Here is a 72,089-nt window from a genome sequence, read left to right as displayed (position 1 = left end):
GCAGCGCCCGTGGAGCAGCGTGTAGGGACGGTACCTTGCTCAGGGGTACCTCAGGGTAGCCGTTCAGTGGAGTCGAACCCCCGACCTTCCGATCATGGGGCCACCACTCTACCTACTGAGCTATCCCTGCCTGTATGAAAGGTCAGAATAGACCCACGTGTGACCTCTGACACTGAAGCTGCAGGCATCTGTGACGCTGCGAGCGCGGCTGCAGCTGTTAATGATGAATTCGTTCTATGTTCAGGTTTATAATGTTTATAAATGTTTCAGTGAGGCAGCATCGCTGACGTACGCAGCCCCAACGACTCAAATACAAAGACAGGAAACCCAGTTTGCACTTTTATTTTTTAACCTTTTTTCCCTTCTCGATCAAAATTTAAATCCCGTCTTTTGTTTCATTCCCAGTTTTGTCGCTCTTGAAAACGAGACCTCGTGTCTCCTTTAGGTTTACCTGCTTAATTAAAGATGAAATAACAAAATAATAAGAATAACAAACATCCTTCTGGATAAAAGTGTGTCAGCAGGAAATACCCAATCACAGCGCTCAGCAGCTGCTTCAGACTCCTCACACTTCACTTTTTAGATTCGGCCTCTCAGGGTTTCAGGTCATGGCCCTGAAGCGCTTCACTCAAAGTGAGCTCGTCCCTCAGGTAAGTTTCATTAGGTCACATGAACCAATCAGACATCCCACCTGTTTCCTGAAGTTAGAGCGATGAGCTTAAATTAAGTGAAGAATGACGGGAACGTCAGCCAATCACAGAAAGTGGTGGTGACATCACCATCACGGCTTCAGCAACACGACAGAGACTACAGACAGGGTTTAAATATCAGTCAGCAGGTGACGTAGAAACAACCTGAGCAGAAACAACCAGGTAACAGCCACGCCCACCTTCCACACACTCTTACATCAGTTCCTGTGGTCTGAGGACGAGCGCAGGAAACAATCTTTGTGCGTTGCATCAACAAAAGGCAGCAGTCCAGCGAGATAACGAAGAGGGGGGTGAGGTGGGCGGAGCTTTGTCTCAGATGTAAAACTGGTGAGCGGCCAGGTTGTCCATGAAGGGCTGAACCAGGAAGTCCGTGGAGAAGTAGAAGATGAGGCCGAAGGTGATGGAGATGGGCAGCGCCGGCAGAGCCTTCTTAAAGATGGCCAGCAGCAGCAGAGTGAGGCACAGACCCTGAGACACAGGTGAGACAGAGGCACAGGTGAGACAGAGGCACAGGTGAGCACAGGTGCAGGTTTAAGTGAGGGAGTCCTGCGTGCCTGACGAGGGCCTGCGCAGCTCATACGATTAGTTTTACATGTTTGACGTCGGCTCCTGTTGATCTCAGGTGGAAACGTTTTACTTTTCATGTTTCATTAAACTCACCTAAGTGTGATCGAGGATGGTGTGATGACAGAGGGCAGACAGGCTGTAACTCAGAGCTGTGAGGCGGGGCCGGGACACGCCGCCGTGGTGGATGAGCGCCGTTGTGTCAGCGCGGGATTGATCTTTTTTAGAGACATCGAGATCCTTCAATGCTGTGATCTCGAAGGATCAGTCTCGACTGATTGAACTGGTTGTAAGTGAGAACCAGTGCATTCAGGTCCTGGGTTGTGTGCGCCCCTCGCCCGCCCATCGCCCTGGTTACCTGTTTTCTGTCCTGTCTGCGGCTGTGGTCGGCGTGGTTTCATCTAAAAAACTGTCTCAGTAAATATGGTTACGGTCGGTGTGTGCTGTTACTCTGACCCAGCTCAGGTGTATCCTGTCACCTGACCCTCCTCACAGCCCCGCCTCCCCCGACCTCGGCTTCCTACTGTAAATGCGTTTAAATGCAAGTCTGTCCAAAACACAGAACATGCCAAAGTTTTGTTGCGTCACTTGTGACGTTTCTCTTACTAAATCAAAGTTAAGACTCTGAAGTTGAATCTAACGTCTGCGCACAAAGGATATTTTAACGTGTCCTCTTTGTGGCCACGAAGCTGTAATTCCTGCGCCAGCCCGAGCCCACGCCTGGCATCGTGGACGGGCGACGTCAGATTCTTGGTACACCTGATCCGGGTTGGTGTGACTGTAGACGCTGAGTTTGTTGTGGCGTAGATATCAGGGAGTCAAACGTAAAACTTACGATAAGAATGGCAACGAAGCAGGCGAGCGTCGTGTTCCAGTCGCCCCCGGTCGCCGCGGCTTTTCCAACCAGAACGCTGTAGAAGATGAAATCGCCGAGGCCTAGCTTCACGCCTCCTGCACACACAACAGAGACGCGTCAGAGAATTGCAGACGCCATTAACCTCGGACACCTGAGCGACGGCGGACTCACTGTCCTCCTCCATCTCGTCCTCTGGAAGCAACCTGGAGTGTCTGCTGGGAGGCTCCGCCCTTCCGTCGCTTTGCTCCACCTCCTCATCTGAAAAACAAAATGGCGTCCGAGCAGCAGTATTAGCTTTGTGGACGAACACACAAATGTGGAGATGTTATGGGCGCGATACCTGACCTGGTTCAGAGCGCTGAGTCTCATTGGGGCTCGCCATCCCCACCGTCCACACCATGGCGGCTGAACACAGAACAAAATGAAAGGTGATGTCATCGGGCTGCGGTTTTAGATTCGACCCGAGGATCGTGATCGCCTCAGGACGTAAGAGCGCTGCAGCGGCTCAACGTCAGAGTCTGAATCTGGTTTCATTATAGCGGAAGTTATTGTGTGACGGCAGCGTCACGGCCAGGAAGCCCTCATGAACTTGCGCTTCACGACGGGAACGTCTAAACAGCTGATTTACGAGTTTCTTATTAGCAAAGATCGAAAGGTTCCAGGAAGTGCTTCCCAAAAACCAACTTTCTGTTTCTGAGTTTCCCTTCGAGCTCGTCTCTGAGGCGCTTCCTCTGGGCGCTCCGAGACCTCAGAGCTGCAGACGGGAGGTCAGCAGAAGAAGACCTCGAAAGTTTGACCTTTAGTCGCATGTTCCTGAAACCTTCAGATTCCTCTTATAACGATCGGAGGAGGAAACAATCACAAACATTAGATAAACTGCAGAGCTGTTATTGATCGAGAACAGCTGCTGGAAGCACTCACAGGAGTAGATGAGGGCGGGGAAGATGGGCTCGTTACGCTCCTGAGCCGTTTCCACCAACATCCTGAGAGGACCTTTAGGACTGAGGACGGCCACCAGGTCTGCAACAGCACAAACAACCTGAGCAAAGCATGATGGGAAAACAGAGCAGCACCGCCGCTTGGAGCCGCCAGGGAGCTCTCCACGACCCCCGCCCCCAGGTCTGAAGCCTCCACTCACCGTAGACGGAGATGGCACCCAGGATGACCCAGGCCGACCACTCGGGCAGGTATTTGATGAAGACGAGGGCCATGAGGGCGCTGATGAGGATCAGGTAGGCCTGCTGCAGCTGGAGCGGGCCCTTCCAGTGGATGCAGATCATCCCCACCGCCCCGAAGTTCCAGATGATCACGCCCACCGTCGGGTAGTCCATCGCCAGGTTGTACGTCCTAAACACCTCCCTGGAAATCGGAAAAAGCAACACGAGCGTTGAGACGCTCCGTGACAAACGTTCTGCATCACGCTGTGGCGGCAGTATCCAATCACAGGACTCACCCCAGGTACATGAAGCTGAACCAGAAGAGCAGCATGAGGGAGGACAGGATGAGCCAGCCGTGGATGAACTGAACAAACACATCAAAGTGTCACTTCCTGTACTCGAATGCAACGCTAGTCTAGCATGCAGACGGAGTAAGCGATGGTGGGTCAATCAGTAACACGACAAGCAGCAACGCTCGGCGAGCTCACTACATCATCAAGTGTTTTACGGCGCGCATCATTTCCTGATATGGACGTCAGCGGGATGAACGTTCTTTCAAAGTGCGTTACAAACGTTTCACCAGCAGTGGGGGGAGGAGGAGTTTTCTGGGGGGGGGTCGGCTTTCCGTTCCCACTAAAAACAGGCTGCATGACATCACATGTGACATCACAGCACGTCTGCACTCAGCAGAAACCTCGGACGTCTCCTTCATCTACGTGAGCAACAGGAGAGGCGGGTGAATATGAGGAGGAGGAGGAGCTCACCTTGTAGCAGCGATACTTGTACAGGACGACCAGGAAGATGGTCATGACCACGATGACGCTGATCATGATGATGGTGTTCAGGACGGAGTTGAGGAGGCGGCGGCCAACGGAGGAGGTGTTCTCCGTGAACGGCGTGTAGATCCTGCGGAGAAAAACATCACAGTTAGCTGACAGGGGAGGAGGTGGCGGCGTGTGGCGGCAGGAGCGAGGACCTACAGCTGCTGGTCCGTCTTCTCCATGTAGAAGCTCACAGACTTGATGGTGGCAACCACGACGACCATGCATAGGGTGACGGGGATGAAGAGCATGATGACGTGCTTGGCGCCATACTTAAGCGGCTCTTCTTCCTCAGCTTCCACCTCCGGATCTGACCCGCCGCCGTCTGCAGCGGCCGCCCCCGGCCTCCTGCTTATCCCCGCCTGCACCAACAGAGGGCAACACATGGCGTCAGCGCAGCGGGACACGTGGGAATGAAACACTGGAGAGACTCAGTGAACGGAAACTGACCTTTAACCTTTTGGTTGGAGTGCCATTGGGGGGCGTGAGGTCTGAGTCCGGTATGTAGGAGGGGAGCGCGGGAGACTCGGACCGGACCAAGGCCGACCTTTCGTTGTAGATGTCTTCATCGCTGTCGGAGGCGTTCATGGCGTTCTGACTCTGCAACAACAGGAAACAGCACAAATCATCTGACAGGGCGAAAAACCGACGCAGGAACGCGATGACGGTCCACGATGACGGTCCACGATGACGGTCCACGCCTGCATCTGGTCCCTTTCTGACAAACCCGCCTACGCTTTTTAAAAAACTTTTATAACCAGCAGCTGAGACCTGCAGTTCCTCTGGCGTCCAGCAGGGGCAGCACTGTCATCCCCACAGACTTTGGTCTCTGTAGGTGATTTCCTGTGGGGCACCTGCACCTGACGAAGCTGTTTAAATCGCAAGCTTAAAGTTTGCATTACTGGGGGCGTGGCCTGTTTGATGACAGGTGGCTGTAGCCGTCTGTCCCTCTATGGACTCGTGTCCATCGGAGCGTCCTCAGCTCGACTACACCATCTCCAACCTTCTTCAAACCTTCGGTACCGCTCGTCTCCACCCGTGGATGGTGGAGCCCGGGATTCTAACCACCACCTGTCTCTGTCCTCGCACATGTCCACCCCACCTGTCACCTGTACTTCCGAGAGCCCCTCACATTAAACGTGAGTTCGTTTTTTCTCCTCCGCTGATGAATTCACGGCATTACCGGATCTGTCCGCTTCAAACCAGACCGGCTTCGGTGCGACTGACTGCGGCACAAAGTGCGCCTTTTCCGCTGTGACTGCGCTTTAACGGGCGGCTCTGTCCGCACACGGAAGCCATCGGAGCGATCGGTGATCGATAACAGCCAGAAAAAGCGAGTTTACCTGGATCACAGCGGAGACACCACAGCAAACACCGATCAGAAGACCCGGAAGAAGGCAGTCAGCTGACCCGCACAGCACGTGACCTGCCGCTACGTCACAGTATAGTTTATTGGCGGTTGTCAAAGAGCAAAGTGGTGCGTTACCGGAGTGTGTCAACAACAAAATCAAATAAATTCAAACCAAACAAACGCGTCTGTGTTAAAAACATGCTCTGATCACTTGCTCCAGTTCACTTTCATATCTGACCAGCTTCCAGCATCAGATTTCTGGTCGTTTCTTTTCTCTGTTGCAGTCACGCTTTCCTGTTCGGTGTTTTCCGATATAACGGTCTGCTCTCTGCTCTTCCTGTGCTTCTCATTTCTCCTCCTTTCCTCTGGATGTTGTAAAACCACGGCGCACTGCCTTTGCCGCCTTTCTTTCACTTTGTGCCGTCTTCTACTCTCCGTCCTGCTAACACTGACAATCCACTGAAAGTCTCTTTTTGCTTCCTTTGCTCCCATATCTGCTGCTTCGTTTCCCTTAACTCCAGGATGTGTTGTTCAAGTTACTTGAAAAAAGTAATCAGTAACTAATTACTGATTACTTCTTTTCAAAAGTAATTAATTACTTAGTTACTTTTTAAAAACACGATTTACACCCTGAAGAGGTGATAAAGCGATAGATCTTTCAGCCCAATTCTACTTTTTCTACATAATCATCATACAAAATGTAATCAAATGGAAAAGTCTCTTTTTTAACTTGTTTTATTAGTTTTAATCTTTTAACTTTATGCATCAAGCAAACATTTAATTATCTGCAACATTCTCTGACTGGAAGAAATTAGTTTAACATGTAAACCTATTTTCTGCACATTCCAGCACATAAAATAAAATATTTTGTGTGTTTACACTCAGTCTTTCAAATAGATGCAAGTAAAACACAGCAGAAAATAAATAAAGTCAAAGACTCAGCGGTCCTGTTGCTCTATTTTCACCTGTAAAGCAGGAGTGGGGCAGGCGGAGGTTTACCCTGGTGCAGGTGTGCCGCAGCAGTCAGTGGAAGAATCCGCGAGTTTCTCTGTGAATGTCACATTACGTAGCTACTCGGTGCTTGTTTAGGGTTTTTTCGCTGTAAAAAGAAGTTTTCTTCCCACGCACAACGAACACTAATGTTTTTGTCACTTTTTATGGAATCAAACTCAAAGACATTAAAATATCACAAATATTCATGTTTTCAAAGCTTTCTTGTTGAGACAGGAACAAACTTTCTGTTTCTGTCCTGAGAGTGGACAGCTTACATTTACAGATGTGGAGTTTGATCGATGAGGGAAAAGCACGAGAGTCTTTCTCACTAAAGTCAGTAAAACCAAATAACACGTTTTGGTACAAAAGTACAGATTCTGATCAGATGCTGTCAGAGATGAAACTAACGATATGTTTCCATAAAACCCGAGTAAAGGCAAATGTTTCTGTATCGCTCTTCTGTTTTTGAAGGAAGCTTTAAGGAGACTCTGTCAGGACAGGGCGGGGCATGGACAGGTGTGGGGATACTGGGATGTTACACCTGTAAGGAACGCTGAGTAATTATACAATGAGCCTGTGTTATTGAATAGTTGACTTACAAGAAGAATACCATCATTAAACCAGTTTTCATAAAAGAGCGATTTGATTTGTAAAGAATGTTACAAGATGTTCCAAATGTAACATATTTGTGAGCAAATGTTGAGCTTTGTTATAGGTGTGTGGTGCAGAGAGGAAGGACTGGCAAATTAACAAAATCCAAGAAACTCCAAATGAAGCCAAAAAAGACACAAAGCGTTTCAAGCAGGATAAAAAAGCTAAAGAGAAAATGGTAAATGGCCTGCATTTGTATAGCGCTTTACACATCCAGTCATCCACACATTCACACACTGGTGATGGCAGCTACATTGTAGCCACAGCCACCCTGGGGCGCACTGACAGAGGCGAGGCTGCCGGACACTGGCGCCACCGGGCCCTCTGACCACCACCAGTAGGCAACGGGTGAAGTGTCTTGCCCAAGGACACAACGACCGAGACTGTTCAAGCCGGGGCTCGAACCCGCAACCTTATGATTACAAGGCGAACTCCCAACTCTTGAGCGCTCAAGGTGTTCATAACACAGACACACTGAGGGAGATACTGGTGGAGGATACACGAGGAAAGGCTGAGTTTTACGCCCGACCTCCTGCTGTACCGTGTTCAGCCAGGACGAGTTTCTACGTTGTGATGTGACTCCCTTCGCTTCCTCAACACTGAGCTCCATCATTTGTTTTTAGCAGTGAACATGATGAACATGGATGGACCTGAAATGCAGGTGTGACCGAAGTGCAGACTTTAACTGTTTAGTAATCACAGACGTTTTTAGTGCACGGTCTCAATTTTCAGAGGCTCTGAAATAACAGGACAAACTCACATCATTTAAACACGACTGTCTTTCATACTTGGATCAAAACTGTGTCTGCAGCACGTTAAGCTGCTGGTTGTGGTCTGAGATCACTGATGCTGACAGTGCTGTGGAAACCAGTCTGCCCACAGCAGGTCTCATTAGTGTTAACAGGGTGCTGGAATAATCCAACAGGAAAATCCAGGCGAGCGCTCACTGAAGTCGGACTCTACAGATATTTATGACTCTAAAAATAAATATCTCTTGTATGCAGGGCTCTAGACTAACTTTTTGCCATGGGCGTACCGGTACGCCTAACTTTTTAAAGTTAGGCGTACCGGCACAAAAGTTAGGCGCACACAAATTTTATAATAATTGATATAATATAATGTGTTTTTCTGGATACACTGTGCTTTTTCAGCATTCAAAGATTGATGACACCGTGTCAGAGCACTGGCTATGAATTTCAGAAGGATCAGGCCTTAACAGAAAAGTTAGCAATAGTTCTTTTCCTATTACAGCTACATCCACTTCTGTCGTGCCTAGGCTGCTCACTAGGGCTGGGTATCATCACTGATTCCTCATCCCCCAGTATAAACAAAGCATACGGAGGGAGGACGTGACCAAGAGGGAGGTAAAACGGTGGACTGCCCAATCAGAAGCTACGCTACAGGACGCACTCAACGACGTAGACTGGGACATGTTCAGAGCATGCGCAGTCGACATCAACGAGTTTACGGAAGTAGCAGTATGCTTCGTCAATATGCTAGCGGAGGAGATTATCCCCACTGCGAGAGTCACCACATTCCCAAACCAGAAACCGTGGATGGACAGATCGATCCGCACTGCAGTAAACGCCAGGACCGCCTCCTACAACGCGGGTCTCGCCACTGGCGATATGAGCGCCTACAAAGCGGCCTCATACGGCGTGCGGCGCGCGGTGAGAGATGCCAAACGCCGGTACCGGGAACGTGTGGAGTCCCGCTTCCACCAGGGCGACACACGGAGTATGTGGCACGGACTACGCACCATTACGGACTACAAAGCCAGGGACACTGCGCCGATCAACGCCGACTCTGCATTCACCAACGAGCTGAATCAGTTCTACGCCCGTTTTGAGGTTAGCCAGGCGGCTAATGCTATCTACCGCCTGACTACCGAGGACAGTGACGTCATCAGCGAGAGACCGGTGACCAGCATCGCGGAGCATGACGTCCGAGCGGCACTGAGGAGAGTGAACACAAGGAAAGCGGCGGGGCCAGACGGCATCACCGGCCGTCTGCTGCGCTGCTGTGCTGACCAGCTAGCAGGTGTGTTCACTTACATCTTCAACGAGTCCCTGGCGAAGTCTGTGGTCCCCACATGCTTCAAAAGATCCACCATCATCCCTGTGCCCAAGAACAGCAAACCCTCATCCCTGAACGATTACCGGCCAGTTGCACTGACCTCAGTAGTAATGAAGGTGTTTGAGAGGCTGCTGAAGAACATCATCTCCTCCTCCATCCCAGACACCACAGATCCGCTGCAGTTCGCCTACAGATCCAACAGATCCACAGAGGATGCCATCGCCCACGTCCTACACACCACTCTCAGCCACGTGGACAAGAAACAGGGTAACTATGTGCGAATGCTGTTTGTTGATTACAGTTCAGCGTTTAACACAATAGTGCCCTGCAGACTGTTCACAAAGCTGAGGGATCTGGGACTTAACAGCCGTCTGTGTGCATGGGTGTTGGACTTCCTCACTGGCAGAACTCAGGTGGTGAGGGTGGGCAGGTGCTTCTCCAACAGCATCACCATCAACACAGGAGCACCTCAGGGATGTGTCCTCTCGCCACTGCTCTACTCCCTCTACACTTCAGACTGTGTGGCCACCCATGGCTCCAACACCATTGTGAAGTTTGCTGACGACACAGTGGTGTTGGGTGCCATCTCCAACAACGATGAGGCGGCCTACATGGATGAAGTGAAGAATCTGGCATCGTGGTGCCAGGACAACCACCTCCAGCTGAACGTCAGCAAGACCAAGGAGCTGGTGGTGGACTTCAGAAGGAGTCAGCACAGAGACTACAAGCCCATCATCATCAATGGAGCTCCAGTGGAGAGGGTGCAGTCCTTCAAGTATCTTGGTGTCCACATCTCCTCAGACCTGACATGGGCTGCCCACATTCAGGTCCAGACCAAAAAGGCTAGGCAGCGCCTGTATCACCTACGACAACTGAGGAAGTTCAGGGTCTCTCCAAAGATCCTCAGGATTTTCTATACAGGCGCTGTGGAGAGCATCCTCACACAGAACATGACATCGTGGTTTGGGAACAGCTGTGTGAAGGACCAAAAAGCTCTCCAGAGAGTGATCCGTACAGCAGAACGCTGCTGCAGGATTGCTCTCCCCCCGCTTCAGGACACCTACACCAGGAGATGCCGGACTAGAGCAGATACTGAAGGACCCGTCCCATCCAGGCAACAAACTGTTCCAACTTCTGCAATCTGGTAGAAGGTTCCGCATCTTCCGGGCAAGGACAGAGAGACTCAAGAGGAGCTTCTATCCCCAAGCCATCCGTGCCCTAAACACACACACCCGCCCTCTCACATCATCTATAATTGACTGAGACAGGACTCTTCCAGACACTAAACCAAGGCACAATGTACATTTCAATTCCTTTAATTTTAAATATGTTTATATTGTCTATCCTGTAAAATAGTCAGATGTCTATTCATATTAATGTACAGAATTCACCTGCTTGCTGCTACTACTGCACATTCACCCAGTGTATATACTATATGTATGTGTGTATATATATAAAAAAAAACACCCAGCACGCCCCTGCGGGCGGTTTATCCTTCAAGCTCGGGTCCTCTACCAGAGGCCTGGGAGCTTGAGGGTCCTGCGCAGTATCTTAGCTGTTCCCAGGACTGCGCTCTTCTGGACAGAGATCTCCGATGTTATTCCCGGGATCTGCTGGAGCCACTCGCCTAGCTTGGGAGTCACCGCACCTAGTGCTCCGATTACCACGGGGACCACCGTTACCTTCACCCTCCACATCCTCTCCAGCTCTTCTCTGAGCCCTTGGTATTTCTCCAGCTTCTCGTGTTCCTTCTTCCTGATATTGCTGTCATTCGGAACCGCTACATCGATCACTACGGCCGTCTTCTTCTGTTTGTCTACCACCACTATGTCCGGTTGGTTAGCCACCACCATTTTGTCCGTCTGTATCTGGAAGTCCCACAGGATCTTAGCTCGGTCATTCTCCACCACCCTTGGGGGCATCTCCCATTTTGACCTCGGGACTTCCAGGTTATACTCGGCACAGATGTTCCTGTACACTATGCCGGCCACTTGGTTATGGCGTTCCATGTATGCCTTGCCTGCTAGCATCTTGCACCCTGCTGTTATGTGCTGGATTGTCTCTGGGGCATCTTTACACAGCCTGCACCTGGGGTCTTGCCTGGTGTGATAGACCCCAGCCTCTATGGATCTTGTGCTCAGAGCTTGTTCTTGTGCTGCCATGATTAGTGCCTCTGTGCTGTCTTTCAGTCCAGCTTTGTCCAGCCACTGGTAGGATTTCTGGATATCAGCCACCTCCTCTATCTGCCGGTGGTACATACCGTGCAGGGGCCTGTCCTTCCATGATGGTTCCTCGTCTCCCTCCTCTTTCTTGGGTTTCTGCTGCCTGAGGTATTCACTGAGCACTCGGTCAGTTGGGGCCATCTTCCCAATGTATTCTTGGATGTTCCTTGTCTCATCCTGGACTGTGGTGCTGACACTCACCAGTCCCCGGCCCCCTTCCTTCCGCTTAGCGTACAGCCTCAGGGTGCTGGACTTGGGGTGAAACCCTCCATGCATGGTCAGGAGCTTTCTTGTCTTTATGTCAGTGGCTTCTATCTCCTCCTTTGGCCAGCCTATTACCCCAGCAGGGTACCTGATCACGGGCAGGGCGTATGTGTTGATGGCCCGGATCTTGTTCTTACCATTCAGCTGACTCCTCAGGACTTGCCTGACCCTCTGCAGGTACTTGGTGGTTGCAGCCTTTCTAGCGGCCTCTTCATGGTTCCCATTTGCCTGCGGGATCCCCAGGTACTTGTAACTGTCCTCTATGTCTGCAATGTTGCCTTCTGGTAGTTCAATCCCCTCAGTTCTGACTACCTTCCCTCTCTTTGTTACCATCCGACTACACTTCTCCAGTCCGAACGACATTCCAATGTCATTGCTGTATAGCCTGGTAGTGTGGATCAGTGAATCGATGTCTCGTTCACTCTTGGCATACAGCTTGATGTCATCCATGTACAGGAGGTGGCTGACAACTGCTCCGTTCCGTAGTCGGTATCCGTAGCCAGTCTTGTTAATGATCTCACTGAGGGGGTTATATATATATATATATATATATATATATATATATATATATATATATATATATATATATATATATATATATATTAGGGGTGCAACGATATTCGTATCGATATTGAACCGTTCGATACAGTGCTTTCGGTTCGGTACGCATATGTATCGAACAATACAAAATTTTTAATTTATTTTATCAACTTTCCTTCTGACGATGCTGTCTGTGTTGAGTGCTCAGTGAATCTGCGTTCGACTACTCCACCTAGGCTCGACAGTGCAGCCTAGGCGGAGTAGTCGAACGCAGATTCACTGAGCGCTCAACACAGACAGCATCGTCGGAAGGAAGAGCGCAGGGCAAGCTAGCGAGACAGAAGTTAAGCTCTCCTTACAACATGGACCTCCCCCACCCTCATTCAGATCTGGCGTTTGGAATTATTTTGGTTTTCATGTGACATGACCCTGAAGGTAAGCGCGTCATGGACTAAAGTAAAACAGTATGTTTGCCATGCAATGCTCAATTACATGGGTGGGAGCTAGTGTGTTAGCGCAGTTAGCTCGTTAACGTGTTGGCCGTCTAGCCCCATGCACGGGGCGATCCGCGGTAGCTCGTTAATGGAGATTTGCCGTGTTGTGGCGTTAAGGTCATTTCAACGAGATTAACCTGAAAGCACTAGTGGGAACACAACGAATATGACTGCACATTTACTCCGACATCATCCTAGTGCAAAGACAAGTGGAAGCAGACAAAAAACAAGCAAGCATGCTACTAACTTTAGCCAAGTCATTTAGACAGCTGTTAGCACATGATTCTCCTTATGCTGCTGAGAATATAGCCCAGAAGAAGCGGATAGTATAGCTTTTATTTTGGAAAGAGCCATTTCTCTGTAATAAACTCTCTTTTCCAAAGATGAGTGATTCCTCAATCAGATACAGGGCTCGCAATATCGCTAGCCCGACGTCCTGGGGCTAGCGATTTTTTCAGTCGGGCTACCAAAATCTATCTCTGCCCTGCCCGTCGGGCTATTGTAGGAAAAATATATGTCAATGCTTTTGCATTCTTTCAGAAATGTAGCTGGGTAATTATGTCATTGGCATCGGTGAGCCACTGTCAGTATGTGACATATTGAAATCGCGTTTGAATTTGCGCTCGTTTTTTTGCTTTCACTTTGCAATCGTGTGAACTGTGTATAGAGAGCGACAGCACTGATCTGTGAGTGATGATAATTTGCACCAATTCCTCTGACATCGTCTTATTAATCGTTAGCTTACTATGCAAACATGACAAGTGAAATCTCCCGCAGCTTAAACATGTGAGAGGTTGATCGCGCAGAGAATCGCTGAGCTTATGTGAGTGCATGTGTAAAAGCAGCAGGAGAAGTTATGACAAATCAGACTATGAGGCAAAAAGAAAGTGCAGCTTTATGGTTTCATGGACAAAAGAATTTCTGTGGCTGCAATATGACGAGCTAAATAACCAGGGCTGCACATAAGTGGTCCGCAGGTGCGCATTCGCTGTCAAAATAAAAAAAACACGCACAAGGGTTAGGGTTAAATTTAAAAACTGTACTTTTGAGTTAAAATATATATTTATAATTTTAATAAATGACAAATTAAAAAGGCATGAACATTTTTTTTGTATCGAAAAAATATCGAACCGTGACACCAAAGTATCGAACCGAACCGAACCGAACCGTGAATTTTGTGTATCGTTGCACCCCTAATATATATATATATATATATATATATATATATATATATAATATATATGTTCTTCCTCTACACCCCCCCCCCCCCCCCCCCCCCCCCAATTTTTGCACATGTCGAGGAGCGTGTCAGGCTACATTTCACTGTGTGTTATACTTGTATAACTATGCATGTGACAAATAAAGAACCTTGAACCCTTGAACCTTGAACCCCGATTCCTATAATCCACTCGATTCCGGTTTTCAAAGTCCCGATTCGATTCAACTTAGCCTCAGACAGTCAGAAATATTATAATTCTGATCATTTATCAGTACTGACTTCATCAGAATTGTGAACATCACAGCAGATGCCTTTGTGTGAAAGTAACTGAGAATAAAACAGAAAAACATGAAGGAGATTTTCCTGGTCTGGCTTTTTATAGCAGAAAACCTTAAAAATATTCTACAATGTTCTGCATATAAAGTTTAAATTTCTTCAGTATTGAACAACAGAAAAAACAGGCTTTCTTGTCCGAGGTCATTTAAGTGAAAAAGAAAAAGACAGCAGCCACAGCGCTGTGAACAACGGTAGACTGGTGGGTAATAAGCGAATGAATAATACAGAAAACAGAGATTGGAGACGGAAACTGTTCTTGAAGTACAGAGATGGAGAAAGCTAGCTGTGCATGAAGTGTGATTTTAATAGTCGTGGAAGCAAAATTCATGACGACATTGATCAAATGTGAAGCGCAGTTTGCTGCTTCTTTTGCTGCTGGCTCGGTGGATTTTGGTTGGAGAGACAAAACCTGCAGCTCAGAATCAGCGCAAAAAGACGTGAACACAGCGCGGACCGGACGCATCAGGATCGCTGAGCTCCGACAGCGTGTCCGTCTACGGGCCGTCGGGTGAGAAAGCCGAGAAAGACAAAGTTGATTCTGATGCGTCGGTCTGTGTTTACGTCTTTGTGTGGAGTCCGTGTACCTGCTCTCATTTGCTGTTTGGTTGTTGTTGAAATGGTTTTGTGAGCTTTAATCTGAGAATCTGGCGTTTCTGGCAAAACACAGTAATATTTAAAAGTCAGGATTTAATGAATCGATATCGCTTTATTCAAGCTACTCACCTCCCACTTCCACCTGCACTTTCAACTGGACCACGGCCAATCAGAGAGGTCCCGCCCCTTACTATCTCTGATTGGTTTAGTCCACGATAGGGGCATAATGTGTGTCTGTTGTTGACCACAAGGAAGGTTGCAGAGTTTTTTATTTTTTTTGCTACCCGAACATTTGGTCGCACAGGTGCAACCAAATATTTTTTTTAGTCGCACCACTGAAAAATTTGGTCGCACTCTAGAGCCCTAGTATGGTAATAAATGCTGGATGACTGGTGAAAATGTCTGTACTGCAACTCAGCGTTTTAGCTGATGTCTATGTAGTTTGATTAGATCAGATCAGAGTCGATACGATGTAGCAGGAACCCCGTCGTCGGAGTTAAGGACCGAGCAGTAAAACAGCATTTTGTGCGGCACTGTGAAAGGATGTTAATGTTTTTATAATTTCCTGTTTCTTGTGAAGCTGCTGGAAACTTTTTGAGCCAAACCACAGGTTTTTCACTTCATCTCAGTATCTTCTATGTTCGCCCCCACCTTCACCTGTTCACGACGCGGCTCAGTCACAGATACACTTATGCTAATGCAGAAGGCTGCATGTCAGAGAATAACACAGGGTCTGTGTTATCCCGGAGCCTCACTGTCCACTCTGTGTGGTCTGCAGCCTGTCCAAGGTACCTCGCATCAAGTGACAGCAGGGACAGGCTGCGTCCATCTTTTAACTACAGCTGGTTAACTCTTGGAGGTTTAAAGGGTCAGTTCACCTATTTTTTGTGTGAAGCTGCTCAGACAGCATGTGCTACGTGTCGTAAATCAGCTGTGTTCACACAAGGAAATGATGCACTTCCTGTTTGGTTGTGAAAAAGATGTGATGATCTTTCCTCTTTTTTCAGCTCTTTCCTGAAGAGTGGACGGATTGAAATCTCTCTGTCTGCAGCAGGATCAGCGAAGGCTTTGGGGAGGGAGCTGCTGCTGCTTACAAAGGTGTGTTTGTCTGCTATCATCTCAGCTGGTTCACATTTCACCTCAAAGTTTTCACCTTTGCTGTTCTTCCTAACCAGCAGACAGAAGAGAGTCGAACATCTGCTGTAGACCTTTTTGTGCTCTGCTGTCTCAGCTCTTTCTGTGAGTTAGCGCTGTCATCATATCAGGTTTTCACTAAACTGTTAGATTATGCTGAACGTATGTATGCAGAATGTGAGTTGATTTATGGAGCAGAGCATTTATACACAGATAACTGCTCAGAGGAGTGGATACAGGTGAGGAATGAAGTAAAACAGGTGGAAACCAGCTCTCAGGATACAGCAGCACATGCAGTTTTCCATTCAAATGAACTTAAACCTGAATTCAGAGACAGAACTGTGAAAGTTGAGACAGTTGAATGCTGAGGGAACTAAACACAAGAAAAATTAAAGCAGGAACTGAAACTCAGTGACAGACCAAGGATTTTAAAAGGTGCTGTCCATCACAGTGCGAGACATCCTAGAAAGAAGAGCTGGTGACTGGATCCTGGGAGGCTGCTGTGGTCTTAGATTCCCTAGCCACTGAACATTGTTGTCATGTGTTGCATGCTTCTTCTGTATGCTCTTCCAGTATGGCTACAGCCTTGGTGGTACTCTTCTCATATTGCTGCCTTACCACTGAGCGTACACCTTGGATGGTTCAGTTGTTTTTTCCTCCTAGCTTCTGTCTCTCTTGCATACCTCTTCAAGCTGTTGGGCAAGACCGTGAGTCTTTGCTTGGCAGTTTCTAAGGCTTGAGGCATGGGCAGCTTGTTGTACTTTGTAGCAATGATCGGACCCACACAGTGTACTGACGTGTTTTGGGTTTCTTTATTTTTGTTCACCAGTTCATTCAGGTTAAGGCACAACTCGAGCCAGGAGTCAGCTCCTCTCGCAGCTTCCTCCGCTGCACACACTTTTCCATCAGTCTCTGCCATCACTATATATAATGAGAGAGTCATTAGTCTCAGCACACACACCTGTCCCCTATGTGCCCGAGAGCTCACTGCACCACCCATCCACTGCAGCAGGCCAGAGACCACCTCCCTGCCACATACTTCTTAGCAGTCAGAATCAGAATCAGAATCAGAATACTTTATTCATCCCGAGGGAAATTAGGGGAAGTGTTGGGAAGGTTACTTTTAAAATGTATTCCACTACAGATTACAGATTACATGCCCCAAAATGTATTTTGTAATGTATTCTGTTACGTTACTCAATGAGAGTAACATATTCTGAAAAATTGGATTACTTAATATATTATCATGCTTTTTACAACTACATGAATGTCCTATTGCTGTGATTTATTACTATTACTGAAGGTTACTCTCCACACCAACACCAACTAGATGTTTAAATCTTAATATAAATGAGTAACAGTAGGTGGACATTAGGTAAGGGTGCACTTTTTGCTGTGATCTCGTGTAGAAAACTATTCGGCGCGTATATAAAACAGGTCCGCTCCGAACTGTAGTAAAGGGACCTCTGGCTGATACGTCGGGTTCGTGTCGGCTCATAGCTGAAAACTAGCTTTGCTTTGTTGTCTGGGTCGACTTTGCTAGCAGAGACAGAGAGAGGCGTTGAAAGGCTGCTGCAACGGGACTTATTGTTTCAGAGGAAAACAGGAACACAGCGTACAGTCGAGTCTTAACAGCTTACTTACAACTGGACTACACTGCCCATCAGACTACATTCTTTAGGGCGATGCCTGTAACACTCTGCCTATTGCCTTCATATTAAATAATTTTTTGAATAATAATTAAAAACAAATTTCTTCATGCCATTATGCGGGCTGCAAGTAGAGGTGACATGGGCCGTGAGATTGAGACACAGGCATTAGAGCAGGGGTGGGCAACTCCAGGCCTCGAGGGCCGGTGTCCTGCAGGTTTAGATGTGTCCTTGATCCAACACAGCTGATCCAAATGGCTAAATGACCTCCTCAACTTGTCTTATAGTTCTCCTGAGGCCTGGTAATGAACTAATCATTCCTTAGCTTATGCTTCTTCCTGCTCCTTTTTGAACATGGACGTTATTTGGAGTTGTGGTTGCTCGTTTTCCTTTTGTTTGCTTTGTTCATTTGTCTCTTTTAATTCTATTTTTTTTTAATACTTTTTCAACATGTTCAAAATAAAGATTCAATCAAAATCAAAATCAAAATCATTTGATTCAGGTGTGTTGACCCAGGGTGAGATCTAAAACCTGCAGAACACCGGCCCTCGAGGCCTGGAGTTGCCCACCTCTGCTTTAGAGCCTCTTAATGTGTGTTTTGTTTGGGTTTCCATCGGCGTGGAATTACCAAAAATAGAGAGGGCGTAGCCGAACATATGAAACAGGAAAATACCGCCGTGTAATCCCTTTATTTCAACAAAGTAACTGTATTCTGAATACCACATTTTTAAACGGTAACTATAACGGAATACAGTTACTCATATTCTGTATTTTAAATACGTAACGTCAGTACATGTACTCTGTTACTCCCCAACACTGCTTCTTAGGCACGTCTTTCTTCATCACACCTTTCTGAAGCTCAGATAGTTAGCTAACTTCCCTCCATGCTGCCTTCATCTTGACTTCTAGTCTCCTTCTCTATGGAGGGTACTGCTCCTTGTGGCTGTTCATCTTTTAGACTTAGACTTAGAGACTTAGAGCTTTTTATTCTCATTGTGCAGTTTCTTGCACAGCGAAATTGGGTAGCTAGACCACAAAGGTGCTAAAGCAAGAAGAGAAACCAATATACAACGAAGGTGGAAAATAAATAAATAAATAAATAATTAAATAAATAGAATAAAATAAAAAACAGTGTATATGTATACATATGTGAGTGGAACTATATACATGGTGTATGTGTAGGAAACATTGAAACAGACTGGGACCAAAATAATTGCACATTTTTTAGCCAAGCATCTTAGTGACCACTGCTACTATGATGTAGATCAGCTGGTTGGTTTTGGTGATGGTCACAGTAGGGATTGTCTGTGATGATGTAATCTTTTAGTATACCAGAGGGTACTTCACATAGTCTTGGCAGTCTCTCAGGTCAGCTGCTCTCACGTTCAATGCCTTCAATGCACCAGTTGCTCTTGGGGCTTGGTACCCAATCTAGGAGGGTGGGGATGATGATAACTGTCCTCCATCTGATGTCCTGGCTTCCCTTTGCTGTAACATTTGTGTTGTACCTCTTTGATCTCTACTTTTCAGCAGAAAATATTCTATTCTATACTTCAGGGAGCTGTGATGACACCAGAGGATCTCTTAAACACCTTAGATGATTTGGGAGATGGGGAGTTCAAAAAATTCAAGTGGTTCCTACAGCAGGCCGACATCGTTCAAGGCCTCCCAACCATCAAGAAAAGCAGACTAGAGATGACAAACAGGTGGGACACTGTGGACCTGATGGTGCAGACCTACAGACTTCCTGGAGCTGTGAAGGTGACCAGGAAGGTTTTAGAGCGGATCAGCAGGAATGACCTGCTGCTCAGTTTGTCTGCCAGCAGGTCCAGACCAGAAGGTGAGTCACAGGAAGACATAAACAGGAAGTCATTGCAGTCTGACAAAGTTTTGGAGGCAACAGGTAATATTGGTGTAATGTTCATATTCTGTTTGTCTGTCAGTCAGTGTACATTAGCGAAGCTGTGTGTCACTGCTTTGTAGCTGGTGTGTTTGCGGAGCGATCCCAAAAACAGACACGGCAGCGTAAACTCAGTATAACCGAAGCCGAGCTCTTTATTTGGCTGAAAATACCTGAATATAAAACGAGGCAAAGCGAGCTGGGGAAAAAAGCTCAACTAAAACCTAAACTGGGAATAAACTAAGATCAACTATGACGAGAAAGCATGAACATTAACATGAATCTGAAAAGGTGCATGTGGAACAATGATGTGAACCCCCGGTGAGCATGAACATGCACCTGAGCAGAAGCACGAAAAAAACCTGAAAGCTGGAGAGCTGTGATAAGAGACAAACAGACAACCCGACACTGAACAGTGGAAGACAGAAGACGTAAAGACACAGAAGGGTAATGAGGCACAGAGAGACACCTGGGGAGACACCGCTGACAAAAATGCACCTAAACACACTGAACATGGAAATGCAAGACTTTCAAAATAAAACAGGAAACATGGAGTGATGTAGATATGATAACAAAAGCTTGACAACATGAAACACGCAGACAAGAACTACATGACAGACTGGGGAGACTGGGGCTGTGTCCCGATTAAGAGACCGCATGCTTGAAGTACGCGCACTACGCGTACTACGTACGGTGCGTACTATAAGTACGAGAAGTGCGGAAGTGAGAGGCTTGTGAAACGGGACGGCCTAGCCTTCGTCGCGCTTTTCAGGTTGCCTAGCAACCATGATACTAACTGCGAGACACGTTACATACAGCTTTGTTTGACAGAAATGAAGGAGAAAAATGTTTTGTTAGTCATTCATTTTTATCATGACATCACTTTGATTAGTTGAGTATCTGAGGCTGAGACCACGGGACTGTAAAACATGATTGTTGGGCTTCATTTCTGTGCTGAACAGTCATTTAAGATTAGCTAGTAAACAACAATTAGCTCATGTTGTTCATGAGACTAAAGTCATCTCACTGTGGTAATGTAAATATAATATGGCCAATATTATAGTATTGTCAGATTATTATGAGATATATATCTCGCAGCTTCCTCCGCTGCACACACTTTTCCATCAGTCTCTGCCGTCACTATATATAATGAGAGAGTCATTAGTCTCAGCACACACACCTGTCCCCTATGTGCCCGAGAGCTCACTGCACCACCCATCCACTGCAGCAGGCCAGAGACCACCTCCCTGCCACATACTTCTTAGCAGTGTTGGGAAGGTTACTTTTAAAATGTATTCCACTACAGATTACAGATTACATGCCCCAAAATGTAGCGTTTTGTAACGTATTTTGTTACGTTACTCAATGAGTATTCTGAATACTTTGGATTACTTAATATATTATCATGCTTTCTACAACTACATGAATGTCCCATTGCTGTGATTTATTACTATTACTGAAGGTTACTCTCCACACCAACACCAACCAGATGTTTGAATCTTAATATAAATGAGTAACAGTAGGTGGACATTAGGTAAGGCTGCACTTTTTGCAGTGATCTTGTATAGAAAACTATTCCGAGCATATAGCGCCTTTAGGGCGATGCCTGTAACACTATAATTTTTTGAATAATAATTTTAGAAAATATTTCTTCACGTCATTATGCGGGCTGCAAGTAGAGGTGACAAGGGCCGCGGGATTGAGACCCCGGCATTAGTGCCTCTTAATGCGTTTTTTTTGGGGTGGGTTTCCACCAGCGTGGAATTACCAGAAATACAGAGGGCATAGCCGAACATATGAAACAGGAAATGACCGTCGTGTAATTCCTCTATTTCAACAAAGTAACTGTATTCTGAATACCACCTGTCACGGTACTGGGTTGTGTGACCCAGTTTGTGGGTTTTTAATGTATCATTTTGTATTCACTGGACAGAGGTTTCAGTTTGGCTCATCTAGTTAATTTCCAGGTCAAATCAAATCAAATCAAATCAAATCACTTTTATTGTCACATCACATGTGCAGGCACACTGGCACAGCACATGCGAGTGAAATTCTTGTGTGCGAGCCCCACAAGCAACAGAGATGTGCAAACACAACAACACAAACGAGCAAAATACAAGAATGGCCAACCTGAAACTAATAAATATATGTACAATATATAATAGTGTATGCATTTCTGGATGTGTATACTAAATATTTTCCTACGTGTGTGTGTGTGTGTGTGTGTGTGTGTGTGTGTGTGTGTGTATACACATTTTTACAAATTAAATAGTAAAAAAAAAAAAAAAAAAAAAAAAATAATAATAATAATAAAATATATAAAATATACAGAGTTGAATATGTGCAAAACAAGTGGCATTTATATACAGTGTGGAGTGCATAATGTTGAAGTTCCAGTAGTGAAGCTGAGGTGTCTATGACGTGTTCAGCAGTCTGATGGCCTGGTGGAAGAAGCTGTCTCTCAGTCTGCTGGTACGGGACCGGATGCTGCAGAACCTCCTTCCTGATGGAAGCAGTCTGAACAGTTTATGGCTGGGGTGACTGGAGTCCTTGATGATCCTCCCCGCTTTCCTCAGGCACCGCTTCCTGTAGATGTCTTGGAGGGAGGGAAGCTCACCTCCAATTATCCGTTCAGAGCACCGCACTACTCGCTGGAGAGCTTTGCAGTTGTAGGCGGTGCTGTTGCCGTACCAGGTGGTGATGCATCCAGTGAGGATGCTCTCAATGGCACAGTGATAGAAGGTCCTGAGGATGCGGGGGCTCATGCCGAATCTTTTCAGTCTCCTGAGAAAGAAGAGGCGCTGCTGCGCCTTCTTCACTGTTTTGTTTGTGTGTACTGACCACGTAAGATCCTCAGCCAGATGTACTCCAAGGAACCGGAAGCTGCTCACTCTCTCCACAGCAGCGCCGTTGATGGTGATGGGGGTGTGTACTTCTCTGCACCTCCGGAAGTCCACTATCAACTCCTTTGTCTTTGCGACGTTGAGGGTGAGATGGTTGTCTTGACACCAGTGGGTCAGGGCGCTGACCTCCTCCCTGTAAGCCGTCTCATCACCGTTGGTGATAAGACCCACCACTGTAGTGTCGTCCGCAAACTTCACAATGATGTTGGAGCTGTTAGTGGCTGTGCAGTCGTAGGTGTAGAGTGAGTACAGGAGAGGGCTCAGTACACACCCCTGTGGAGCACCAGTGTTCAGTGTGATGGGGGATGAGGTGATGCTGCCCAGTCTGACCACTTGGCGTCTGTCAGACAGGAAGCTTGCGGTTTAGTCCTTTGTTTCTTAAATTTCTTTTGCCATCTCCCCCTGTACTCAGTCTCACTGGTTCATGCGCCTACCTGTCATGTCTGTGTGGCTCTTGTCAAGTTTGTGTCTTATCTATGTCTCCGTGTTTCCCGTTTTATTTTGAAAGAGTCTGGTGTTCTTTGTTCATTGCATTTAGTTTTACTCTCCCCTGTGTTGTCATCATGTTTCATTCTAGTCAGCTGTGGCCTCATGTGTCTCCACTTCCCCTGATCACCTCATGTGTGTATTTAAGTCCTCAGTCTTCCTGTGTTCGTCGTCGTGCCGTCTGATTCACCCACCCTGTTATTCTAGCTGCACGTCATGATTCTAGCCTGCAAGATTCGGTATCGGACATGTTCATAGTCACTTACTCCAGTCATGTTTTCCTGCACCTTCATGTGCCAGCACTGAGATCTTGTTCATAGTTTTTCATGTTGTGTTCATAGTCAGTTCATAGTACTTCGTTATAGTTCAGTCCTCAGTCCTAGTCTTCGTTCATGGCCCTCGTTCATAGCCTTTCGTTTCTCCCAGTTTAGGTTCTTAGTTTTGTCATTGCCGTAGTTTATTGTTTGTTATTTTGCCTTCTGTATCAGCCCCTAATAAAGGCTCACTTTGAGTTTAGCAAAAGTTTTGCCTCCTGTGTCTGTGTCCGCACCTCGGTCCTCCAAACACTCTCCACACGGTCAGCGGCTACCGTGACACCACCTTTTTAAATGGTAACTGTAACAGAATATAGTTACTTATATTTTGTGTTTTAAATACGTAACGCCGGTACATGTATTCCATTACTCCCCAACACTGTCAGTACCACATGGAAGATCCTGTCAGGCATCATAGCGGCTAAGGTGAACAGACATATAGCTCAATACATGAGTGGGGCACAGAAGGGGATTGGCAAGAATACCAGAGGTGCCAAACACCAGCTACTAGTAGCACTGCCTGGACTGGTTACAAGAAGGCCTATGACCCTAACAGCTGTCAACAGGAACTCCATGGCGTATGGGTGTGGCGTATGCTGCTCGGAAAGCTGCAACCACCAAGTACCTGCAGAGGGTCAGGCAACTCCTGAGGACTCAGCTGAACGGTAACAACAAGATCCGGGCTATCAACACCTACGCCCTCCCCCCTGCTGGGATAAAAAGTTGACCACAGGAGGAGATAGAAGCCACTTACATACAGACGATGAAGCTCCGGACCATGCATGGGGGGTTTCACCCCAAGTCCAGCACCCTGAGGCTGTACGCTAAGTGGAAGGAAGGAGGCCGGGGACTTGTAAGTGTCAGTAACACAGTCCAGGATGAGACAACAAACATCCATGATTACATCAGGAAGATGGCCCCAACCGACCGTGCGATCAGTTAATACCTCAGGCAGCAGAAACCCAAAAAAGAGGAGGAACCATCATGGAAGGACAGGCCCCTGAATGGTATGTACCACCGGCAGATAAAAGAGGTGGCTGACATCCAGAAATCCTACCAGCAGCTGGACAAAGCTGGACTGAACAAGCTCTGAGCACAAGAGCCATAGAGGCTGTGTAAAGGTGCCCCTGAGACAATCCAGCACATAACAGCAATGGTGCTAGATGCTAACACATGGCGGATCACTCAGTGATATCTGGCCTTACAGATACCACCTTCCTGGTTGAGAACCATGGCCTCTGACCTGAGGGTGATGATTCTCATTTGAGATGTTTCACACTCAGAAACCACCCCAGTACAAGCTGAAGGTTATTGCTCAATGAAACCACCAAAACCACATCTCCAAAGGTGGATTCTGTTAATCTGGACGTAGCGTTTTCAGTGGGAGAAACGTTTCGTCACTCATCCAAGTGACTTCTTCAGTCTCAGCTGACTGCAGGTTTCTTATATACACCACATTTGCATAATGACGGAAACCAGCCCACTGAAGGAACAATGGGCGGTGAGGTCAGTTCCTTCAACATGATTATGCAAATTCTCATGACCATTTATCAACAACCACTGATCAACAACCACTGATCAAAAACCACTGATCAATGGTCGTTGGTCTCCATTTGACGCAATGCATTATCAGGGACACAACACTGTCAGCAGCTTTTCGCAGTCATCCTTTCAAGCTGGTTCTGAAGACTAGGGGACTGTCTAGCCTGCTCACACTTTTAAAAATAAACCATGAACCTGCTTGAATAACTTTTTAATCTATATATTCAGAGTGGAATTTATTTTTATTGAGTCATTATGGCTAAAGTAGAGCTTCTAAGGCAGTTATAAATGTATTTCTGTGAGTGTCTTCAGTCAAACATTAACTTCCAATTATGAAAGTTATGTTTCCTGAAGAAATGCATGAAGCATTATCTTGAGACAATATTTCACCCTGAAATCCATGTGTTTCTAACATTAACATGGGTATTTGTAGACACAGGTTTATAATTTGTTACTTGTTTGATACAGATGTGGTGGTTCCAGTACCAGAGCCTCGCCCCATCATGTTTTACAAGCAGATGCTTCAATCAAACTTCCAGGACAAGTTCATGTGCGCACAAGAAGGGTGGACAGAAGATAAATTGCATCTAACTGATATCTACACAGAGCTGTACATCACAGCTGGATATGATGTACATATCAACACACAGCATGAGGTCCGGCAGATTGAGAAAGTATGGAAGCCAGCAGAGCCAGAGAAACCTATTAGACCCACAGACATGTTCAAACATCCTTCAGGAGACTACAGACCCATCAAAACAGTGATGACCAATGGAATCGCAGGAATTGGAAAAACTTTCCTTGTTCACAAGTTTGTTTTGGACTGGGCTGAACAAAGGTCCAATCAAGATGTGCATCTGATTTTCCCCTTCACCTTCCGTCAGCTGAATCCTCTGAAGGGAGAAAAGTTCAGTTTGGCAGAGCTCATTCATGAATGCATCCCAGAAACTGTAGGCATCCCACAGGAGGCTCTTAATTACATCTTTACAGATGTTCAGTCATCAGGAATCACCAACTATGACAAGAGTAAATTCAAACTTCTGTTTGTGTTTGATGGGCTGGATGAGAGCCGCCTTCATCTCGACCTTCATTCTGAAGACATTCGCTCTGTCGATGTAACAAAGGCAGCTAAAACAGATGTCCTGCTGAGGAAACTCATCAATGGGAAACTGCTACGCTCTGCTCGCATCTGGGTAACCACACGGCCTGCAGCGGCCAATCAGATCCCTCGAGAGTTTATCAGCAGTACAACAGAGGTCAGGGGGTTCACCGACCAACAGAAAGAGGAGTACTTCAGGAAGAGATTCAAAGGTAAGGAGGAGGCTGACAAACTCATCTCCCATATCGTGACATCACGAAGCCTCCACATCATGTGCCACATCCCAGTCTTCTGCTGGATCACTGCAACAGTTCTGGAGGATGTGTTGAAAACCAGAGAGGGAGGAGAGCTGCCCAAGACTCTGACTGAGATGTACGCAGAGTTCCTGATGTTTCAGATTGATCGGACAAAAGAAAAGTATGGCCCAGAGAAGAGCATTCAATACATTAAGTCATTAGCAAAACTGGCCTTTGAGCAGCTGGAAAAGGGCAACCTGATCTTCTATGAGAAGGATCTGAGAGAGAGCGGCATTGATTTCAGCGAAGCCTCGGTGTGCTCAGGAGTGTTCACAGAGATCTTCAAAGAAGATCGAGGAAGGAAAGGGAAAGACAAGATGTTCAGCTTCGTCCATCTGAGCGTTCAGGAGTTTCTGGCTGCTCTTTATGTGAGGATGTCGCTTATAAATAGCAACAAAAATGTGATGCTTTCACCACCACTGTCTCTGAAAATTCTTCGACTGCTTTTCAGTAAAATATCTTCAAAGAAGATCAACAAAATTTCGATTGACAGGGCCTTACAGAGTTCAAACGGACACCTGGACTTGTTCCTTCGCTTCCTCTTGGGTCTTTCACTGCAGACCAATCAGGATAAACTACAGAGCCTACTGAAAAAAACAGACTGTCGGTCAAAAACCAACCAGAAAACAATCCAATACATCAAGGAGAAGCTCAGTGAGAATCTGTCTCCAGAGAGAAACATTAATCTTCTCCACTGTCTGAATGAACTAAATGATCGTTCTTTAATAGAGGAGATCCAACAGTATTTAAGTTCAGGAAGCCTCTCCACATATGAACTTTCTCCAGCTCAGTGGTCAGCTTTGGTCTTCATCTTACTGTCATCAGAAGAAGATCTGCATGTTTTTGACCTGAAGAAGTACTCTGCTTCAGAGGAGGCTCTTCTGAGGCTTTTGCTAGTAGTCAAAGCCTCAAAAACAGCTCTGTAAGTACATAGATAACAAGAATTAGAAAATGTCTTAAAACACCATGATTGTTCACTAAACACTAAACTAAACAAAACCAGTGATTTGATAATTGTGAAAACAAATCAACACATTAAACCACCAGCAAAATTAACTACTGGTTTGCAACTTTGTTTATAGACAGTTTTAAATATTTTGGTCAGATTATTAACTTTAGATAATGGAATCTAAAATTCCTATGGAAATTTAAAGTGGTGTTATTAAACTGTTTGATCCTGCAATCAACCATTCTTGTATCTGAAAAAGTAAAACCTCTTTGGAGGTCTTTTTTTATACCCCAAAATGTTACAAATGTTTTGTTAACTCATTTCAAGGCTGAGCAGCTGCAATTTGTCAGAAAGAACCTGTGAAGCTCTGTCTTCGGTACTAAGCTCACAGGTCTCCAGTCTGACAGAGCTGGACCTGAGTAACAATGACCTGAAGGATTTAGGAGTGATGCTGCTATCGTCTGGATTGGAAAGTCCACGCTGTGCACTGAAAATTCTCAGGTAAAGTTTTAACGTCTGTCGAAGTTTAATTTTGTTTCGGCAAAGACTGTTTCTTCACATCACGATTTCTGTCCAAACTATTATATACCGAATGTATGATAAAAGCAGTTGACTCTCTGCATTGTTTGGATGGAGAGATCAGCGCTGAGGCTGCTTCTATTGCTGTCTGGCGTAGCCCAGGCAGCGGCTCTCAGTCTGCCCGCGGCAGCGAGTGATTGTGGACAGTTGGAAAAGGAGGTACCAAATTCAAACATTCCCGCCCCCCTCCATTGTGATGACCATCTCGCACAGAAAGCAGATGTTGCTGCACACAAGAGCACACAAGACAGGGGGTGGGTGTAGCTCAGGAGGTAGAGCAGGTCAGCTGCTCATTGGAAGGTTGGTGGTTTGATCCCTGGCTCCCCTAGTTTGTATGCCAAGTATCCTTGGGCAAGATACTAACCCCAACTTGCTCTCAGATGCATCTATCGGAGTATGAATGCGTATGAATGATAGTTTAAAATCCGGATGCACCAACGGGAGTTGGAGTAAAGACAATGAAAGGCATCTACAAACTGCTGAGGGACTCCATACTGGTGTAGGATAGCCCATAGCGATCGTGGATCAAGAGTTGGGAGTTCGCCTTGTAATCGGAAGGTTGCCGGTTTGAGCCCTGGCTTGGACAGTCTCGGCTGTTGTGTCCTTGGGCAAGACACTTCACCCGTTGCCTACTGGTGGTGGTCAGAGGGCCCGGTGGCGCCAGTGTCCAGCAGCCTCGCCTCTGTCAGTGCGCCCCAGGGTGGCTGTGGCTACAATGTAGCTGCCATCACCAGTGTGTGAATGTGTGTGTGAATGGGTGGATGACTGGTTGTGTAAAGCACTTTTTCCTTAGGGACTAGAAAAGCGCTATATAAATACAGGCCATTTACCATAGAGTCGGCCGGTGGACGCTGTCAAAAGCCTTCTCGAAGTCAATGAAATTAATAGAAATCTTCCTTTGGTATTCCAATGTTTGTTCAATGATCATGCGGAGGGTGAAGATTTGCTCGACGCATGATCAGCCACTCCGACAGCCAGCCTGCTCTTCTCGCAATCGTTCGTTTACTGCGCATCGTAGCTGATTCAAAAGAATGAGGCAAAACACTTTCCCGGGTACCGACAGCAACGCGATGCCCTGCCAGTTGTTACAGTCACCCAAATCACCTTTCTTTGGAAGTTTGATGATTATTAAACTGATTTCTGTTTTGGTCAGACCACATACAGAGTAATTTGAAAATAATTTTTATGGTCTGTCACTCATCCAAAGCATGGCGGACCCCAGTTGGAAGCCGCCCTTACAAGACTCCTAAACGCCTGCTGGTCAACATCATATGTACCCGATGATTGGACAAAAGGCGTCATCATCAAACTTTCAAAGAAAGGTGATTTGGGTGACTGTAACAACTGGCAGGGTATCACGTTGCTGTTGGTACCCGGGAAAGTGTTTTGCCTTGTTCTTTTGAATCGGCTACGACGCGCAGTAGACGAACGATTGCGAGAAGAGCAATATATATAACTTCAATAATATGTCATTCTTTATTTGCGGTTGTGTCAAGGCTGTCAGGCTGTCAGATCTCAGAGGAAGGCTGTATCTGTTTGGCCTCAGCTCTGAAATCCAACCCCTCACGCTTGAGAGAGCTGGACCTGAGCTACAACCATCCAGGAGACCTAGGGGTAAAGCTACTGACTGATGGACTAAAGGATCCACAGTGGAGACTGGACAGTCTCAGGTATGGACTCTACTGTTGAACTCACATGCTCTCTCGCAACAAGATCCTCGATAATGAGGAAGCTTCTGAAGGCTCATTCTGGCTTTATTTCTTCCTTCAGCCTGGAGCATAGTGGAGCGCAAAGGCTGAAACCTGGTCTGAAAAAGTGTAAGCATGTTTTTATTCTGCATCATTACAAACTAGTCACATTTCTGCTAAATGTCTCTCAATACATTGGTGAAAAACTCAGCGGTAAACATGTGAACATGTGACATCAGCTGCTCATGTCATAGTATCTGTCACTTGTGACAACACAGTGGTAGCACAAGGATGCGTGCTAAGTCATCCAGCTAAGTAAATCCCAAAGGTTGATTCTGTTCATCTGGACGTTTTCAGTGGGAGAAACGCTGCGTCAATCATCCAAATGACTTCTTCAGTCTCAGCTGACTGCAGGTTTAACCAACCTTATATACAGTACATTTGCATAATGACTGAAACCAGCCCACTGAAGGAACAATGGGCTGGGAGTCAGTTTATGATCATTAATATGCAGTGTTGGGAAGGTTACCTTTAAAATGTATTCCACTACAGATTACAAATTACATATGTATTCTGAATACTTTGGATTACCTATTATATTATCATGCTTTTTACAACTACATGAATGAACGATTGCTGTGTGATTTATTACTATTACTGAAGGTTACTCTCCACACCAACACCAACCAGATGTTTAAATCTTAATATAAATGAGTAACAGTAGGTGGACATTAGGTAAAGCTGCACTTTTTGCAGCGAGCTCATATAGAAAACTATTCGGCGCGTATATAAAACAGGACCGCGGCTCCGAACTGTAGTAAAGGGACCTCTGACTGATACGTCGGGTACGTAGCTGAAAACTAGCTTTACTTTGTTGTCTGGGTCAAGTTTGCTAGCAGAGACAGAGAGAGGCGTTGAAAGGCTGCTGCAACGGGACTTATTGTTTCAGAGGAAAACAGGAACACAGCGTACAGTCGAGTCTTAATAGCTTACTCACAGCTGGGCTCGTCAGGCTCTCTGTTTGGCTGCAGTGGTTATTATTATATTTACATGCTTCCAGCTCCCGTTTCTGCCCCGTGACAGCTCATACTTTTCCTTTTTCTCCCTCCCTCACTCACAGACACATCACGGGTATGACAGTCCATTCTCCCTGCAGCACGAACTACACTGCCCATCAGGCTCCATGCTTTAGGGCTATGCCTCTCTCTGCCTATTGCCTTCATATTAAATAATTTTTAAAAATATTTCTTCACGTCATTATGCGGCCGCAAGTAGAGGTGACATGGGCCGCAAGATTGAGACACAGACATTAGAGCCTCTTAATGTGTGTTTTGTTTGGGGCGTGGAAACCAAAAATAGAGAGCATATAGCCGAACATATGAAACAGGAAAATAACGCTGTGTAATCCCTTAATTTCAGCAAAGTAACTGTATTCTGAATATCACCTTTTTAAACGGTAACTGTAACGGAATACAGTTACTCATATTTTGTATTTTAAATACGTAACGCTGGTGCATGTATTACGTTACTCCCCAACACTGTTAATATGCAAATTATTATGAGCATTGATCAACAACCACTGATCAATAACCATGAGTACCATTCATAGAGAGTTGGGGAATGGATTCAGAGATGGTCTTTCCCTTTTCACGTAAATGGCCTCCTTGACTCCGCCCTCAAACCAGCGTTCCTCCCTGTCCAGGATGTTACATCCTCATTACTGAAAGAGTGTCCACTGGCCTGTAGGTGTGAATATACTGCAGAGTCCTGGCCTGACGAGGTGGCTCTTCTGTGTTGTGCCATCCTCTCAGCCAGAGGTTGTTTGGTTTCCCCGATGTATAAATCCTGGCAATCCTCCTGCACTTAACAGCGTACACTGTTACTCTGTTTGTGTCGGGGGACATGATCCTTGGGCTCCTTGGATCAATTTTTGGCGCAGCGTGTTTTGAGCCCACAGAGACTCGGTAAAGAGAGGCGATCACTTCTACTATCCCCAAAGAGGGAAAAGATCAATTGGACTGTGGAAATTACTGACCTGCAAGTATGTTAAATACTGGCTACAAATTGAGATTGGAATCAGTATTACCAGACATAATGGTGTTGTTGCCATTGCACTTTGTTGACGATAAAATTTGGGCTGTTGTTTCTGGGCTTCTTTTTTGTTTGTTTGTTTTTGTTTTTTGTGTGTATGGACAGACTGCAAATCAGTTTCTTATTGGGGACAATAAAGTTACCATTGAACCGACCTATTACACAACAACTACACAGGTTTTATCAAACAAACTCAGGATAGTATTAGGAGAACACCACACATTGTGAAATGACTCTGCTAATAAGTGTAGCTGCAGAGAAAGCATTCGATTCTGTAAGTCTTTTCTGCATGAACTCATCCAGTATCAGCACACTGGCAGCACTATATGACAAACCAAGATCAGTGTGGATCTGACAGACTCATTCTACCTACACAGAGGAACACTACAAGGATGCTGCGCTCCACCACTCCTCACCAATGGATATAAAGGAGTAACATCTACTAAAGGAGAGCAGAAAATGGCCTCATTTGCAGATGATCTTCTGTTAGCTTTAGCACAACCTACCCAAATACTCCCAAAGTTGATGACCATGTTAGAAGAATATGACTAATATTCTCGGTATAAAATTAATATTTTACATAAACTAAAGTTTACTTTAACCCATCAAAAGAACTAAGAATGAACTATAATTGGAAGTGGGATAATGAGTCTATTAAATGTTTGGGGGTTACCCTGCGGGGTTCTAAAATGTTTGCGGTTCAACATAAAGTCAGATGTTCAATGGTGGCATCCCCTTTTTGACTTTGAGTTCTCGGATAGAGTCTGTCAGAATGAACATTCTCCCACACATGCTTTATTATTTTCAGTGCCTCCCAAGATCACTCAAACAATTTCTAGAATTGGACAGACTACTTTAGAGACATCTGTGGGAAGAGAGCCAGGGTCAGGTATAAAACACTACCCACATAGCAAAATAGTAATGGCCCGGATCTGGCCCACACAATGTGCTTACACATGGCCCACATACGGCAAAGAATGATGGCCCTTTGGTGGCCCAGATCTGGTTTGCCAGAGGTGGCCCACACATGGGCCAGCACAAGGCCAGCTGCAGACATACTGCTGACATGCGGCCTGGAGGAGCCAGGGATCGAACCACTAACCGTCTGAATCAGTAGGTGACCTGCTCTACCTCCTGAGCTACAGCCACCCACTGGCAAGCATAAGTAAACCCTCACTAGGTTTTGGATAAAGTGTACACTCACAAGCCTGTCAAACCTGCATTTGAAACGTTGGCTACCGTAGCAGTACCGTATTGCAACATGGCATTTCAGTCTTCTAACTAAAATAGGAAAATAGGAACACAAACGGTGCCATCATTGCCAGTGTCACGGTACTGGGTCGTGTGACCCAGTGTTTGAGTTTTATGTATTTTTGTATTCATTTTTGATCTAGTTAATTTCTAGGTTGCTGTTTATTCCTTTATTACTTAGTTGTTTTCTGTCATCTCCCCCTGTACTCAGTCTCCCTGGTTCGTGTGTCTACCTGTCATGTTTCATGTCTGTGTGGTTATGTTAAGTTTATGTCATGTTTAATCTCCATGTTTCCTGTTTTATTTTGAAAGAGTCCAGCGTTCTTTGTTTATTGTATTTAGTTTCACTTCCCCTGTCCTGTCATTAGGTTTATGTGTGTCAGTTGTGCTCCCATGTGTGGCCTCTTCCCCTAATCATCCTTGTGGGTATTTAGTCTCTGTGTTTCGTTCAGTCTGTGTCGCGCCGTCTGTTCATGCACCCTGTTACTCTAGCTGCACGTCATGATTCTAGCCTGCAAGAGTCTGTATCGGACATGTTCATAGTCACTTTCTCCAGTCATGTTTCCCTGCACCTTCATGTGCCAGCACCAAGATCTTGTTCAGTTTTTCATGTCGTGTTCATAGTCTGTCCACAGTACTTCGTCATAGTTCAGTCCTGGTCTTCGTTCATGGTCTTCGTTCATAGCCCTTAGTTTCTCTCAGTTAGGTTCTTAGTTTTGTCATTCCCATAGTTTATGGTTTGTTATTTTGTATCAGCCCTGATTAAAGGCTCACTTCGAGCTAGAGCTGGGCGATAGAACGATAACGATATGTTTCGCGATATAACTTTTACTCGATAGAGAAATTAAGCTATCGCGATAGACCTCGCCGCTCTTGTCCTCTTAAAAAAATAATAAAAAATAAAAAAAAGGTCAGCCAATCCAAATTAAGTAGCGCAGAGCCGAACCAATCACAGCCGCAGCGTCACGTCGCGTGACTTGTTACGTACAGCACAAGTGCCAAGCCGCACGTGTGTTTGTTTGGGAAGCAGCCAGCGCGTAATGGAGGAAATGAGTGTGCCGACTAGAAAAATCAACCGAGCGTGACCGAAGAGAAAACAGATGATGGTTCCAACGCCGGAGAGATTGTCGAACGGAAGAGCCATAGAAGTTCCGTAGTGTGAAGGTATTTCGGCTATTTCAAGTCTGACAAAAAACAGAGTAGCGTGCACTGTAAATTGTGCCGAAAGCAAGTCTGGAAATACAATAAACTGGTGCATGCGTCACACTGCGCCACGTTATTGTTTCGGTGAAATGAATTTCTACAATACTGTTAATTCTACTCTCTGCAGTGTTTAAATGCTTACATATACACACAGTTACTGTCCCTCCACACATACGACTCGGTTCTGCTTCTATGCCCCAGCTTTGTTTACTTTTTCCCACCGAGGCTTCTAGACTTCTGATTGGCCAACATTTCTGCACGGTTAGGAATCTAGCGCCACCTGCTGCTTTGGCATGTTCATAGCAGCGTTTTCCTTCATTTCTGCCTTTATGTGTGGACGGGATTATTTTTTAAAACGAAAACGGAAAATCTCAGTTTTCAAAAATACCCGTGTACGTGTGGACGTAGCCTCAGTCTCTGACTGGAAGCGCTAATTCGTCATTCGGCTTTTGTCAGACTAAAGTAACTGTTAAAACTGTTTGAAAAGCTCAGCTATACAACAAGGAGAGATCGAGAATTTCCTTTTAGTTCTCAGTTTATTTGATATTGACAAAAGTTAGTCAGTTTTGTCTGTTCTTCTGTAAAACAAACTAAGATTTATTTTTAGAATTAATATTTTGTTTCTAAGTGGAATTGACAATTTAGTCTGTTTCGTTTGTTCTATTTTGAAACTTAAACGCTTTAGCGGCTGCCTTTTGTGTAGTTTGCAATATTTGCCTTTATTTATCTGAAAAAGTCTCATGTTCCTTAAGTACATCTACCCTGTTGAACTTATTATGAGAAATAAATATTTAAATAAAAACAAGCTGCTGATTATTTCACATTTTACTTGTGAGCAACGGCACATTTAAATCTTACAAATATAGTTATTTGGCTTATATCGTGATAGATATCGTTATCGCCTGAAATGAAAAAAACATATCGTGATATGAAAAAATCTCATATCGCCCAGCTCTACTTCGAGCTGACCAGTTTTGCCTCCTGCCCTCTTGCCCTCTGCCCTCACAGACCGTGACAGCCAGACCTGGCACACATCTGGCTGACATACACCCTGCCATGACGCTGGTCAGTCAGAAGTGCCAGCTTGATGCCGGATCCAGGGACGACCTGTTTTCTGTGAGCCTGGGCCACATACACCAAACCACAATCAGGCCAGATGTGGCATGCCATCACATAAACAGTGCCATCTACGCCAGGCCTGGCCCATATCTGGATGACATACCATTTACCATGCCAGAAGTCAGCCAGCAGTGCCGGCTTGACACCAGATCCGGGCCAGAGCTGCCTGCTATGTGAGTACAAGGGGGAATGGGCCTTCCATGTCTATGGGACGATTACTGCGCTGCCCAGATGAGACCATTAATGTGTATATGTTCATCGTCCTACACATCCGGCTGGAAAGAAATAGAGGGGGCATCTGTGAAGGTATTCCTGTTATGGCCCTCCTGGCTGATGGTAAACTACAGGATGAGTTGAAGGTTTCAGAAAAGCTCTGTACTGGATTGTCAGTGTAATGCCCTGAAAACTGTATTTAACACTTGTAAACTAGGTAACCCAAACAAAATGCTGAGATGGTGCACCCACGATTCTGACTTTGTTCCCAACAAAAGTGACGACAGATTTAAAAACCGGTCCCTTTGAGGCTCACGTGCTATATTCACTTCTCCACAAGGTGTTATTTAAGAGTTCACAAAATTTACAAAATAAGTATGGTTTAGAAGAAGTCAGACATTAATGAGACCAGCACAATGTTGTGGTTTCCAGACTTTATACTGGAATTCAGGTGTCTAAACAAATACGGACTATAAAAGGAAGCAGTGGGAGGCTGAACTAAATGAAACCTGGGAAAAGTCTGCCAACTTCAGTGGACTTTCACAGACTCAAATACATGGAGAAAGTTCTGTTTGAAGATTCAGAGAACACATCTGGGCCGTGGACATGGCTGTCAGGGACTTTGCCACTCGTGGTCTTCTGGGGATGCCATATTATTAGAGGTTACTGGAAGGGAATCCACAGTCACATAAAAATGTGTTTGGTGTTAAGATTCCCTTTAATTGCACTACTATGAATGTGAGTGATGTACCACAAAAGTTGAATAGAAATGAAAAAAACTGTTTGGTCCACTTATGTAAAAAAGTTATTACGAGAAAATGTGTGAAGGTTGAAGCACCTACCATTGAAGAATGGGTTACTATTGTGCATGAAGTTTACATAATAGAAGAGATCACATGTTTTGTTTGGGTTCAAAAAGATCAGTTTTATAGGATCTGTTCAAAACGCTCCGACTACGTAACGTACGTAAGATCTGACTAGAGTTGGATGTCTCGAGACCAGTCTCAAGACCACTTTTATGTGGTCTTGGTCTTGCCTTGGTCTCGACGGACTTTGGTCTTGGTTTTGTCTTGGTCTCGCTGTCTCGGTCTCGCTGTCTCAGATCGACATAGTGGTCAGGAGATTTGGAATCAACAGTATCCATGACACACAACGTAACGTTCGATAATGTGTCATGCACAAAAGCATCAGCTCTAAGAGCCGTGCTTACAGAGCGCTTTGTAGTGAATCAGAAGAGTCGACTCCCATTGAGCGAGAGCCGCTCCTCACTTAATTTCCTTTGGCTGCTCAGCTCTCACACAGTGGCTCAGCTATGCTCCAATCCCTCCATATTTTGGCCAATCACATGCAAGGATATAGGATAATATCATTATGTGAAAAACAGAGAGGGTGATGGACGCGACAGTCAAGTGGAGCATACAGGGAGTGCAGAATTATTAGGCAAATGAGTATTTAGTCCACATCATCCTCTTCATGCATGTTGTCTTACTCCAAGCTGTATAGGCTCGAAAGCCTACTACCAATTAAGCATATTAGGTGATGTGCATCTCTGTAATGAGAAGGGGTGTGGTCTAATGACATCAACACCCTATATCAGGTGTGCATAATTATTAGGCAACGTCCTTTCCTTTGGCAAAATGGGTCAAAAGAAGGACTTGACAGGCTCAGAAAAGTCAAAAATAGTGAGATATCTTGCAGAGGGATGCAGCAGTCTCAAAATTGCAAAGCTTCTGAAGCGTGATCATCGAACAATCAAGCGTTTCATTCAAAATAGTCAACAGGGTCGCAAGAAGCGTGTGGAAAAACCAAGGCGCAAAATAACTGCCCATGAACTGAGAAAAGTCAAGCGTGCAGCTGCCAAGATGCCACTTGCCACCAGTTTGGCCATATTTCAGAGCTGCAACATCACTGGAGTGCCCAAAAGCACAAGGTGTGCAATACTCAGAGACATGGCCAAGGTAAGAAAGGCTGAAAGACGACCACCACTGAACAAGACACACAAGCTGAAACGTCAAGACTGGGCCAAGAAATATCTCAAGACTGGTTTTTCTAAGGTTTTATGGACTGATGAAATGAGAGTGAGTCTTGATGGGCCAGATGGATGGGCCCGTGGCTGGATTGGTAAAGGGCAGAGAGCTCCAGTCCCACTCAGACGCCAGCAAGGTGGAGGTGGAGTACTGGTTTGGGCTGGTATCATCAAAGATGAGCTTGTGGGGCCTTTTCGGGTTGAGGATGGAGTCAAGCTCAACTCCCAGTCCTACTGCCAGTTTCTGGAAGACACCTTCTTCAAGCAGTGGTACAGGAAGAAGTCTGCATCCTTCAAGAAAAACATGATTTTCATGCAGGACAATGCTCCATCACACGCGTCCAAGTACTCCACAGCGTGGCTGGCAAGAAAGGGTATAAAAGAAGAAAAACTAATGACATGGCCTCCTTGTTCACCTGATCTGAACCCCATTGAGAACCTGTGGTCCATCATCAAATGTGAGATTTACAAGGAGGGAAAACAGTACACCTCTCTGAACAGTGTCTGGGAGGCTGTGGTTGCTGCTGCACGCAATGTTGATGGTGAACAGATCAAAACACTGACAGAATCCATGGATGGCAGGCTTTTGAGTGTCCTTGCAAAGAAAGGTGGCTATATTGGTCGCTGATTTGTTTTTGTTTTTGAATGTCAGAAATGTATATTTGTGAATGTGGAGATGTTATATTGGTTTCACTGGTAAAAATAAACAATTGAAATGGGTATATATTTGTTTTTTGTTAAGTTGCCTAATAATTCTGCACAGTAATAGTCACCTGCACACACAGATATCCCCCTAAAATAGCTAAAACTAAAAACAAACTAAAAACTACTTCCAAAAACATTCAGCTTTGATATTAATGAGTTTTTTGGGTTCGTTGAGAACATGGTTGTTGTTCAATAATAAAATTATTCCTCAAAAATACTTGTCTTATAATTCTGCACTCCCTGTATGTCTGTCCTCTCAGTGAGTGAGTAGACAAGTGTGAGGAGGGCTGTGCATCGCAAAAACACATAAATATGCCCGAGACCCGTAAACGAAGCAGCATCTGGCTGCAGTTTAAATACTGCAGCCAGATGCTGCTTTGGGATGAACCGTCTCGGTCTTATCTTGACTCGGTCTGTCTTGGTCCTGGTTTAGACTACAAGTCTAGATCTGACTTCACGTACAACCACAGTACTTAACTATTGTTTGTAGCTAACTTTCAATTAAACCTCCACAGTTTTCATTCTTTCTGGGGTTTTTTATTTTATTTCTCACAACCAGTGATGCTTTTCTAACTTCAACAACAGAAATAAAAAGAAAATGATTAAATGACCACACCAGTGTTGGTCCCTTTATATCCCAATAGTAACTTTTTAGATTGTATTTATTTAAACATCACTGTCAGTCTGGTGTTAATGATGCTTCGTTTTTCTTCCACTCTCAGATTTCTGTGAACTTGCACTGGATGCAAACACAGCAAACAGGAAACTCAAACTGTCAGACAACAACAGGCAGGTGACGGCAGTGACAGAGAAGCAGCCTTTTTCTGTTCATCCAGAGAGGTTTGACGTCTGGCTTCAGCTGCTATGTACTACTGGGCTGACTGGTCGCTGTTACTGGGAGGTCGAGTGGAAAGGATTTGTTTTTATAGCAGTGAGTTACAGGAGCGTCAGAAGGAGAGGAAACAGTTATGACTGCAGGTTTGGAGGGAACGATCACTCCTGGAGTCTGAGGTGTGCTGAAGATGAAAGTTTCTCGGTTTGGCACAATAACAGAGAAACAGCCATCCCCTCCTCCTCCTCCGCCTCTCACAGAGTAGCAGTGTATGTGGATTGGCCCGCTGGTACTCTGACCTTCTACAGAATTTCTTCCGGCTCACCGATCCATCTCTACACCTTCCACACCACCTTCAGCAAACCCCTGTACCCTGGGTTCTGGTTAGTGTCACATGGTTCTTCAGTGTCCCTCTGCTCACTGTAGCAGGACGAGTCTTCCACGTGCGGTTGCTGGCAGAAAGGTTTTGATTTTGAGTGTTGAACATATGAAGTATGTGTGGGGATGGTCTAACAGATGGCAGAGTGTTAACACAGTCATGTGACGTTCTGCTTGTATAATAAAACCTGTACTTTATGTTTTATAAATTCTGTAAACATCAAAAATTTCTCTTTTTAAAATAAGTTTTCTCCTGTCTGCGTACAAACTGTGATTCAAAGCATAAAATAAACCACATTATTTGTCATGTGTCATTGTGTGGTTGGCAGCTTTCAGAGGCCACGGAGAGAGGAACTTCACTCAGACAGGTTTATTGTTGGAGCTTAGAGAACAAAATGCAAAAGTAACAGAAAACTCGGACTAAACTAGAGTCGAGAACCTAGTGGTTGCTAAACAAACAAACAGTGCACACACATGGGAAAGGTGTGATGAGGATGTGACAAAGACCAGAGGGAGACTCAGACAATAAGGACGCAGGAGGGAATCAGGGCAGAGAGGACACACCCGGGGAACGTGGCTGAAAGGAATCTAAAGGATGACACACAGGAAGTAATAATAATAATACATTTTATTATAGTACGGTGCTCCAGGAGTATGGGGTGTTTGGCCCATTGCTACGGGAACGCCTTGGTGTTCCCTCGACAAGCTGGAGGAGGTGGCTGAGAAGAGGGAGGTCTGGGCTTCTCTGCTTCGGCTGCTGCCCCCGCGACCCAGCCCGGATAAGTGGGAGAAGATGGATGGATGGATGGATGGACATTTTATTTTTAGGCACCATTAAAGATCATCAAGGTCACCTTACATTAGTACAACAAAATAAAAACATAAAGGTAATTGAAAAATAAAGAACAAGTATAAAAGCTAAACAAGGTAAAAAAAAAAAAGAAGATAAAGATGGAGTCACGATGAAGGGTATGCAATCCTGAAAAGATGGGTTTGAAGATTTAAAAGTAGAGACAGAGTTTGTAGCCCGGAGATCTGGTGTCAGAGCATCCAAAGTCTCGGGGCAGAACAACCAAAGGCTCTGAGTCCTGTCAGGCGAGCAGGTGGAGCAGACAGACGGGAGGCTGAAGAAGAGCGTACGAGAGTGCGAGCACGTACGGAGGAGATCAGGCAAATATGGAGGGGCGAGGTTATGAAACTGGAAGCCAAAGGAGCTGTTTAAGTACAGCTGTTATATGTTCAATGGATCTAATTCTGGATATAATACGAGCAGCTGTATTTTGAACTAACTGCAGTTTACGGAGAGATTTATGAGGCAGACCACAGAGGAGAGAATTCCAGTAATCGAAACGAGAGGTGACAAGAGCATGGTCGAGCAAGGCGGTACTGTTTGGAGCGAGAGTGCGCATGCGCCAACCAGCGTGCAGCCTGTTACAGTCGCTCCTGCTTTTCTCTTAGTTTAGCTCTTTTTTCTTACGTATTCTTTTTTTTTCTGACTTGTATTTTCCTCCGTTTTCTATCTCTTACTCAATCATGTGGATTGAGAGAGTTTTTGTTCTTCTGGTGGCCGTGGAACTGTTACTTTTATTATGGAACGGGACCGCGGCACATCTCCTACACGCACGTACTGTTTACTCCAGAGATCAGCTGATCGCCCTGATGCCGGCCGGCTCGCTGGCCAGGCCCGCAGAAGTACCAGCTGAAATTTGGAGGAAAACACATCGGGGATGCAGAGGTCAAGGACAGAAGAGAAGAAAAAAGGTGACGGTGAGACAGCGGAGGCTCGAAGCGAGGAGGAGGTTTAAACCGTGTCTGCCGTCTATCGTGATGGGAAATGTGCGATCGTTGGCAATTAAAATCGACGAGCTCTCAGCACTGGTACGGAGTCAGAGGGAATACCGAGAGTGTAGCCTGATGTGTTTCACCGAATCATGGCTGCACCAGGACATTCCCGATGAGAATGCTTCCGTGGAAGGCTTCCACACTGTTCGGGCGGACAGGGACAGCATCGCTAGCGGTAAGCGTAAAGGAGGTGGGCTTGCTGTTTTAGTTAACAACCGGTGGTGTAACCCTGCCAACATAACAATCAAAGAAAGGATTTGTTGCCCGGACACTGAACTGTGTGCTGTTGGACTCAGGCCGTATTATTTACCCAGGGAATTCTCTCACGTCATCTTGGTGGCTGTTTATGTTCCCCCCTCTGCTAACCCCACAGCTGCATGTGACACTATCCACTCTGCCATAGCTCGGCTACAGACTCAGCACCCGAGTGCCTTTATTGTGATCTCGGGTGACTTCAACCATGTATCACTGGACAATACACTACCAACATTCAAACAATATGTGGACTGTCCCACCAGGGGAGAGAAAACTTTAGACTTACTGTATGCTAACGTCAAGGATGCATACAGCTCCTCCTCCCTCCCCCCACTTGGTAGGTCAGATCATAACCTGATTCACCTCACCCCCCGCTATGTGCCAATTGTGAGGAGGGAACCTGTGACCACCAGGACTGTTAGGAGGTGGTCAGAGGAGGCAATAGCGGAACTACAGGGCTGTTTCGAGGTGACCGACTGGGAAACACTCTGTGAGCCTCACGCCGAGGACATCAATGGGCTTACTGAGTGTATCACAGACTACATAACTTTCTGCACCGACTCCATTGTTCCAGCTCAGACTGTTCATTGTTACCCAAATAACAAGCCGTGGGTGACTAAGGACATCAAAGCCCTCCTCAACAACAAGAAGAGGGCTTTCAGAGGGGGCAACAAAGAGGAGGTGAGGAAGGTCCAGGTGTTACTAAAGGACAAGATCAGAGAGGCTAAGGACAATTACAGGAGGAAGCTGGAGTGGAAACTCCAGCAGAACAGCATGAGAGAGGTGTGGAGGGGCATGAAGACCATCACTGGATTCAGGCCAACCAACAGCAGGGGAGCTGAGGGAGGTGAGAATAGAGCCGACGAGTTGAATCTGTTTTTCAATAGATTCGACACCACAGTGTCTGCTCCCACCCCCACAACCTCACCTGCAGTCAGCCTGGAATCCAGAGCCACACCACTGTGCCAGCCTCTCTCTTCACATGTTGCCTCCTGTGAGATTCCTGACACCCCTCCCCCACCCATCACCTTCACTCAATACCAGGTTGAGATGCAAATGAGGAGACTTCACTCAGGCAAGTCTGCTGGACCAGACGGAGTGAGTCCCCTTGTCCTCAAGGCCTGTGCCCCCCAGCTGTGTGGAGTCTTTCATAAACTGTTTATGCTGAGTCTGAGTCTGCAGAGGGTCCCGGTGATGTGGAAGACATCATGCCTCGTCCCTGTACCAAAGACGCCTCGTCCCAGTGGCCCCCAGGATTACAGGCCCGTGGCACTGACCTCTCACATCATGAAGACCCTGGAAAGGCTCATCCTGGACCAGCTGCGACCCATAGTAAGACCACATCTGGATCCCCTTCAGTTCGCTTATCAGCCTCGTCTCGGAACAGAGGACGCCATCATCTACCTGCTCAATCGTGTCTACACCCATCTGGACCAGCCGGCGAGCACTGTGAGGGTCATGTTTTTTGACTTTTCCAGTGCTTTCAACACCATCAGGCCGACCCTCCTGGGTGATAAGTTAGCAGCGATGCAGGTGGATGCTTCTCTGGTGTCCTGGATTGTTGATTACCTGACAGGAAGACCACAATATGTACGTCTCCCACAGTGTGTGTCTGACAAGGTGATTAGCAACACAGGGGCACCACAGGGGACTGTCCTCTCCCCCTTCCTCTTCACCCTCTACACCACAGACTTCAGCCACTGCACAGAGACCTCCATCTTCAGAAGTTTTCTGATGACTCTGCGGTGGTTGGATGCATCAGCAGGGATGATGAGACAGAGTACCGGGCTGTGGTCGACTCCTTTGTCACGTGGTGTGAGCAGAATCATCTGCAGCTCAACGTGGCAAAGACCAAGGAACTGATCGTGGACTTCAGGAAGACCAGGAAACACTTGACCCCTGTTTCAATCCAGGGGGTCAGTGTTGACATTGTGGAGGACTATAAATACCTTGGAGTACACATTGACAATAAACTGGACTGGGCTAAAAACACCACAGCACTTTACAGGAAGGGCCAGAGTCGTCTCTATTTTTTGAGGCGACTGAGGTCCTTCAACATCTGCCAGAAAATGCTGAGGATTTTCTATGAGTCTGTGGTGGCCAGTGCGATCCTCTATGCTGTTGCATGCTGGGGGAGCAGGCTGAGGGTCGCAGATGCCAACAGACTTAATAAACTGATCCGTAAGGCCAGCAATGTTGTGGGGATGGAGCTGGACTCCCTCAAGGTGGTGTCGGAGAGGCGGATGCTGTCCAAGATAAAGACAATGTTGGATAACACCTCCCACCCACTCCATGACATGTTGGTCAGTCACAGGAGCTCGTTCAGTGAGAGACTGAGATTACCCATGATGCACCACTGAACGACACAGGACATCATTCCTGCCTGTGGCCATCTCCCTGTACAACGCATCCACTTAACACACTGTTTGCTGCTACAGCTACACATGTTTCTTTTCCAAATATTTATTTATAAGTGACTTATGTATGTATGTATGTATATATATGTATATATTGTACTATTCTTAGTTAGCGTATTGTCTGTCTTGTCTTAATGTTGGTTTATAATGGAGCACTGTAACAAAAAATAATTTCCCCCAGGGATCAATAAAGTATTCTGATTCTGATTCTGAGAGAAGGACGAAGATGAAAATATAATTTATATGTGCTGTAAAGGAAAGAGTGCTGTTGAGGATGACACCAAAACTCTTAACCTGGTGTGGCAGCAGAGTTATCGATGGGTAATGAAAGACTGCTGGTTGGAACTTTAGTTGGTTTTGATTTGATGCCTGTTAGAATAAATTCAGTTTTATTGCCATTAAGTGTGAGAAAGAACAGGACGCACATGAAACGGGACTATCAAAATAAGACAGGAAACAAAACACACTCACAGGCCGTGACCCAGACTAGAGACACACACAGAGACACGACGCAAGGCTAACCTGAAACAACCAGCAGAGACATGGAGACAAGGACCACAGATGAAGATAACCAAAAATACTAACTCGCTTGTTTTAAATCAAGAACAGTAATAACATACAGTTCAAAATAAGAACAACTGTGCAGGGCAGGTTAGAAGGAGCATAAGAACAAAAAAACAAAACAGTGTATTTTGCTTTGTTAACGCTCTGCATAAATAAAAATCACCACAATGTCTTGTTGAATAAGGATGCACATCTGAAAAAATGGTGAATCACCAGTTAAATATACATACTTATAATACAAAGAGATATGCAGTATGTATTAAATATTAAATATCACATTCAATATTGTCATGATTTTGTATTTTATAAAAACAGGAGCAGATGAAAAAAGCGTATTTGGGAAATTCATCACTGCAGAAATGTCTTTTTCTTTTAGATGAATTGACATGTAGCACCTCAAACACTATTACAACACACCTGAGGCCAAAATTATTTGGCCCATTCCTCCCTTGCAGATCGCTCTAGCTGGTCCAAACTGCACAGTTTCCAGGCATGGACATTCATTTTGAGCGCTCGCCACAGATTCTCGGTAGGATTTGGCCTCTGTGGATCTTGGTTTTGGTATCCTTGATGCTCGATTCAGCTCGACCAGCTAACATGCTACCGTGCTGACAGAGTCATCGTCGCGGGAGGTAAGACCCGCGGGGGAGGACTTTGTGTTTACATCAATGATGCCTGGTGTCGCGATGCTGTTGCGGTCTGCAAACACTGCTCACCAGTGCTGGAGTTAATGGTTATTAAGTGCCGGCCATTCTATCTACCGAGGGAATATACAGCCATACTCCTGTGCGCTGTGTACATCCCTCCCTCCTCCAATGTCAACAACAGGAATGAGGCACTGAATGAACTGTACCAGCACATCAGTGAGCAGCAGACAGCCCATCCTGATGCTTTTCTCATCCTGGCTGGGGATTTCAATCATGCAGACTTAAAGTGCGTGTTTCCAAAAATACAACAACACATAGACTTTCCAACAAGGGGAAATAACACACTGGACTTTGTTTACACCACCCAGAGAGGAGCCTACAAAGCTTTTCCCCTCCCCTCCCCTACCTCGGCGCCTCAGACCATATCACTGTCATGCTAATGCCTGCTTACAGACCGCTCGTTAAAACCACCAAACCGGTTCGTAAGCGGATACAAGTGTGGCCAGAGGGGTCTTCAGAGGCTCTACAGGACTGCTTTAATACTACAGACTGGAACATGTTTAAGCAGGCTGCCACCTATAACAACACCACTGACCTCCAGGAGTACGCAGAGACTGTTACTGCCTACATCAACAAGTGCATTGAGGATGTAACAGTCACGAAAACCATAACTGTCCGGGCCAATCAAAAACCATGGATGACAGGAGAGGTCTACAGGCTGCTGAAAGCTCGGAATGTTGCCTTCAGAGATGGAGACGAGGCGAGCCTGAGGACAGCTAGGGCCAACCTTTCCCGTGGCATCAGAGAGGCTAAGAGACAGTACTCCAGGAAAATATCCCATCACTTCAAAGACAGCAGAGACTCACGGAGCCTGTGGCGAGGCATTCAGACCATCACAGATTACAAGCCCCCACCACAGACCTGTGATAGCACTATCCCCCTGCTGAACGAGCTGAACACTTTCTTTGCTCGCTTTGAAGTCCAAAACAGCACCACTGCACAGAAGACCCCACCCCCTCCTGGTGACCAGGTGATGACTCTGTCACCGGACAGCGTGAGGAGATCCCTCAGCAGGATCAATGCACGTAAAGCTCCGGGTCCTGACAACATTCCTGGTCGTGTACTGAGAGACTGTGCAGTGGAACTCACTGATGTCTTCACAGACATCTTCAACATATCACTCATCCAGGCTGTCGTCCCCACATGTTTTAAAGCCACCACAATCATTCCGGTTCCAAAAAAGTCATCTCCCTCCTGCTTTAATGACTACCGTCCTGTTGCACTTACTCCCATCCTGATGAAGTGCTTCGAACGACTAGTCATGCAACACATCAAGACTGTCCTGCCCCCCTCCCTGGATCCCTTCCAGTTTGCGTATCGGCCCAACCGCTCAACCGATGATGCCATCTCCACTGCACTCCACTCAGCACTCACACACCTGGACAAAAAAGACTCATATGTTCGAATGCTGTTCATAGATTTCAGTTCAGCATTCAACACTATAATCCCCCAACAGCTCACTCAAAAACTGGTCCAGCTGGGGCTCAACACCTCACTGTGCAACTGGCTGTTGGATTTCCTCACCGGAAGACCTCAAGCAGTACGGGTTGGCAGTAATACATCCAGCACCATCATTTTAAACACGGGGGCCCCGCAGGGATGTGTGCTGAGCCCCCTCCTCTTCACTCTGCTGACCCATGACTGCACTCCATCATACAGCTCCAACCTCTTCATCAAGTTTGCGGACGACACAACGGTGGTGGGTCTCATTAGCAACAGGGATGAGACCGACTACAGAAGTGAGGTGAGACGCCTGGCCACGTGGTGTGCTGACAACAATCTCTCTCTGAATGTGGAGAAGACGAAGGAGATTGTTGTGGACTTCAGGAGAATGCACACCCAACATGCTCCTCTGACCATTGACGGAGCGTCTGTGGAGAGAGTGAGCAGCACCAAGTTCTTGGGTGTGCACATCACAGAGGATCTCTCCTGGACGTACAACACCACAGCACTGGCCAAGAAATCACAGCAGCGTCTCTTCTTTCTCCGCAAACTAAGAAGAGCAGGAGCACCAGCCCCCATCATGTACACTTTCTACAGAGGCACCATCGAGAGCATCTTGTCGAGCTGCATCACTGTGTGGTTTGGAGCCTGCAATGCGTCCTGTCATAGAACCCTCCAACGCATAGTGAGAGCTGCAGAGAGGATCATTGGTGTCTCTCTCCCCTCCCTCCAGGACATTTACAGCACCCGTCTCACTAAAAAAGCCCTTTGCATAGCGGCTGATCCCACGCACCCAATGCAAAGCTTCTTCAAGCTGCTGCCGTCGGGGAGGAGACTGCGGAGTCTCCAGGCCAGGACCAGCAGGCTGAAGGACAGCTTCATCCATCAGGCTGTCAGGAAGCTTAACTCCCTCCCGATTCTACCCCCTCTCCCCTCTCTCCTCCACGGTCTCACTGAACTCTGTCACACATACACAAGCACACACACACACACACACACACACACACACACACACACACACAAACACACACACTCTCTGACTCACTCACTGGCCTGCACCAGTTACCAGTCACTTTGTGGAGCATTGGACTGCCATTACCTCATAAGACTTTGTGTTACACTTTCTCTTACCGTACATTACTAAATCTCCATTTGCACTATTTGCCTATTTGCACTACTCTGCCTGGTTTACACTCAATGTCACTTACCCATTATATTGTATATTGTATAGCTTTCTTGTTATATGTAAAATTGTATTTATTTAAATTTTTACTTTTTAATTATTTTACTTGCATTTTTAATCACTTTTATATTTAAATATATTTAAATGTTCATTTGCTATTTATCTAGGGATTGAGAGTAACGCAATTTCTATTCTCTGTATGTCCTGTACATGTGGCAGAATCGACAAATAAAGTTGACTTTGACTTTGACTTTTGACTTTGGGCTTTCGGTCATTATCTTGTTGCCAGAGCCAGCGATGACCCAAGCCTCGACTATGAGCAGATTTCTGCATGTTCTCTATGTTTATGTTTATTCATATGTTTAACTGTGGGAACTGTTCCTGGGGTTGAAGGCCTGTCCTTTTCTTCGCCAAACATAAGCAACATCCATGTGCCCAAACAGTTCCAGTTTAGTCTCATCAGACAAAAGCACAGACTTCCAAAACTCATCTTTACCTTTCAGATGTTCACAGGCAAACCTCAGTGGGGGCTGTGATGCGCTGCTCTTTGAGCAAACACTGATGACACAGCAGCAGTTGAAACAAAGGTTTTTAAGATTCATTTTGTCAGAGTGACAGACAGAGCTCATTGAGCAGGTGTGAGCCTGGTTGCTATAGCAACTCCAGCCAGTGGCACCACACACACACACACACACACACACAGATAAACACACACACACACAGACACACAGACACACACACACAGACACACACACACAGACACACAGACACACACACAGACACACAGATAAACACACACACACACAGACACACAGACACACACACACACAGATAAACACACACACACACACACACACACACACACACACACACACAGATAAACACACGCAGACAGACACACACACACACACACACACACACACACAGATAAACACACACACACACACACACAGACACACACACACAGATAAACACACACACACGCAGACAGACACACACACACACACACACACACACACACACACACACACACACACACACACACACGTGTCTGTCTGCTGCTGGTTTAAATAAACAGAAAAGTCATTCTGAAACAAACACTTCCAAGAGAAAACTTCAAGTCCTATTGACAAAATTCTTTCACCGTGAGTGGCAGCGATGTCCAGTCTCCAAAACTCTCAGTTTTCATGCTTTCATGTTAGAGACCGAGCAGTAAAACAGCATTTTGTGCGGCACTGTGAAAGGATGTTAATGTTTTTATAATTTCCTGTTTCTTGTGAAGCTGCTGGAAACTTTTTGAGCCAAACCACAGGTTTTTCACTTCATCTCAGTATCTTCTATGTTCGCCCCCACCTTCACCTGTTCACGACGCGGCTCAGTCACAGATACACTTATGCTAATGCAGAAGGCTGCATGTCAGAGAATAACACAGGGTCTGTGTTATCCCGGAGCCTCACTGTCCACTCTGTGTGGTCTGCAGCCTGTCCAAGGTACCTCGCATCAAGTGACAGCAGGGACAGGCTGCGTCCATCTTTTAACTACAGCTGGTTAACTCTTGGAGGTTTAAAGGGTCAGTTCACCTATTTTTTGTGTGAAGCTGCTCAGACAGCATGTGCTACGTGTCGTGAATCAGCTGTGTTCACACAAGGAAATGATGCACTTCCTGTTGGTTGTGAAAAAGATGTGATGATCTTTCCTCTTTTTTTGTCAGCTCTATGCCTGAAACACTCCTGACTTCATATCATCACTGACCCGTCGTTACGAGCGTGGTGATTGGTTGGTCCCCTCGGTCTGCTGGTTTCTGTGCATTCAGATTTAACTCGATCTGTACACGCTCAGATGTTTCAGAGTGAGTTTCTCAGCTTTGTGTTACAGTAACAGGATGTGAAGTGAAGCAGACTCACAACACATTAGCCAACCCTGTACTTTTGCTACAGATTGAGGAAAGGGTGTATACATATTTCCTGTTTCTCAGTTTTGTACAGCTCGTCACATGACTCTACTGCTTACATTGAAGTGAGTGAGACTTAAACTTGTTTTGGGGTGAGTGTTAAACACACTGTTACTTACAGATCACTGTTAACTGTTTGAAACTATCAGACCTGTTGTGGTCGGACCATTAAAAGAATATTTAGTAGTATTTTAGAATCTTTAGTAACATGATCAGTGTTACTGCTGTTGGTGTGCCGAGGAAAAATCTTTCTGTTGCGTTTCTCATGGTGGTTATTTAAATGTACTAGCATCATACTCTAACATACTTTACTGAATACTTGTATTTACCTTCATTACCATATGTGTGAATACTTCTCTGTGATTTATGGTGTCATTTTTCTGAATCTGTCATGTAAGTATTTTACTAAGTATTGGTTGTCTACACAGTAATTTAAAGGAAAAAGACGCCAGTAATACTGTAAGTATTTTCATGTAAACAGTACAGTTTTTGAGAATTTTAGAGAAAGGGGGCAAAACAACTCCACTTCCTATATGTGCAATTCCACATTGCTATCAGTGCAGCTGACTGTATTATAGAGTAGCCCATTGATTAGAGATCACTGATCAATAACCATGAGTCCCACTCACAGAGAGTCAGGGAATGGCTGCAATCACAGCATTGTAACATGGTGACAGATGTACCCTCAGGCCCCCTCCTCGATTCAGAGATGGTCTTTCCCTTTTCAGTGACTGGAAGTGAAGACAGATGTAACATTGTACGAGACCATTGTTTCATCTGACTCCCTAACGACATCTCTCACCCTCTGTACGAAATCCAAGGTGTTCTGGATGTGGTGTTCAGAGCTGCCTTCCAAGACTCAAGATTTAAGGTCTTTATTGTCAATGCAACAATATACACAGTATACAGCGTACCGAAATGCCATTCATATAAATGCATGGTGCATTTATAAAAAAAATGGAGATAGATTATTTATATTCTTCTTTTAATATATTCTAAGAATATAAATAATCTATGTGCAAGAGATATGAAACTAGAAATTACAAATAAATAATAAATCGCTAAATTTGGGTTAAGTTAAGAGATAAAAAGGTACTATTAGCAACTATATCTATGTACAATAAACCAAGACAGGAATGAGACAATACAAAGTGGATTGTGCCATTAAAGTAAAGTGAGATGTTGTGCAGTGGTATTAAATATCAGGTTCAAGTTATGAGTCAGGATATTGTAGACGAGACAGGACGAAGACATGTGCAAGATGCAAAATGTGCAAATATAGTATAATTTAGATGTGTGTTCAGTAACTATGTGACTGAGTGTGCAGTAAGCGTATTGTTCCCAGGTCCAGTTTGTAGTGGATTTGTGGAAGTTTGTGTTGTTTTTGAGTCTTCTGATGAGTATTGCAAGGTGTTTGTAAAAGTGTTTGTGTTTGGTGGTAGTTAGTTTAGGGCTCTGACTGCTTGTAGGAAGAAGCTCTTGCAGTGTCTTTTTGTCTCGGTTTTGATGCTGTGAAATCGTCGGCCAGATAGAAGGAGGGCGAACAGTGCATGTGAGGGGTGGAAAGTGTCCTTCACTATTCTGTTCGCATGTCGGATGATGTGTTTGTGGTAGAGTTGGGACATGGGTGGGAGAGGGCCTCCAATGATCCTGTATACATATGTATACATATGTATACATATGTATTAGGGGTGCAACGATACACAAAATTCACGGTTCGGTTCGATACTTTGGTGTCACGGTTCGATATTTTTTCGATACAAAAAAATGTTCATGCATTTTTAATTTGTCATTTATTAAAATTATAAATATATATTTTAACTCAAAAGTACAGTTTTTAAATTTAACCCTAACCCTTGTGCGTGTTTTTTATTTTGACAGTGAATGCGCACCTGCGGACCACTTATGTGCAGCCCTGGTTATTTAGCTCGTCATATTGCAGCCACAGAAATTCTTTTGTCCATGAAACCATAAAGCTGCACTTTCTTTTTGCCTTATAGTCTGATTTGTCATAACTTCTCCGTTTTGTGGTAAGCTTTTCTTTGGCTGTCACTTCTTCACCCTGACCTGTCTTATTTGGCTCAGCAGAACTGAAATGCTTTTACACACTCACTCACATAAGCTCAGCGATTCTCTGCGCGATCAACCTCTCACATGTTTAAGCTGCGGGAGATTTCACTTGTCATGTTTGCATAGTAAGCTAACGATTAATAAGACGATGTCAGAGGAATTGGTGCAAATTATCATCACTCACAGATCAGTACTGTCGCTCTCTATACACAGTTCGCACGATTGCAAAGTGAAAGCAAAAAAACGAGCGCAAATTCAAACGCGACTTCAATATGTCACATATTGACAGTGGCTCACCGATGCCAATGACATAATTACCCAGCTACATTTCTGAAAGAATGCAAAAGCATTGACATATATTTTTCCTACAATAGCCCGACGGGCAGGGAAGAGATAGATTTTGGTAGCCCAACTGAAAAAATCGCTAGCTCCGGGACGTCGGGCTAGCGATATTGCGAGCCCTGTATCTGATTGAGGAATCACTCATCTTTGGAAAAGAGAGTTTATTACAGAGAAATGGCTCTTTCCAAAATAAAAGCTATACTATCCGCTTCTTCTGGGCTATATTCTCAGCAGCATAAGGAGAATCATGTGCTAACAGCTGTCTAAATGACTCGGCTAAAGTTAGTAGCATGCTTGTTGTTTTTGTTTTTGCACTAGGATGATGTCGGCGTAAATGTGCAGTCATATTCGTTGTGTTCCCACTAGTGCTTTCAGGTTAATCTCGTTGAAATGACCTTAACCACAACACGGCAAATCTCCGTTAACGAGCTACCGCCGATCGCCCCGTGCATGGGGCTAGACGGCCAACACGTTAACGAGCTAACTGCGCTAGCACACTAGTTCACACCAATGTAATTGAGCATTGCATGGCAAACATACTGTTTTACTTTAGTCCATGACTCGCTTACCTTCAGGGTCATGTCACATGAAAACCAAAATAATTCCAAACGCCAGATCTGAATGAGGGTGGGGGAGGTGCCCTGCGCTCTTCCTTCTGACTATGCTGTCTGTGTTGAGCGCTCAGTGGATCTGCGCTGGACAGTGCAGCCTAGGCGGAGTAGTCGAACACAGATTCACTGAGCGCTCAACACAGACAGCATCGTCAGAAGGAAAATTGATAAAATAAATTACAAATGTTGTATTGTTCGATACATATGCGTACCGAACTGAAAGCACTGTATCGAACGGTTCAATATCGATACGAATATCGTTGCACCCCTAATATGTATATATATACATATGTATGTATACATATGTATGTATACATACATATGTATACATATGTATGTATACATATACATATGTATACATACATATGTATATGTATACATATGTATGTATACATATACATATGTATACATATGTATATGTATACATATGTATATATACAGTGGGGCAAAAAAGTATTTAGTCAGCCACCGATTGTGCAAGTTCCCCCACCTAAAATGATGACAGAGGTCAGTAATTTGCACCAGAGGTACACTTCAACTGTGAGAGACAGAATGTGAAAAAAAATCCATGAATCCACATGGTAGGATTTGTAAAGAATTTATTCGTAAATCAGGGTGGCAAATAAGTATTTGGCCAATAATAAAAATACAACTCAATACTTTGTAACATAACCTTTGTTGGCAATAACAGAGGTCAAACATTTACTATAGGTCTTTACCAGGTTTGCACACACAGTAGCTGGTATTTTGGCCCATTCCTCCATGCAGATCTTCTCGAGAGCAGTGATGTTTTGGGGCTGTCGCCGAGCAACACGGACTTTCAACTCCCGCCACAGATTTTCTATGGGGTTGAGGTCTGGAGACTGGCTAGGCCACTCCAGGACTTTCAAATGCTTCTTACGGAGCCACTCCTTTGTTGCCCGGGCGGTGTGTTTTGGATCATTGTCATGTTGGAAGACCCAGCCTCGTTTCATCTTCAAAGTTCTCACTGATGGAAGGAGGTTTTGGCTCAAAATCTCACGATACATGGCCCCATTCATTCTGTCCTTAACACGGATCAGTCGTCCTGTCCCCTTGGCAGAAAAACAGCCCCATAGCATGATGTTTCCACCCCCATGCTTCACAGTAGGTATGGTGTTCTTGGGATGCAACTCAGTATTCTTCTTCCTCCAAACACGACGAGTTGAGTTTATACCAAAAAGTTCTACTTTGGTTTCATCTGACCACATGACATTCTCCCAATCCTCTGCTGTATCATCCATGTGCTCTCTGGCAAACTTCAGACGGGCCTGGACATGCACTGGCTTCAGCAGCGGAACACGTCTGGCACTGCGGGATTTGATTCCCTGCCGTTGTAGTGTGTTACTGATGGTGACCTTTGTTACTTTGGTCCCAGCTCTCTGCAGGTCATTCACCAGGTCCCCCCGTGTGGTTCTGGGATCTTTGCTCACCGTTCTCATGATCATTTTGACCCCACGGGATGAGATCTTGCGTGGAGCCCCAGATCAAGGGAGATTATCAGTGGTCTTGTATGTCTTCCATTTTCTGATGATTGCTCCCACAGTTGATTTTTTCACACCAAGCTGCTTGCCTATTGTAGATTCACTCTTCCCAGTCTGGTGCAGGTCTACAATACTTTTCCTGGTGTCCTTCGAAAGCTCTTTGGTCTTGGCCATGGCGGAGTTTGGAGTCTGACTGTTTGAGGCTGTGGACAGGTGTCTTTTATACAGATGATGAGTTCAAACAGGTGCCATTCATACAGGTAACGAGTGGGGGACAGAAAAGCTTCTTACAGAAGACGTTACAGGTCTGTGAGAGCCAGAGATTTTCCTTGTTTGAGGTGACCAAATACTTATTTTCCACCCTGATTTACGAATAAATTCTTTACAAATCCTACCATGTGAATTCATGGATTTTTTTTCACATTCTGTCTCTCACAGTTGAAGTGTACCTCTGGTGCAAATTACTGACCTCTGTCATCATTTTAAGTGGGGGAACTTGCACAATCGGTGGCTGACTAAATACTTTTTTGCCCCACTGTATACATATGTATACATATACATATGTATATATATACATGTGTATATGTATACATATGTATATATATACATATGTATACATATGTATATATATGTATACATATGTATATATATGTATGTATACATATGTTATATATGTGTGTATACATATGTATACATATGTATACATATATATACATATGTATACATATGTATATATATGTATACATATGTATACATATATATACATATGTATACATATGTATATATATGTATATATACATATGTATACATATATATACATATGTATACATATGTATATATATACATATGTATACATATACACATGTATATATATACATATGTATATGTATACATATGTATACATATGTATATATATACATATCTATATACATATGTATGTATATAGATATGTATATATATACATATGTATACATATGTATACATATGTATATATATACACATATCTATATATATACATATGTATACATATGTATGTATATAGATATGTATATATATACATATGTATACATATGTATACATATGTATATATATACATATGTATACATATGTATATATATACATATGTATACATATGTATATCAGAATCAGAATCAGAAACTTTATTGTCATTGTCATGAGAACAACGAAATTAAATATATACTGACGTCGTGATGTCATGACGTAATCGGAGCACTAGGTGCGGTGACTCCCAAGCTAGGCGAGTGGCTCCAGCAGATCCCGGGAACAACATCGGAGATCTCTGTCCAGAAGAGCGCAGTCCTGGGAACAGCTATGATACTGCAGGACCCTCAAGCTCCCAGGCCTCTGGTAGAGGACCCGAGCTGGAAGGATTGACCGCCCACAGGGGCGAGTGGGGAATTATATATACACATACATATACATACACACACACTTTATCACAACAACAGTTGAATTGAATTGAATTGACTTTTATTGTCTGACTATCAGGGAGCTCTCATGACGTCAGTCGACCTCTTGGACATTCTGGAGGAGTTGACAGGAAAGGAGTTTGATGACTTTAAGTGGTTCCTGCAGCAGGACAGCTGCCTGGAAGGCCTTCCATCAATCAAAGCATGTCAGCTGGAAAAAGCAGAAAGGCGGGACACCGTGACTCTGATGGTACAGATCTACAGACTTCCAGGAGCTGTGGAGGTGACCAGAAAGGTTCTAGAAAGGATCAGCAGGAATGACCTGTTGCAGAGCTTGTCTTCTCTCTCACACACACAGGCTCCTCTTCATCACCCTGAAGGTAAACTTGGAATTTTGGGTATTTAAGGAAGTCTTGAAAGACATAACTGAGCCAACTTTATTTATAGAGCACATTAAAAACAGCAACCACTGCCCAAAGTGCTGGACACACATGATAAATTTAGACAATAATATTAAGGGTTTTGGTAAAAAGTTTACAAAGAAAATCTTTACTTGTCCTACTGCTATCTCACTTCCACTATAACTGCTAACTGAGGGAGGGGAGGAAGAACATTAGAACATTATATATGATATATACATTAGGTGAGTGTGCAGTAGTAGCATGTATGCAGCAAGCAGGTGAATTCTGTACATTAAGTGAATTAAATAAGAATAGACAATCTGACTATTTTACAGAATCTGAACATATCTAAAATGAAAGGAATTTGAAATGTACATTGTGCCGGTGTGTTTAGAGTGTCTGGAAGAGAGTCCTGTCTCAGCCACTTATGGATGATGTGAGAGGGTGTGTGTGTGTGTGTGTGTGTGTGTGTGTGTGTGTGTGTGTGTGTGTGTGTGTGTGTGTGTGTGGGAGTGAGGGCACGGATGGCTTGGGGATAGAAGCTCCTCTTGAGTCTCTCTGTCCTTGCCCAGAAGATGTGGAACCTTCTACCAGATTGCAGAAGTTGGAACAGTTTGTTGCCAGGATGGGACGGGTCCTTCAGTATCTGCGCTGCTCTAGTCCGGCATCTCCTGGTGTAGGTGTCCTGAAGCGGGGGGAGAGCAATCCTGCAGCAGCGTTCTGCTGTACGGATCACTCTCTGGAGAGCTTTTTGGTCCTTCACACAGCTGTTCCCAAACCACGATGTCATGTTCTGTGTGAGGATGCTCTCCACAGCACCTGTATAGAAAGTCCTGAGGATCTTTGGAGAGACCCTGAACTTCCTCAGTTGTCGTAGGTGATACAGGCGCTGCCTAGCCTTTTTGGTCTGGACGTGAATGTGGGCAGCCCATGTCAGGTCTGAGGAGATGTGGACACCGAGATACTTGAAGGACTGCACCCTCTCCACTGGAGCTCCATTGATGATGATGGGCTTGTAGTCTCTGTGCTGACTCCTTCTGAAGTCCACCACCAGCTCCTTGGTCTTGCTGACGTTCAGCTGGAGGTGGTTGTCCTGGCACCACGATGCCAGATTCTTCACTTCATCCATGTAGGCCGCCTCATCGTTGTTGGAGATGGCACCCAACACCACTGTGTCGTCAGCAAACTTCACAATGGTGTTGGAGCCATGGGTGGCCACACAGTCTGAAGTGTAGAGGGAGTAGAGCAGTGGCGAGAGGACACATCCCTGAGGTGCTCCTGTGTTGATGGTGATGCTGTTGGAGAAGCACCTGCCCACCCTCACCACCTGAGTTCTGCCAGTGAGGAAGTCCAACACCCATGCACACAGACGGCTGTTAAGTCCCAGATCCCTCAGCTTTGTGAACAGTCTGCAGGGCACTATTGTGTTAAACGCTGAACTGTAATCAACAAACAGCATTCGCACATAGTTACCCTGTGTGAAGCTTCTACTCCTCCTCAGTGGAGAGTGTGCTCTCCTCCTGCCTCGTGTTTGGTACTCAGGGGCCACAACTGAAAACAGGAAGGCTGCACAGGGGTCATTAACAACTCCCAAATAACTTACTGGCTGCCCTCTGCCACCCCTGGAGGCCATCTCCAGATCCTCCTGTCTCAGGAAAACCAGGGGCATCACAGGCGAGCCCCGCCCACCACCTATTTGACCCGCTGCCCTCTCAGGCCAGTCAGGTCCCATACCTCCAGACTCACCAACAGCTTCTTCCCCTGGGCCAGTCAGACTGCTAACAAACACTATCCTCCACCCACCACCCCAACAATCCCGACTCTAGAGTCTTTTCTTTGCACTACTTCCAAGCATTTGTTCTCCAGTGTGTGACTTTCTCTTGTTTGTTATTTATTCCTGCTGTCTACTATTCGTATTTTATTCTGGCACAGTCAGTGGAGAGCACCCAACACCGAAGAGAGGCATGAAAGCTGAAGAGTCCGCCTCCCATTTTACTTTTAAATATCCTGCCATGGTAAGCTGTGTGACAGGCAGGATGACGCACCCCTTAATTTTGCGGACGGATTGGCCCAGGTTCGGTAAATTAATTGGACTGTGTGTCAGTATGCAATCGCGGCCGGTAGGGACATGCGAGGTCTGTGTGGTGCTCAGCAGAGGAGTCAGTGGGGCCTTCTCGGGAGACCCCATCGGCTCCAGTTACACTCATTACCATTAATGGAGGTCCTGAGCGCATTGGCATGGACCTCATCGGGCCATTTCACACGGCTATCGCTTTGTGTTAGTTCTGGTGGATTTGCAAGGCAATATCCACAAACAGTGCCACTGCACACCATTTCTGCTAAGTGTGGCACAGGTGCTATTTCAGGTCATCTCTTGAGTCGGTATCCTGAAAAAGATACTGACTGACCAAAGAACTTCATAGATGTCTAGCTTTACGAATTGTAGGGCATTAAGCCTACCACCCTCAGTATGATGGGCTGGTGGAGCGGCTGAATAAGACCTTAATGTCCATGATTCGGAAGTTCGTTCACGAAGATGAACGCAACTGGGATCGTTGGTTGGACTCCAGATTCCACCATTCCTGCCTCCCTTCATTTGTGATGACCATTGCACACAGGTGTGGATGTGGATGTTGTGGATGTTGCTGCATTGCAACAGCATTTTGCAAATGTGTTCTCCCCCTTACCCAGCTGTATGACTGTTATGGTGCATCAATTTGACAAGCGGCCTGGCGTGATGGTCCGTTCACGACCCTACAGGTTACTGGAGCACAGAAGACAAATCATGCAAAGGGAATTGGCGGAGGTTTTGAAGCTGGGAGTAATAGAAGAGTCACACATCGCTTGGTGTAGCCCCATAGTTCTGGTAGTGAAGAAAGATGGATCTATATGGTTCTGCATAGACTATCGCAAGGTGAATGAGGTGTCACAGTTTGATGCTTATCCCATGCCGATGCTGGATTTAACCGATGGCTACTGGCAGATTGCCTGGTCTGCAGAGTCAAAGTAAAAAAGGGCCTTCTCTACTCTTTACGGTTTGTACCAGTTCGTTACACTAATGTTCGGCTTGTTCGGAGCCCCTGCCACCTTCCAGCGTCTCAGAGACCGGTTGCTGCGTCCTTATGCTGCATATGCTGCAGCCGACCTAGAAGACATCATCATCAATAGTGACACTTGGGCGGAGCATATGCAGCGGGTGGTAGTGGTCCTGGAGTCTCTGAGGCAGGTGGGGTTCACGGCCAACCCGAAAAAGTGTGTGGTTGGACGGAGGGACGTATAGTTTCTGGGGTACCAATTGGGTTGTGAGCATGTGCAGCCACAGATGGATTAAACAGCAGCTATTGCATCCTGTCCGCGTCTCAAGACCGGCTAGGCCAGATGGCTCCCCGGCACAAATTGGGCGGTGGGGGGGTGGCACTGTGTGGTTGGTGGCTCAGCTGCAGGGGAGGAGTGGAGCAGCAGGTTCATGGTTTGGTGTCAGGGAGGCTGGTTTTGCACAGCCAGTGAGCATTTTGCATTCCCTATTTCAGTAGCAACCAGGCCTGGAGAGGAGGCTGCTGCTGGAGGAGAGCACTGGAGCCAGGGCAGCGTGCACTGGAAGGTCCCAAAAGGTGACATAAAGCAGATTGTGTGATAACAATAAAAAAACACAAACCACAGTTACGGAGTTGTGTCAGGTCCTTCTGAGATCACAGAAGTATTTTATGAGGATGGTCAGAGGGCAGAGGGGAGAATACACAAGTAAACTGCTGTTGCAATGCAGCAACATCTGCTGCGTGGGCTTTAATTGTCACAAGGAAGTGAGGCCACCTCATAATGAGCATTACCTGCTTGCTGTGTGACAACATAGGTTCCTTACACCTAGCAAGTAGTTTCATCCAGAGGGCTGGATCCAGGGCCAGGGATTCACTAAATTCAGTAACCTGAGGACATTTTAACTCTGGCTTAACATTTTTTTTTTTAATTTTTACCAGTGCTGTTGTATTATTGATCTTCCTCTGAACAATGAAAGCTTAACTTTATGGAACTTTTTGTTTACTGCTTCCAACAACAACATGGGTATTCGTGAAATAAACACAGCACACTTTGTATTTTTCCCCTCATGTTTGATACAGATGTGGTGGTTCCAGTACCAGAGCCTCGCCCCATCAAGTTTTTCCAGCAAATACTTCAATCAAACTTCCAGGACAAGTTTATGTGCACCCAAGAAGGTTGGACAGAAGATAAACAGCGTCTGGTTGATATCTACACAGAGCTGTACATCACAGCTGGGTATGATGTACATATCAACACACAGCATGAGATCCAGCAGATTGACAAAGTATGGAAGCCAGCAGAGCCAGAGAAACCTATTAGACCCACAGACATGTTCAAACATCCTTCAGGAGACTACAGACCCATCAAAACAGTGATGACCAATGGAATCGCAGGAATTGGAAAAACTTTCCTTGTTCACAAGTTTGTTTTGGACTGGGCTGAACAAAGGTCCAATCAAGATGTGCATCTGATTTTCCCCTTCACCTTCCGTCAGCTGAATCCTCTGAAGGGAGAAAAGTTCAGTTTGGCAGAGCTCATTCATGAATGCATCCCAGAAACTGTAGGCATCCCACAGGAGGCTCTTAATTACATCTTTACAGATGTTCAGTCATCAGGAATCACCAACTATGACAAGAGTAAATTCAAACTTCTGTTTGTGTTTGATGGGCTGGATGAGAGCCGCCTTCATCTCGACCTTCATTCTGAAGACATTCGCTCTGTCGATGTAACAAAGGCAGCTAAAACAGATGTCCTGCTGAGGAAACTCATCAATGGGAAACTGCTACGCTCTGCTCGCATCTGGGTAACCACACGGCCTGCAGCGGCCAATCAGATCCCTCGAGAGTTTATCAGCAGTACAACAGAGGTCAGGGGGTTCACCGACCAACAGAAAGAGGACTACTTCAGGAAGAGAGTCAAAGGTAAGGAGGAGGCTGACAAACTCATCTCCCATATCGTGACATCACGAAGCCTCCACATCATGTGCCACATCCCAGTCTTCTGCTGGATCACTGCAACAGTTCTGGAGGATGTGTTGAAAACCAGAGAGGGAGGAGAGCTGCCCAAGACTCTGACTGAGATGTACGCAGAGTTCCTGGTGTTTCAGATTGATCGGACAAAAGAAAAGTATGGCCCAGAGAAGAGCATTCAATACATTAAGTCATTAGCAAAACTGGCCTTTGAGCAGCTGGAAAAGGGCAACCTGATCTTCTATGAGAAGGATCTGAGAGAGAGCGGCATTGATTTCAGCGAAGCCTCGGTGTGCTCAGGAGTGTTCACAGAGATCTTCAAAGAAGATCGAGGAAGGAAAGGGAAAGACAAGATGTTCAGCTTCGTCCATCTGAGCGTTCAGGAGTTTCTGGCTGCTCTTTATGTGAGGATGTCGCTTATAAATAGCAACAAAAATGTGATGCTTTCACCACCACTGTCTCTGAAAATTCTTCGACTGCTTTTCAGTAAAATATCTTCAAAGAAGATCAACAAAATTTCGATTGACAGGGCCTTACAGAGTTCAAACGGACACCTGGACTTGTTCCTTCGCTTCCTCTTGGGTCTTTCACTGCAGACCAATCAGGATAAACTACAGAGCCTACTGAAAAAAACAGACTGTCGGTCAAAAACCAACCAGAAAACAATCCAGTATATCAAGGAGAAGCTCAGTGAGAATCTGTCTCCAGAGAGAAACATTAATCTTCTCCACTGCCTGAATGAACTAAATGATCGTTCTTTAATAGAGGAAATCCAACAGTATCTAAGTTCAGGAAGCCTCTCCACATATGAACTTTCTCCAGCTCAGTGGTCAGCTTTGGTCTTCATCTTACTGTCATCAGAAGAACATCTGCATGTTTTTGACCTGAAGAAATATTCTGCTTCTGCTTCAGAAGAAGCTTTTTTGAGGCTTTTGCCAGTGGTCAAAGCCTCCACCAAAGCTCTGTAGGTGCACAGATAACCAGATATTGCAATGGCATCACAGGTGCTAGTTTTTGTTAAATTATTTAAATTATGTAAAACTAATAGTCATCATATCTCATGAGGAAATTTGTTCAAACAATAATATAATTATTCATTTTATAATTACTACAGTAGTTTTTTATAGCATATAAACAGCATCACTATTTCCTCTACAGATTGAGTGGCTGTAATCTGTCAGAGAGAAGCTGTGAAGCTTTGTCTTCAGTTCTCAGTTCCCAGTCCTCCAATCTGAGAGAACTGGACTTGAGTAACAACAGTTTGCAGGGATTGGGTCTGAAGTTGCTCTCTGCAATACTGGAGACTCCTCACTGTACACTACAGAGCCTCAGGTAAGCTGAAATGTTGTATTATAATGCTGCAGTGGATTATGTTCCATGTTTATCATTTATCATCATTGTTTGTTTATACTTTAACTCATAAACACAACTGTATAGGAATTAATGCTGTCTGACTGCAAACAGGTGGACAGTGGTTTGTATCATATCTATCTAATAGACTCCAGTTTGTGCATGTAAATGGAGAGTCCTCTTCACACACTGAGGTTAATTATGGAGTTCCACAGGGTTCAGTGCTAGGACCAATTCTGTTTACATTATACATGCTTCCCTTAGGCAGCATCATTAGAAGACATAGCATACATTTACACTGCTATGCAGATGACACCCAGCTCTATCTGTCCATGAAGCCAGATAACACACACCAATTAGTTAAACTGCAGGAATGTCTTAAAGACATAAAGACCTGGATGGCCGCTAACTTTCTGCTTCTTAATTCAGATCAAACTGAGGTTATTGTACTCGGCCCTGAAAAGCTTAGAAATATGGTATCTAAGCAGATTCTTACTCTGGATGGCATTACCTTGGCCTCCAGTAACGCTGTGAGGAACCTTGGAATCATTTTTGACCAGGACATGTCCTTCAATGCACATATTAAACAAATATGTAAGACTGCGTTCTTCCATTTGCACAACATCTCTAAAGTTAGAAATATCCTGTCTCAGAGTGACGCTGAAAAACTAGTTCATGCATTTATTACTTCCAGGCTGGACGACTGTAATGCATTATTATCAGGATGTCCTAAAAACTCCCTGAAAAGCCTTCAGCTAATCCAAAATGCTGCAGCAAGAGTCCTGACAGGGACTAGAAAGAGAGAGCAGATTTCTCCTGTTTTGGCTTCCCTTCATTGGCTTCCTGTTAAGTCCAGAATTGAATTCAAAATCCTGCTCCTCACATACAAGGTCTTAAATAATCAGGCCCCTTCTTATCTTAATGACCTTGTAGTACCATATCACCCTATTAGAGCACTTCGCTCTCGCTCTGCAGGCCTACTTGTTGTTCCTAGAGTATTTAAAAGTAGAATGGGAGGGAGAGCCTTCAGTTTTCAGGCCCCTCTTCTGTGGAACCAGCTTCCAGTTTGGATTCAGGAGACAGACACTATCTCTACTTTCAGGATTAGGCTTAAAACTTTCCTTTTTGCTAAAGCATATAGTTAGGGCTGGACCAGGTGACCCTGAATCCTCCCTTAGTTATGCTGCAATAGACATGGGCTGCCGGGGGATTCCCATGATGCATTGAGTTTTTCCTTCCAGTCACCTTTCTCACTTACTATGTATTAACAGACCTCTCTGCATTGAATCATATCTGTTATTAACCTCTGTCTCTCTTCCACAGCATGTCTTTATCCTGTCTTCCTTCTCTCACCCCAACCGGTCGCAGCAGATGGCCGCCCCTCCCTGAGCCTGGTTCTGCCGGAGGTTTCTTCCTGTTAAAAGGGAGTTTTTCCTTCCCACTGTTGCCAAAGTGCTTGCTCATAGGGGGTCATATGATTGTTGGGTTTTTCTCTGTATCTATGAAGCGCCTTGAGGCGACTTATGTTGTGATTTGGCGCTATATAAATAAAATTGAATTGAATTGAATTGAATTAAATGCAAGTATATTTATTGCTGTTCGTTGCTTTCTGTCAGGTTGAATCAAACCAATCTCACAGCAAAATGCTGCCAGGACTTCTCACTATTTCTCAACTCCCAGTTCTCCAGTCTGAGAGACCTGGACCTGAGTAACAATGACCTGAAGGATTCAGGAGTGAGTCTACTCTCTGCTGGAATGGTTCATCATCACTTTAACCTACAGACGCTCAGGTCAGATCACATTGTGAAATATCTATGTAGTGCTCTGTTGCACTATTTGTACTTACCTTGATTATAAAAACTAAGGCTACAAGAAATTTTGTTTTTTTCATCAGGTTGAATCAAACTGGTCTTACAGAGAAATGCTGCCACCAATTGTCGTTGGTACTCAGCTCCCAGGTGTTAAGTCTGAGAATGCTGGACGTGAGTAACAACGATCTGCGCGATTTAGGCGTGAAGCTACTCTCTGCTGGACTGAAGGATTCTGACTGTGCACTAGAGACTCTCAAGTAAGAAGATTACCCCTTGCAAACAGGAGGAAACTGTCATTGTTTTTATATATTGCTCCAGAACTATGTTTGGCAAAATCGGCTCATTTTGTTACTCTAAAACAGTACAAGAGTTGACTTCAGCCTTCACAATACCTTCTAAGATTATTTGAGAAGATTGTTTTAAAATATAGCTCTAATCCATTCACTAATAACTGTGGCAAAGGACATCTAACCCCTAACTGCTAACTATTTTCTTTGTAAGTTTGCATCTTTGCAAACTTTCAATACCTATGAGAGTGCTTTGGTTAACCACTAAATTGCCTTGCTGAGTCACAGCAGTTACAGTAGCTCTTCCATGCTTTGTTGCTTTGTTATTTGTCACTTCTTTTTTACTCCTGGGATTTTCATTTTTTTGTTATTTTAGAGTCCAGTGTTTACACACAAGACTAAATTACGGTACTGAGCATGTCAGTGATACTACATGGAACAGCACTTGTTATCATTGACGAGCTACAGAGGAGACAACTGGGCTGAGAGATGAGTTAGCTCCGGAGCTGGTGATGAGAGAGATGAGGAAATATAAGCTGACCATTCCACTGTCATTATGTGATGTCCTTGGACAATATGAAGGATGACCTCAGAGAACTTATTAAGACCCAGAAAATACTAAATGTTAAGTATGATGGGTTTCACAGAAAGGTTTTTAGGAGGGATGTCGATTTGAATAGTAAGAATAAAAAACATGTAGAAAGTGCACTGAAGACATCCTATGTCAGATTTCACCTGGATTAACAAGGTCTGTGTCAGGTGCAGAGGAACTAGGATACATTGACGAGAAGTGGAACAAGAATCCATAAGTGAACAAGGGATGAGAATGGGGACCTGTTGGAATGGAAAGTAATTCCAGCTCAAAGGGTTACATGAAGTGGATGTGGATCCTATGGACACCCATTCTTTGACACCCAACATTTGGACCAATGGCAAAACAACTGGTAGTTTAGTGTTCCTTAGAGATTGATGATGTACAACACAAGTGCTACGGCAAGGGGGTGCCATCAGGTCGTCATCATCCCCACCCTCCTAGATTGGGTGACATTCTTGAGATGCTTGGCTACAACTTGAACAGCCAAAATCAAGATAGCACAGAAGTTCGTGGCAGAAAGTTGTGATTAAGAAATGGGTGACTAAGAAGCACAGAAAGCTGGCCATACCTGAGGCCTTGGGAACTGCTAAGCAAAGACTCACAGCTACCCATTTGAAGAGGTATATGAGAACGTTGGAAGCCAGGAGAATAAACCAACTGTTCTCCACTGATGTGTAGTGTCAATGGCAGGAAAACAATTTGAGAGCAGCCCCACCAAAGTTGGAGACTGAGGAATACTAGAAGACCATATGGGAGAAGACTCAACTTATAACAACAATGTTCAATGGCTAGTGGATCTAAGAGCAGACCATATCAATCTCCCTGAACAGGATCCAGTAACCATCACAGTGGGAGACATCCAAGAAAGAGTCTCAAGTATGAAGAGATGGACAGTACCAGCCCTTGACATGACGCTAACAGCATTCCACATGTGTCTAGCAGCACAAATATACCTGCTGCTAATGGATGAGACACACCCAGAATGGCTAACTGATAGCCCTAATCCTCAAGGATTATCAGGAGGGAAAAGTCCCATCCTGCCTCAGCTCCTGTACTAGAATTATATAAGATCAACAGGAACCTTAGGCCACCTTCAAGCAAATTACACCACAAAGTGAGAGATTTACCAAAGAGATGCTTTGTCCTTACTGCTGTTATGCATAGGCCTGAACCACCTCAGCCAGATCGTTGACAAGAGAGGCTACGGATACCGACTACAGAATGGAGCAATTGTTAGCCACCTCCTCTCTTTGGATGACATCAAGCTGAATGCCAGGACTGGAGAAGACATCGACTGATTCATACCACTAGGATGTAGAGCAGCGACATCAGAATGTCATTTAGATTAGAGAAGTGTAGTCGGATAGTAACAAAGAGAGGGAAGGTAGTCAGAAGTGAGGAGATTACATTACCAGATAGTAAGGACAGTCACAAGTACCTGGGGCACCACAGGCAAATTGGAACCGTGAAGAGGTCTCTAGGAAAGCTGCAACCACCAAGTACCTGCAGAGGGTCAGGCAAGTCCTGAGGAGTCAGCTGAATGTAACTAAGAAGTTAAGGAAGTCCAGACACTTTTCTTTCCAAGCTCCTTAGACTACGATGACCTGGAGGACCGAGAACCTTCACAGACACAAGAGGAAAAAGAACAGTAGCCATCATGGAAAAACAGCACAGAGGCACTAATCATGGCAGCACAGGAATAACCTCTGAGCACACTGACAACACCAGGCAAGACCCCAGGTGGAGGCTATGTAAAGATACCCCTGAGACAATCCAGCACATAACAGCAGGGTATGAGAACGCCATAACCAAGTCGCTGGTATAGCATATAGGAACATCTGTGTCGAGTATGGCCTGGACGTCCCGAGGTTGAATCGGGATATGCCCCCTAGAGTGGTTGAGAATGACTGAGCTGAGATCCTGTGGGACGTCCCGAGACAGACAAAAGGGTGACAGCTATCCAACGGGACACAGTAGTTGTTAATACATTTAGCTATAATGAGTCATACATAACAAATTTCCCACGTGTGGGACTAATAAAGGTTATCTTATAGCAACATTAGGGAGGAACATGAGAAGCTGAGAGACGAGCTGGAGAAGATGTGGAGGGTGAAGGTAACAGTGGTCCCAGTGGTAATCAGAGCATTAGGTGCAGGGACCCCCAAGCTAGGTGAGTGGCTCCAGCAGATCCAGGAACAACATCTGAGATCTCTGTCCAGAAAAGCATAGCCCTAGGAACAACAAAATAAAGCAAAACAATGCTCCCTCACCCTGCTCACTGCTCAGTTAACACACAATGACACACCTGAGTATTTACTCAGGCTACAATAACTTTGGACACTTGATTCAGTAAAAGCACTGCGCACATCATGTTCTTTCCTCCCCACGCTCTCATAACCTGTATATATTTCTTAATTTCAAATGTGTATTCTATATCTGTATTTAGTTATTGTACAGGGTGGGCATTTATATGGATACACCGTAATAACATGGGAATGGTTGGTGATATTAAAGTCCTGTTTGTGGCACATTAGTATATGTGAGGGGGCAAACTCCTCAAGATGGGTGGTGACCATGGTGGCCATTTAGAAGTCGGCCATCTTGGATACAACTTTTGTTTTTTCAATAGGAAGAGGGTCATGTGACACATCAGACTTATTGGTAATGTCACAAGAACAACAATGGTGTGCTTGGTTTCAACGTAACTTTATTCTTTCATGAGTTATTTACAAGTTTCTGACCACTTATAAAATGTGTTCAATGTGCTGCCGATTGTGTTGGATTGTCAATGCAACCCTCTTCTCCCACTCTGCACACACTGATAGCAACACCGCAGGAGAAATGCCAGCACAGCCATCCAGTATCCGTAGTTTCAGGTGCTGCACATCTCGTATCTTCACACCATAGACAATTGCCTTCAGATGACCCCAAAGATAAAAGTCTAAGGGGGTCAGATCGGGAGACCTTGGGGGCCATTCAACTGGCCCATGACGACCAATCCACTTTCCAGGAAACTGTTCATCTAGGAATGCTCAGACCTGGCACCCATAATGTGGTGGTGCACCATCTTGCTGGAAAAACTCAGGGAACGTGCCAGCTTCAGTGCATAAAGAGGGAAACACATCATCATGTAACAATTTCAAATATCCAGTGGCCTTGAGGTTTCCATTGATGAAGAATGGACCCACTATCATTGTACCCCATATACCACACCAAACCATCACTTTTGTTGTTCCAGCAGTCTTGGAGGGATCCATCCAATGTGGGTTAGTGTCAGACCAATAGCGGTGGTTTTGTTTGTTAACTTCACCATTCACATAAAAGTTTGCCTCATCACTGAACAAAATCTTCTGCGTGAACTGAGGGTCCTGTTCCAATTTCTGTTTTGCCCATTCTGCAAATTCTGTGCGCCGATCTGGGTCATCCTCGCTGAGATGCTGCAGTAGCTGGAGTTTGTAAGGGTTCCATTTGTGAGTAGCTAACATCCGCCAAAGGGATGTTCGACTAATGCCACTCTTAGCAAATCCAACACTGAACCAGTTTCACGAAACTTAGCAAGCAGTTTGCTAACTGTAGCATGGGAGATGGGTGGTCTCGTAGGGTGTCTTGCACTGAAATCTGCTGCAATGACCCGGTTACTGCGTTCACCAGATATCAACACAATTTCGATCCTCACGTGTTAACCTCTTCGACATGTCAATGGCTGTGAACAAAGAGAAACTTGTAAATAATAAGAATAAAGAATAAAGTTACGTTGAAACCAAGCACACCATTGTTTTTCTTGTGACATTACCAATAAGTCTGATGTGTCACATGGCCCTCTTCCTATTGAAAAAACAAAAGTTGTATCCAAGATGGCCGACTTCTAAATGGCCACCATGGTCACCACCCATCTTGAGGAGTTTGCCCCCTCACATATACTAATGTGCCACAAACAGGACTTTAATATCACCAACCATTCCCATGTTATTACGGTGTATCCATATAAATGCCCACCCTGTATATTCATGTTGTGTGCATTTATTTTGATATACAATCCACTTATTATATATTATGTAAATATATAGAGAAAAAATCCTATCCTTTAGTTCTGTATTAGCATTTTCACCATTATACTAAGACAAACTCATACACAGATACTCCTTTCATTATTTTTTATATTTTTAAGTTGCAACAAAATAACGATTGAAAAATAAAAGCTAAGATAGTGTGTGTGTGTGTGTGTGTGTGTGTGTGTGTGTGTGTGTGTGTGTGTGTGTGTGTGTGTCTGTCTCCAGGCTGTCAGGCTGCCAGATCACAGAGGAGGGCTGTACTTCTCTGGCCTCATCTCTGAATTCCAATCCTTCCCATCTGAGAGATCCTCAGTGGAGACTTGAAACTCTCTGGTATGAACAGCACACTGGCAGGCTGACGCCTTTCAACTCACCGTCTGCTCCAACAGTGCAGACTGACAGTAAACTGATGAGCTGAGTCCCTGTCCTCACTCATTACATTAATTTCAGTCATGTTTTCAACACTGCTGCAAAATAACTGAGAAGGTTAGTTATCAGCTTACATAGTTACTCACTACCTCGGTACTTGGTATTATTATTAATAACAATAATAATAATAATAGTACATTCTATTTAAGAAAGCGCCTTTCAAAACACTCAAGGACACTGTACACAAGCAATAACAGGAACAAACATAATAAGGATAAAACGTTGAGCAAATAAATAAAATAAATTAAAGTAGCAGGATGGACAAATGTATGTGGAATAGGCTAATGTGAACAGGTGAGTTTTGAGTCTGGATTTAAAAAGAGGGAGGGAAGTGATGTTTCTTATCTCAGGAGAAAGGGATGATGGGGGGCAGAGCAGCAGAAAGCCTTGCGCCCCACGGTGGCTAGCTGGGGGAAGGGACGGAAAGAGAAAGAGAGGAGGAGGATGTGAGACATGGAGAAGGGATGGTGAGCTGAACCAGGTCAGAGAGGTATGAAGGCGAGAGATGATGGATAGCCTTGAACGTGTACAAAAGTATCTTGAAATTGATGCGGTATTTAACTGGAAGCCAGTGAAGCTGCTGCAGAGCAGGAGTGATGTGGTGCATAGAAGGAGTCCTGGTGATGATACGAGCAGCAGAGTTCTGGACACGCTGAAGCTGATGGATAGATTTTTGACTAAGATCAAAAACTCTCCTCTCCTCTGTCTTCATTATTCTCAATGCAAATGACTTTACTTCCCAGCAGCAGTAACACCAAGATACTTACTGTTACTGACAGAAGTCCAGCAGTCTCCTGTCGGGCGACGTGTTTGGCTACAGCTAAAGCTAAAGGCTTGTGCTTTTTCTCCTTTTCAGTTTCATGCAGCTGATGAATTTTTGACATTATTGTGCTTCTTGTTGGAGACTTGTGAAATGCATCTTGAGAGGCAACTTGCAACACCTTTGTAAAGCCTGTGTCCTCAACAATATTAATAGATCTGCAGTTTGTTGCAATTCACTTGGTAATTATGTCAGTCAGTTTGTCCGAGGTAGACTTACTGAGTTCCCGACGCTCTATGAGGGGACGCGCTAGCCAAAGTGCTAGCAGCATCTCTGACTAATGTAAGCTCCGCGTTAATGTTTTAATGGTAAATGGCCTGTATTTGTATAGCGCTTTTACTAGTCCCCTCTAGGGACCCCAAAGCGCTTTACACACCCAGTCATCCACACATTCACACACTGGTGGAGGCAGCTACAGTTGTAGCCACAGCTGCCCTGGGGCAGACTGACAGAAGCGAGGCTGCCATATTGCACCATCGGCCCTTCTGGCCACCACCAGTAGGCAACGGGTGAAGTGTCTTGCCCAAGGACACAACGACCGAGACTGTCCAAGCCGGGGCTCGAACCGGCAACCTTCCGATTACGAGGCGAACTCCCAACTCTTGAGCCACGATCGCCCTAAGCTGAGAATACATAAAGTATTGTGCACAATGTGGGAAGGAGTGATTGACATAGCAGTGAGTTACATAGCAGTGAGTTACAGAGAAAACAGAAACACTTTCCAGAGGGTTCGGTTTGGAGACAATAACTACTCGTGGAGTCTAAGGTGCTCTCATGTTGGGTTCTATGCAATGCACAATAACAGAGGAACACGCGTCTCCTCCTCCTCTGTCCTCGACAGAATAGCAGTGTACGTGGACTGGCCTGCTGGCATGCTGTCCTTCTACAGAATCTCCTCTGACTCACTGATCCACCTCCACACCTTCAACACCACATTCACTGAACCTGTGTATCCTGGGTTCTGGTTGTCCAATCACTCCTCGGTGTCTCTGTGTTCTCTGTAGCAGGGAGATCCTCCAGTGAGGACACGCACTGACACACATGAACAGATGTTTATTATTCTTTTCTCGTCTGGTAGTTTAGACCGATCCGAGTCTGGTTAAGTCCTCAGACATCGGAGAAAGCCCTGGCTTGCACTGAACACTTGTCGGCACTTGGTGGCGCCACAGCGAATGTAATCGCTAGAATGGACCGGATGGATGGACTGATGGTGAATAATACAGACGACCTGTGACATTCTGCATCATAAACATGTTCATTTCATCAGATTACTGGCCTGCTTCTGTGGTTCTGAGTTTAGATGTAAATGTGCATTAAACTACAAATCATATAACGGCTGACACAGTGTTGTACGGATGTTTCTTTTCTTTCATTCTGATCTTCAGATTTAGACTCAATCATCGAACTGAAGCTCAGATTTATTTTTCTGCATAAACTGCATCTTTTAAGTGATTTTCTTTTGACTGTGCATTTTGTGCATCTCTAAATCTTATCACTAGAGAATAAAGCAAACTTCACAGACAGTTAACAGGAGAAAGGAAGCGAGTCACGCCTGATGTGTGATTTCTGTCTAGTTCAAATCGAGAGTTCACGCTGGACCTTATCTCTGGTGACCTGAAACTTTCCTGCTGCTGACCCCATGTTGGCGACACAGTTTTGTGTTATACACATGAGGACAGTCCAGAGAAAAACAGCTCTTTATTACAGAGGCTCAAAAATGAATAAGACTCATTTCCAGTGACGGTGAAATTAAATCTGGCTCAGCTGTCGGTTCCTGTTCCTCTTACTGCTGAGAAGATGATCCAACCGCCACAAG

At 45.1% G+C, this 72,089-nt stretch overlaps 3 protein-coding genes across 5 annotated transcripts in view; 2 read left to right on the top strand and 1 right to left on the bottom strand.

The window, feature by feature from the left end:
- Nucleotides 1-5,508, bottom strand: part of psen2 (presenilin 2) — a 6,404-nt gene extending 896 nt beyond the window's left edge. Inside the window, exons 1-11 of the mRNA XM_085356500.1 lie at nt 5,452-5,508; nt 4,559-4,708; nt 4,268-4,470; nt 4,052-4,193; nt 3,584-3,651; nt 3,269-3,489; nt 3,052-3,150; nt 2,476-2,535; nt 2,302-2,388; nt 2,110-2,225; nt 1-1,178 (exon numbers count right to left, since the gene is read on the bottom strand). The exon at nt 1-1,178 is cut by the window's left edge and continues 896 nt beyond it. Coding sequence (XP_085212626.1) covers nt 1,023-1,178; nt 2,110-2,225; nt 2,302-2,388; nt 2,476-2,535; nt 3,052-3,150; nt 3,269-3,489; nt 3,584-3,651; nt 4,052-4,193; nt 4,268-4,470; nt 4,559-4,696 — 1,290 coding nt within the window. The 5' untranslated portion in view covers nt 4,697-4,708; nt 5,452-5,508 and the 3' untranslated portion in view covers nt 1-1,022. The remainder of the gene's footprint in view (nt 1,179-2,109; nt 2,226-2,301; nt 2,389-2,475; nt 2,536-3,051; nt 3,151-3,268; nt 3,490-3,583; nt 3,652-4,051; nt 4,194-4,267; nt 4,471-4,558; nt 4,709-5,451) is intronic.
- A 13,689-nt stretch (nt 5,509-19,197) lies between these two features.
- On the top strand, nt 19,198-39,253 carry LOC146631351 (NLR family CARD domain-containing protein 3-like). Of its 3 annotated transcripts, none has more exons than XM_085355271.1 (7): nt 19,198-19,471; nt 22,205-22,207; nt 25,260-27,093; nt 27,448-27,621; nt 29,196-29,369; nt 29,470-29,516; nt 38,718-39,253. In XM_085355271.1, the coding sequence occupies exons 1-7, from the start codon at nt 19,198-19,200 to the stop codon at nt 39,251-39,253; spliced, it is 3,042 nt and encodes a 1,013-aa protein (XP_085211397.1). The 3 variants fall into 3 exon arrangements, with proteins under 3 accessions (XP_085211397.1, XP_085211396.1, XP_085211398.1); XM_085355270.1 differs by lacking the exon at nt 22,205-22,207 and adding an exon at nt 22,271-22,273 and having other exon boundaries at nt 19,198-19,534; nt 25,245-27,093; XM_085355272.1 differs by lacking the exons at nt 22,205-22,207; nt 38,718-39,253 and having other exon boundaries at nt 25,245-27,093; nt 29,470-29,620.
- A 16,357-nt stretch (nt 39,254-55,610) lies between these two features.
- On the top strand, nt 55,611-71,277 carry LOC146631350 (NLR family CARD domain-containing protein 3-like). The gene is made up of 7 exons (XM_085356670.1): nt 55,611-55,902; nt 60,039-61,893; nt 62,088-62,261; nt 63,896-64,069; nt 64,174-64,347; nt 69,250-69,425; nt 70,934-71,277. Exons 1-7 carry the CDS (start codon nt 55,611-55,613, stop codon nt 71,275-71,277), a joined length of 3,189 nt encoding a protein of 1,062 aa, XP_085212796.1.
- The last annotated feature ends 812 nt before the right edge of the window (nt 71,278-72,089 follow it).

This window comes from Diplotaxodon limnothrissa, linkage group LG6 (assembly GCF_057381915.1).
Source record: "Diplotaxodon limnothrissa isolate DT_005_m linkage group LG6, D_limnothrissa_male_GT1.1, whole genome shotgun sequence".
NCBI lineage: Eukaryota > Metazoa > Chordata > Actinopteri > Cichliformes > Cichlidae > Diplotaxodon > Diplotaxodon limnothrissa.
Note: the sequence above shows the minus strand (reverse complement) of the source record. Positions and strands in the feature narration are given on the sequence as shown.

Coding starts and splice junctions, on each gene's coding strand:
- LOC146631351 (XM_085355270.1), top strand. CDS start 19,198: ATGACACCAGAGGATCTCTTAAACACCTTAGATGATTTGGGAGATGGG. Junction 29,370..29,469: donor TGGAGACTGGACAGTCTCAG/GTATGGACTCTA, acceptor TTCTTCCTTCAG/CCTGGAGCATAGTGGAGCGC. Junction 29,517..38,717: donor GAAACCTGGTCTGAAAAAGT/GTAAGCATGTTT, acceptor TTCCACTCTCAG/ATTTCTGTGAACTTGCACTG.
- LOC146631350 (XM_085356670.1), top strand. CDS start 55,611: ATGACGTCAGTCGACCTCTTGGACATTCTGGAGGAGTTGACAGGAAAG. Junction 61,894..62,087: donor AAAGCCTCCACCAAAGCTCT/GTAGGTGCACAG, acceptor TTTCCTCTACAG/ATTGAGTGGCTGTAATCTGT. Junction 64,348..69,249: donor TGTGCACTAGAGACTCTCAA/GTAAGAAGATTA, acceptor GTCTGTCTCCAG/GCTGTCAGGCTGCCAGATCA.